Genomic DNA, 71,029 nt, shown 5'->3' with positions numbered 1-71,029 from the left:
CTGTGACCGCCTGTTGCGGTGCATGTGGAGCTGCAGTGCCCAGCGTTCAGGCCCATCCTGAAACCCAGTGGTGATATTTCACCCCCTGGGCGCCCCTCCCACAGGAAAACGCTGTGACCGCCTGTTGCGGTGCATGTGGAGCTGCAACGCCCAGCGTTCCCCTTCCCAAGGCATGTCCTGGGGGACCCCCCTCAGATCATCAGCGGCTTTAGACATGGGGACCTAGGGATCTCCTTGCTGTTCACCAGAGAGAGAGAGAGACAAAGAGGCAGAGGTGGAGAGAAAACAGAGATTAGAGAGATAGACTGAAAGAGAGACAGAAGAAGAGAGAGAGACAGAGAGAGAGAGCGAAAGAGAGGGAGAAGCTGGGGTACCTGCAGAGGAGAAGTCCTGGCCTCTATTTTCCCCGCCTCCCCCAGCCCCCTGCCGCCCCGCCCATGTCTTTCTATGCGCTATATTAAGAGCAGTGGCTCTGGGGTCCCAGCATTCATTTTTTGCCCCTTTCCTTCCCCCGTGCCTCAGTTTCCCCTCTTAGGGAGCAGATGCCAAACTGGCTCCAGTAGAAAGCTTGAGGATACCTCCGGCAGAGTAGCAGGCTCCGAGCGCACCCTGGAGTTCCTGCCGGGGTGTGGGGGTATCCAAGCACAACCAGCCCCTCTCCCCATGTGCCGAGCGTGCCTGCTTGACCATGTGGCTTCCTCCGTCGCAGGCCCCACAGCCACCAGCGGCGCCTCCCGTTTCTCAGACGCAGCCAAGGGTACAGCTGGAGCTTCCTTGCCCCTCCCAGCGGGGCCCCGAAGTACTTACCGAGAAAGACGCGGCCTCCCATGGTTCGAGCTGCCGGCAGGAGCGGCAGGGGAAAGAGTGAGTGGGACAGGGCTGTCCTGTCTCCCCAGGCTGGGCAGCTCTGCGGGCTGCCCCGTCTCCTCAGCCTGGGCAGCTGTGCGGACTGTCCCCGGAGGACAGGATTTTATGAAGGAGGTGGGGCGGACAGCCGCTGGCCCAGGACCCTCCCCGGAACTGGCGGGGCAGCTGGAAGCCAGCAAGAACGTGCAATAAAAACACAGACCCAGAGGCACTGCAAACACACACACACACACACACACACACACACACACACTGCACTCCCTCAGCAAGAATGAAGTGCAACCTGCCTTCAAAAACCCTCCGCTGGAGTTTCCACCATGTGGCTCTGACCAACCCTCTGGCCTCTGTGTTTGGGGCTGGCTGCTCTGGAGGGGAAGGTGTGACAGCCGGGCGGGCTGGTCTCACTCAGGGCCACTTGGCTCTTCCCTGGGCAGGCACGCAGGGCCTTGTCAGAAATAGCTCTGGGCTCCCACTTTGGTGGGGCTCGCCCTGTGCCCAGAGCTTTGGCATGCCAGAGTTGGCAGAGCCTGCGCGCCAGCTGGCAGTATCTTCCCCTGATGTTTTGCAGATGAGGAAACAGGCCAGGTGCAGAGGCTCACACCTGTGATCCCAGCATTCTGGGAGGCTGAGGCAAGAGGATCGCTTGAGCTCAGGAGTTTGAGACCAGCCTGGGCAACATGGCAAAACTCTGTTTCTACAAAAAAAAAAAAAAAAAAAAAAAAAAAATTATCCAGGCTGGTGGCAGACATCTGTGGTCCCAGCTACTACTACTCAGGAGGCTGCGGCAGGGAGGATCACCCGAGCTGGGGAGTTTGAGCTGGGATGGTGCCACTGCACTCCAGCTTGGGTGATGGAGTGAGATCCTGTGTCAAAAACAAAAAGACAGAAAGCAAGAAAACTGAGGCATTACAGTGTCCACATAGGAGACCAGGAAGGAAGAAGGGCCCCTTCCCATGCCAGGCAGGTGCCAAGAAGAGAAGTTTCACTGCACAGAGCAGATCCCCCCCCTCCCGGATCTTTCTGGTCTTTCTCAGTCAGTTTCCCCTGTGGGAAATTTATATTTCAGAGGCCCCTGGGCACTTCGTTAATCAACAGAGAATCATGTGATAGGCGGGTTCTTTCCTTTTTGGATAAATCACATGATTAGCTTGTCTCTCGAGCTACCTAATAATTTTTTTAAATGTTATTTTTTGGCTGGGTGTGGTGGCTCACGCCTGTAATCCCAGCACTTTGGGAGGCTGAGGTGGGCGGATCACCTGAGGACAAGAGTTCGAGACCAGCCCGACCAACATGGAGAAACCCCGTCTCTATTAAAAATACAAAATTAGCCGGGTGTGGTGGTATATGCCTGTAATCCCAGCTACTCGGGAGGCTGAGGCAGGAGGATTGATAGAACCCAGGAGGCGGAGGTTGTGGTGAGCCGAGATCCTGCCCTTGCACTCCAGCCTGGGCAACAAGAGCGAAAATGTCTAAAAACAAACAAACGTTATATATTTTTTAAGAGATCTTACTCTGTCACCCAGGCTGGAGTGCAGTGGCACCATCACAGCTCACTGCAGCCTCAAACTCCAGGGTTCAAGGGGTCCTCCTGCCTCAGCCTCCTGAGGAGCTGGGACTACAGCTGTGCACCATCATGCCTGGCTAGTTTTTTCCTTAAGTTTTTTTTTTTTTTTTTTTTGGTAGAAACGAGATCTTGCCATGCTGCCAAGAAAATGCTATTATTTATGGAGCACTTAATTTGCACCAGGTCCTAAGTGTTTTTTTTTTTTTTAATCTATTTTAACTCATTACTCCTCAAAACATCTGCAATTCCCATTTGACAGAGGAGGAAACTGAGGCACAAATGACTGACCCAGCTGAGAAGATCCACAGGCGGGCAGCCCAGCCCTAGAGTCCCTGTGATGAGCCCAGGAGAGAGTCTCTATGGGCGCTAACATGTCTTTGCGCCTCCGTGGCCCTGAGGCTTAGCAGGCGTCTGTGTCCAGCCAGAATTCAAGGACTCGGTTTTCTGTTCCTTATATTCATATTTATTTTTAGGTTTCCCTACTATTTGGGGCAATGAGGAGGGATTTTCAATGAGGATGCCGAAATCAAGTCTCCTTGTTACATGATAAATTCAAGATGCAGAAGTGATGAATGCTAAGGAAAATATGGTTCAATTGTTCAAAGGGGGAGATTGCAGCAATGGGGAAAAAAAAGTCACTAATGACCGAAGTCAGAGAACTATTGTCCTGGGAGTAACCAAACATCCCCAGTCCTAGAATTTACCCCTTCCTGTCCCGGGCTCCTGTGGGGGTGGCCACGGGCTGTTGGGGAGGGGAATGAACATCAGCAGAAGCTGGAAGGAGAGAGGCCAGACCAGCTCTGGAGGGATTTTGCCTTTTTTTTCTCAGAAAGCCAGAAACTCCAGCTAGAACCCCAGGGCTCAACGTCCCCTCTCTGCAAATCAGACGGGTAGGTCAGACAGCTGGCATCTGCAGAATCTCAGGGAGGCAGGAGGCGCTTCCTGATGCAGGGGTTGTCCCTACACCCCTTCATAGAGATCATTGACATTATTTTCTTTTATTGTACTTTATGTTAGAGACAGAGTCTGCTGTTGCCCAGGTTGGAGTGCAAGAGCGCCATCTCAGTTCACTGCAACCTCCACCTCCGGGTTCAAGCGATTCTCCTGCCTCAGCCTCCTGAGGAGCTGGGACTACAGCTGTGCACCATCATGCCTGGCTAGTTTTTTCCTTAAGTTTTTTTTTTTTTTTTTTTGGTAGAAACGAGATCTTGCCATGCTGCCAAGAAAATGCTATTATTTATGGAGCACTTAATTTGCACCAGGTCCTAAGTGTTTTTTTTTTTTTTAATCTATTTTAACTCATTTACTCCTCAAAACATCTGCAATTCCCATTTGACAGAGGAGGAAACTGAGGCACAAATGACTGACCCAGCTGAGAAGATCCACAGGCGGGCAGCCCAGCCCTAGAGTCCCTGTGATGAGCCCAGGAGAGAGTCTCTATGGGCGCTAACATGTCTTTGCGCCTCCGTGGCCCTGAGGCTTAGCAGGCGTCTGTGTCCAGCCAGAATTCAAGGACTCGGTTTTCTGTTCCTTATATTCATATTTATTTTTAGGTTTCCCTACTATTTGGGGCAATGAGGAGGGATTTTCAATGAGGATGCCGAAATCAAGTCTCCTTGTTACATGAATAAATTCAAGATGCAGAAGTGATGAATGCTAAGGAAAATATGGTTCAATTGTTCAAAGGGGGAGATTGCAGCAATGGGGAAAAAAAAGTCACTAATGACCGAAGTCAGAGAACTATTGTCCTGGGAGTAACCAAACATCCCCAGTCCTAGAATTTACCCCTTCCTGTCCCGGGCTCCTGTGGGGGTGGCCACGGGCTGTTGGGGAGGGGAATGAACATCAGCAGAAGCTGGAAGGAGAGAGGCCAGACCAGCTCTGGAGGGATTTTGCCTTTTTTTTCTCAGAAAGCCAGAAACTCCAGCTAGAACCCCAGGGCTCAACGTCCCCTCTCTGCAAATCAGACGGGTAGGTCAGACAGCTGGCATCTGCAGAATCTCAGGGAGGCAGGAGGCGCTTCCTGATGCCAGGGGTTGTCCCTACACCCCTTCATAGAGATCATTGACATTATTTTCTTTTATTGTACTTTATGTTAGAGACAGAGTCTGCTGTTGCCCAGGTTGGAGTGCAAGAGCGCCATCTCAGTTCACTGCAACCTCCACCTCCCGGGTTCAAGCGATTCTCCTGCCTCAGCCTCCCAAGTACCTGGGACTACAGATGCCCACCACCACACCTGGCTAATTTTTGTATTTTTATTTCATTTTATTATAGATTTATTCATTCATTTATTTATTTTGACTCCTGGGTTCAAGAGGTTCTCCTGTCTCAGCCTCCCAATTAGCTGGAATTACAGGTGCAAGCCACCATGCCCGGCTGATTTTTGTATTTTTGGTAGAGACAGAGTTTCGCTATGTTGGTCAGGCTGGTCTCGAACTTCTGGCCTCAAGTGATCTGCAAGCCTTGGTGTCCCAAAAGTGCTGGGATTACAGGCTTGAGCCACCATACCCGGCCTGAAACATCCTTTTTAAATTTTTATTTTATTTATTTTTATTATTTATTTATTTTTTTTTTTCTGAGACAGAGTCTTGCTCTGTCACCCAGGCTGGAGTGCAGTGATGCTATCTCGTCTCACTGCAACCTCTGCCTCCTGGGTTCAAGCAATTCTCCTGTCTCAGCCTCCCTAGTAGCTGGGATTATTGGCACATGCCACAGCATCTAGCTAATTTTTGTATTTGGTCTTGAACTCCTGAACTTGTGATCCACCCGCCTCAGACTCCCAAAGTCCTGGGATTACAGGCATGAGCCACTGTGCCTGACCCTGAAACACTCTTACCCTGAATAACCTCAGGGTTCGCTCCCTTCTCTCTTCAGCTTTTGGCTGAAACATATTTTGACCTACATGCCTCATCCAAAATGTAAACTCCTCCCATCCTCAGCACTCCAAAACCCTTCCTGGCTTTTTTTTTTTTTTTTTCCAGATGAAGTCTCACTCTGTCACCTAGGTTGCTGGAGTGCAGTGGTGTGATCTCAGCTCACTGCAAGCTCTGCCTCCCAGGTTCAAGTGATTCTTCTGCCTCAGCCTCCCAAGTAGCTGGGATTAGAGGCATGCAACCACCATGCCTAGCTAGTTTTTTGTATATTTAGTAGAGACAGAGTTTCACCATGTTGGCCAGGTTGGTCTCGAACTCCTGTCCTCAAACGATCCACCCGCCTCAGCCTCCCAACGTGCTGGGATTACAGGCGTGAGTCACCATGCCCCGAGGCTTTCTTTTTTCTTTCTTTCTTTTTTTTTTTTTTGAGACGGAGTCTCGCTCTGTTGCCCAGGCTGCAAGCTGAGCCTCCCGGGTTCACGCCATTCTCCTGCCTCAGCCTCCCGAGTAGCTGGGACTACAGGCGCCCGCCACCTCGCCCGGCTAGTTTTTTCTATTTTTTTAGTAGAGACGGGGTTTCACCGTGTTAGCCAGGATGGTCTCGATCTCCTGACCTCGTGATCCGCCCGTCTCGGCCTCCCAAAGTGCTGGGATTACAGGCTTGAGCCACCGCGCCCGGCCGCCCCGAGGCTTTCTTGAGTCTCTCCAGTACTTCTCACCATCTCTCTTCTTCCCTTGCAACCATCTGCCCTCGAGCCGCATTAGGCTCTCAGGCCCCTGAGTGACTTTTGTCTTGTTCTCTGCAGAGCACGAGCACAGAGCCTGTACTGAGTGGGTCCCCATATGGTAAACCATGCAAATTAGTACTCCTGCCACTCCACTGCCGCCCAGTTAAGGGAAGCCTCCTTCAGCCTTGCTGATCTGGTCCCTGCCGGGGTGTCTGTCTATATTTCTCCACCTTCTCTTTGTCCTGAAGTCTCAGTCCGGCTGACCTATTTTGCAGCTTCTGGACAACCTCATGACTTTTGTTCTGCAATGATGGGGGATGGGAACATGGTCCTCATCTGTCAAAAGGGGAACTGGCACCTGGGGGTTTCGGGCCTCTGGCCTCAGGTTGCTCAACTCAGAAGTAACCCAAGATTGCCTGTAATCCCAGCTACTTGGGAGGCTGAGGCAGGAGAATTGCTTGAGCCCAGGAGATGTAGGTTGCAGTGAGCTGAGATCGCGTCATTGCACTCCAGCCTGGGCGATAGAGCGAGACTCCGTTTCAAAAAAAAAGAATCAACTCAAGATTTTCCAAGCAATAATAATAATGGTATTATTAATTATATTAGTATAATTTATTATTATTATTGTTTTAGAGACGGGGTCTCTGTTACCCAGGCTGGAGCACAGTGGCACAGTTATGGTTTAAGGCAGCCTGCACATCCTGGGCTCATGAGATCCTCCTGCCTCAGCCTCCCAAGTAGCTGGGACTACAGGCACATGCTGCCATGCCTGGCTAATTTTTTACTTTTTTTTTTGGCAAGGGGGATGGAATCTTGCTCTGTAGCTGGGATTACAGGCACACGCTACCACGCCCAGCTAATTTTTGTACTTTTAGTAAAGATGGGGTTTCACCACGTTCACCACATTGGCCAGGCTGGTCTCGATCTCCTGACCCTCAAATGAACCGCCTGCCTCAGCCTCCCAAAATGCTGGGATTACAGGTGCATACCACCAGGCCCAGCCACACCCCTTTCTGAATGAAGTTGGGGGAGGGGGGGAAGTCTTAAATTGCAGTGAGACAGATTCCCTAGTAGAATCTTGAGCAGAAAAAGTCTCCAAAGCCCCACAGGAAAAAGCCACCTTGCGAAAAAGCTCAGACACAGATAATAAAATGAGATTTGGTTTCAGGATACAAACATATGCAAGAAGACTTTGAAAAATAAACAAAGCAGCCAGGTGCAGTGGCTCATGCTTGTAATTCCACCACTTTGAGAGGCCGAGGCGGGCAGATCACCTGAGGTCAGGAGTTCAAGACCAGCCTGGCCAATATGGCGAAACCCGGTCTCTACTAAAAGTACAAAAATTAGCCAGATGTGGTGGTTGCATGCCTGTAATCCCAGCTACTTGGGAGGCTGAAGCAGGAGAATTGCTTGAACCCCAAAGGCAGAGGTTACAGTGAGCTGAGATTGTGCCACTACGCTCCAGCCTGAGAGACAAGAGCGAGACTCAGTCTAAATAAAATAAAACAAAATAAAATAAAAAAATACATAAACATAAATAAATAAATAAAAATAAACAAGGCTGGGCCAGGTGCAGTGGCTCATGCCCATAATCTCAGCTACTTGAGGATGCCAAGGCAGGAGGATCGCTTGAGCCCAGGAGTTTGAGACCTTCCTGGGCAGCATAGTGAGACCCTCATCTCCACAAAAACAAAAATAAAAAATTTGCCAGGCGTAGTGACTCGCACCTGTAGTCCCAGCTACTCAGGAGGCTGAAGTGGGAGGGTGGCTTGAGGCCAGGAATTTGAGGTGGCAGTAAGCTGTGTGTGATCATGCCACTGCACTCCAGCCTGGGTGACAGAGCAAGACCCTGTCTCAAAAATAAATAAGGTAAAAAATGAGTTAACTGAGCAAAGAAATAAGGGGCAAAGAATATTCGGGGTGGTGGTAATCAGCAAGATAAAGATGGGAGCATGGGAACAAGGTCATGTCTCATTTCTTGGTGACGAAGGAGGCTCCTGCATGTGCCTTCCTTCTCTTTTATTTTTAAATTTACTTTTTTTTTTTGCAAAGCAAAATTCTTTATTCCTGCAAATTGTGAACAATTTGCATAGAAGTTTCCACATGCAAATGTTTCCTAAAATGATGGCTTTTTGTTTTGTTTTGTTTTTGAGTCTCTTGCTCTGTCTACAGACTGGAGTGCAGTGGCACAATCTCAGCTCACTGCAACCTCCGCCCCCCCGGGTTCAAGCCATTCTCCTGCCTCAGCCTCCCAAGTAGGTGGGATTACAAGCACCCACCACCATACCTGGCTAATTTTTTTTGTATTTTTAGTAGAGACGGGCATCAATCACTGCGCCCAGCCAAAATGATGGCTGTTTAACATAATGCCATGTAACGCAGGTATTGTAGTTTTGTGGTTATATGCAGATGTGATTTTATCAGAGACCAAAGCAAAAACAAAGAGAATTCTGAAAAGAGTTTCTATCAAGGAAGATAAAATCAGCCAGGGAGAGTGGCTTATACCTGTGATCTCAGCACTTTGGGAGGCCAAGCCGGGAGTTCGAGACCAGCCTGGGCAATATGGTAAAACCCTGTCTCTACAAAAAAATGCAAAAATTAGCCAGGAGCGGTGGCGTGTGCCTGTAATCCCAGTTACTCAAAGGGCTGAGGCGGGAGGATCTCTTGAGCCCAGGAGTTCAAGGTTGCAGTGAGCTATGATCTCGCCACTGCACTCCAGCCTGGGCCACAGAGTGAGACTGTCTCAGAAAATAAGTAAAATAAAGTTGACCATGGATAGACCGATGGTCCAAAGAATTATACTGTTTCATGGATTCTATAAACCTGAGGCTCTATACAAATATTTTAAAAAGAATTTTAAAATGTTTAAAGGTTTTAAGGAGAAGCGTTTAGAGAAAGCAAAGGAGAGAGTGAGGTGGGGGAGGGGAACAGCTCAGGTGAGGGGGCGGGTGGCTGTGGGGGTGGGGAACTGGTGGGAGCCAACAAAAAGCCCCGAGCTAGGAATGCTGTGTGACACTTGGTGGCATTTTTGTCACTTCTTGCAGCTCTCAGTGTCTTCCCCATTTTGCAAAGGCGTCTGAGCTGGGTGGTGCCGATGTCCCGAAAAGGATGGGGTCAAGCGTCTGGGGGGCACTGGGAGGACGGAGGTCTCAGAATCCTTCCCTTGACTTTGGATGGGTGGGGAAGGGCAGGGGAGGAAGGGGGCTTATTTAGGCTGGGTGCCCACCCGGGTCAACCCCTCCTCATGCCTCTGGGCCTCTTCTGTTGTGGGCTTGTGGTTCCCGAGAAATAGGGCCACGGATGGCACTGCCGGTCCCAGCCAGTCCCGGAAAGAAGCGACGGGAAAGCGTTGGTGAGAATCCATCCATCCTCAGGGCTCTGTGCCTCGGCTGGAGCTCTCCCTTGCACTTCTTTCCAAGCATAGAAAGCAGTTTGCGGCTCCTCAAAAAGTTACATGCAGAGTGACCCTGTGATCCAGCCATTCTGTTCCTGGGTATAACCTGAGAAAACTGAAGGCAGACACTCAAACGGATACTTATGTTTATGTTTATTTTTATTTTTTGAGATGGAGTCTCACTCTGTTGTCCAGGCTGGAGTGCAGTGGCGCGATCTCAGCTCACTGCAACCTCCACCTCCCGAGTTCAAGCAACTCTCCTGCCTCAGGCTCCTGAGTAGCCGGGATTACAGGCGCGTGCTACCATGCCAGCTATTTTTTTTTTTTTTTTTTTGTATTTTTAGTATAGATAGGGTTTCACCATATTGGTCATGCTGGTCTCAAACTCCTGACCTCAGGTGATCCCCTCACCTTGGCCTCCCAAAGTGCTGGGATTACGGGTGTGAGGCACCACAACTGGCCTCGTTTATAGTTACTTTTTGTGTATGATTATGAGGTAGGGTCTAAGTTCTTTAATTATTATTATTTTTTGCATGTGTATATCCTATTCTTGGGAAAATTTAAAAGGGATTATTTCTGTTTCTGGTAACGCGAGCATTCAGCGTGTGCTCCCCTGCCTCCCCAGCGTGTACTCCCCTCTCCCACTAGGGTCAGGGCAGGGCTGGAGAAGCAAAAACGGTAACTAGAAGAGACTTCCCCAACAGGATGTTGCCCAACCCTGGCCGGGCTGACGTCCAGCCTCGAGGGTCCTTATCGGCAGTGCAATCGCAACTGTGACCAAACCAAGCCACCCACAGCCTGACGCCCCCACACCCTTGACCTTCCCTTTAGCTTCGGGCTTGAGCAGAGCTTTGATACTCAAATAGAGAAAGGAGACAGCAAGACCCTTTTGCCTTCTCAGAGGGGGTACCCCCTTCTCTGATGCCTTCACAGGTCCTGCCTCTCCAGGACCCAGCTTCCCTCCTGGCCACCCCAGCCACACCCCATTTCCACCCAGCTAGAGAGGGCAAAACACAACACTCCTGGCAGCCCTGCCCGAGTGTGTCCTGGGACATGGTGGGGGTGGGGGCTCCCTGACTCCTGGGACGGGGAACTCTGGGGTGGCCTGTCCTCCCAGCTCCTCGCCCCACTGGTGCCTCTCCCCGTGAGTCGTGGGAAAAGGCAACAAAACCAACCGCAGGGAGATATAAAATCTCTTCCTGTATCTGTGACAGCTGTTTTGTTGGTGTGGCCATCTTTTCTTCCTGTAAACACCTGAATCTGTTCAGACCAAGCTCTTCCTCTCCCCCAGAACCCTCTATGGCTCCCACCTCCCCCAGTAAAATCCAGTCTTCCCCAAGGCCCACAAGGCTTCGCTGTGTGATTTGCCCTGTCACCTCCAGCTCTCTTCCTCTCATTCACTTGGCTCCAGCCACACCAGCTTCCTCACTGTTACTCAAATAAATATGCCAGGCCCAGTCCAGCCTCAGGGCCTTTGCATGCGCTGTTCTCTTCACCTGGAACACCTTTCCCTCAGAATGTTTTTTTATCTTTCAATTATTTTGTTTTTTGAGACAGAGTCTTGCTTTGTCGCCCAGGCTGGAGTGCAGTGTGACATGATCTTGGCTCAGCATAACCTCCGCCTCCTGGGTTCAAGCCATTCTCCTGCCTCAGCTTCCCGAGAAGCTGGGACTACAAGTGTGCATCACCACACCCAAATAATTTTTGTATTTTTAGTAGTGATGGGGTTTCACTATGTTGGTCGGTCTGGTCTCGAACTCCTGACCTCAAGTGATCTGCCCGTCTCAGCCCCCCAAAGTGCTGGGATTACAAGCCTGAGCCACTGCGCCCAGCCTCCCCCAGAGAGTCTCACTCTCACTGTTTCTCTTTTTTTTTTTTCCTTTCTCTCTCTCTCTTTTATTTTTTTTTTCAATGGTGTCTCATTCTGTTGCCCAGGCTGGAGTGCAGTGGTGCAATCATAGCTCACTGTAACCGCGAATTCCTTGGTTCAAATGATCTACCTGCCTCAGCCTCCCAAGTAGCTGGGACTACAGGTGCACGCCACCACACCCAGCTGATTTTTCTTATTTTTTTATAGAGACGGGGTCTTGCTATGTTGGCCAGGCTGGTCTTGAACTCCTGAGCTCAAGCGATCCTCCTGTTTCAGCCTCCCAAAGTGCTGGGATTACAGTCATGAGCCACCTCACGTGGCCCCTCTCACTCTTGTCTGCCTCACATATTTGCTCAGAGGTCACCTCCTTAGTGAGGCCTTCCCTGACCAAGCCCCATTTAAAACGTCAGCTTCCTTCCCCCGGTTCCTTTCTAACCTTTCCCCTCTGTTTTATTTTTCTCTATAGCACATCACCTTCGAATATTTTAATTCAGGAATTTACATAGAGTGGCAGCCCCACGAGGGCAGGGGTTTTTCTGTCTTGTTCACTGCTGTATCCTCAGCCCCTAAAACAGGGCCAGGCACACCACAGGTGCTCAATTAATGTTTCTCGGCTGGATGCAGTGGCTCAGGCCAGTAATCCCAGCACTTTGGGAAGTCGAGGTGGGTGGATCAACTGAGGTCAGAGGTTCGAGACCAGGCTGGCCAACATGGTAAAACCCCGTCTCTACTAAAAATACAAAAATTAGCTGGGCGTGGTGGCGCATGCCTGTTATCCCAGCTACTCGTGAGTCTGAAGCAGGAGAATCGCTTGAACCTGGGAGGCGGAGGTTGCAGTGAGCTGAGATCATGCCACTGTACTTCAGCCTGGGCAACAGAGCGAGACTCTGTCTCAAGAGAGAGAAAAAAGAAAGAAACAAGGAAGGAGGGAGGGAGAGAAGAAGGAAGGGAGGGAGCAAAGGAAGGAGGGAGAGGTGGTCAATTGTTGAAGACTATTCTAGTTGCAAGTAAAAAATCCAAACCCCAACTGACTTAAAGAAAAAATAATGATAATTTATTGGTTTGTGTCACTGAAAAGTCTAAGATATGTTGGCTTCAGGGACAGCTGGACCCACAGGCTCAAACAAAGTAATCTGGCCAGGTGCGATGGCTCATGCCTATAATCCCAGCACTTTGGGAGGCTGAGGCAGGAGGCTCACTTGAGCCCAGGAGTTTGAGACCAGCCGGGGCAACATAGTGAGATCTCATCTCTAAAAAAAATTAAAAAATAAGGAGGGAGGATCACTCAAGCCTGGGAATTGAGGCTGCAATGGAACCATGATTGTGCCACAGCTGGGACAGTCACCACGCCCAGCCTTCTTCTTTCTTTCTATTTATATATATATATATATATATTTTTTTTTTTTTTTTTTCCTTCGGGGCTGAGTCTCTCTGTCTCCCAGGCTAGAGCGCAGTGGCATGATCTTGGCTCACTGCAACCTCCGCCTCCCAGGTTCAAGCAATTCTCTTGCCTCAGCCTCCCGAGTAGCTGGGACTACAAGGGCACGCCACCACGCCCAGCTAATTTTTGCAGTTTTAGTAGAGACGGGATTTCACCATGTTCCTCTGGTTGGTCTCGAACTCCTGACCTCAAGTGATCCACCCACCTCGGCTCCCCAAAGTGCTGGGATTACAGGCGTGAGACACTGTGTCAATCCTCTAACCCCTTTTCAAAAACAAACAAACAAACAAAAAGAGAAGTAGGAATGTAGAATGTAGGATGTTAGGTGTGGATGGATGGGCAATGAATTGAGGGCTTATTTTTAAAATTAAGATGAGGGTATTTGAACATGTTTCTGTATTTATTAGAAAGATCTAGACCAACGGGTTGCTTACAAATAATACCTCACAAGAGTACTTCACAAGACAGACCTTTCACAGTATATTCTCTCTTGTTAAATATTCACATGAATAAAATAAATGTTACTTGATAGGTCAAAATGGGAGCACTAAAGAGTTTTGACTTGTCATGACATTCTTATTTATTTATTTATTTTACTTTAAGTTCTGGGATACATGTGCTCAACGTGTAGGTTTGTTACATAGGTATACATGTGCCGTGGTGGTTTGCTGCACCTATCAACCCATTGTCTAGGTTTTAAGGCTCGCTTTCTGTTGAGGCTGAGTATACTCGATCTGAGGGTCTGCTAGTATTTCATTTTCTCCATGGAAAATTGTGCAAGTTCTGTGCTTTATGTTCTGGATTCTCATGAGTGGTTTTTTATTATTTTGATTGCATTCTTTCAAACATTGGATTGGAGGGATTTGTTTTTTATTTTTCTGACTTTACTAATAACATTTAATTTTTTGTGTATGTAGAGATGTATGGTTGAGAGAATATGTAAAATTATATTGTTTTGGCAAAACAATCATGAAGCAAAGCAATACAGAACTCATGGTTTTCTATCAAGATAATACATTTCACTCCCTTGTTGAAGAGGGGAAGAGTCATTCTCTGGAGATATCAATGTCTGTGTTCTCATCACAGTCAATGCTCTGCAGATCCAAAGGATCTAGTCAAACACAGGCTCCTCAGTTTAGACTGTGGAGAAAACATTCCCCTTCCCCCAGGATTGGGATAAAGTGTTAATGGATTACATTTCTGGAAGGCAAAGCAAGTCCATGGTGAAGAAGTAATAAGACTGGATTCACTTCTCTTTTAATCTGGTGTCTTGGATACAGACAGTGCAAGAAAAAATAAAGTTCTGTGCAGAGCAATGTCTCACAGGGACATGATGTGCTCAGGGCTGGAATAACAAGAGGAAGTTTTGCCTAATGAGCAGATGGACAAAGCTGTAAATTTCTCCTCTGCTACTGTCCCCCAGCACATGCTGCTTTGGGCTAGATGGGACATGGTTTCCTTTTGGGGCCCTAAATCTGGCTCAGGTACTGATGCTCTACCTTTTCCTCCTTTCTTCTCTAGGGACAGAACTTCATTCTCCACCACCAACCATCGACAGAGGAATTCTCACTTCTGCACGGAGACCTTCCTTTCAGAAAACCCAGCAAGGTGAGTCCAGGAGCCCAGTATGTACTACGGCAGATGGTCAGGGAGAATGGAAACTGTGACTATGAACCCGAAGTCACCTGAGAGGAAATCCGGCCTCATCCGGAGTGGAGAGATTGTGGGGTTGTTTGCTTGATTACGTGATTAATTAATTGCTCCTTTTTTTATGATTTCAAAAATATAAGTGAATGTTGAGCTCAGCAATGAAAGTTACAATACAGAAAGTAGTGGCAATGAAGACCAATTAGAGGAGAAAGTGCTTTTTGTGTTTTTGTTTTGTTTTGTTTTGTTTTGTTTTTTGAGACGGAGTCTCACTCTGTCACCCAGGCTGGAGTGTTGTGGCTCAATCTTGGCTCACTGCAGCCTCCGCCTCCCGGGTTCAAGTGATTCTCCTGCCTCAGCCTCCCGAGTAGCTGAGATTACAAGTGTGCACCAGCATACCCAGCTAATGTTTGTATTTTTAGCAAACAAGGGGTTTCTCCATATAGGCCAGGCTGGCCTCGAACTGCAGACCTCTAGTGATCTGCCCGTCTCAGCCTCCCAACGTGCTGGGATTACAGGCATGAGCCACCATTCCTGGCCCAGGAACTGGGGGTTTTGAAGGGGTTCCAACAAAAGGAGAACATGTACCCAAGGATGTTTGCAATTAAATACCAAAGAGAAACAGGACATTGGCTGTGGAGGGTACACACTGATGTGATGGTATTTCTTTTGTGATTTTTAAAAAGAGGCATGTTTGAGTATGTTTTCATATTGATGAGAAAGATCTAGACCAATGAATTCCTTCTGCACGCTATCTGACCTCAGCAGTTCATGAGGCATGCATTTTGTAGGATCGTCTCTTGTTTGGGTAATCAAATGAATTTTTATTTTTTTATTTTTTTATTTTTTTGAGACAGAGTCTCACTCTGTCACCTGGCTGGAGTGCAGTGGCGTGATCTCCACTCACTGCAAGCTCTGCCCCCTGGGTTCATACCATTCTCCTGTCTCAGGCTCCCAAGTAGCTGGGACTATAGGTGCCCACCACCACGCCCGGCTAATTTTTTTGTATTTTTAGTAGAGATGGGGTTTCACCATGTTTGCCAGGTCTCGATCTCCTGACCTCGTGATCCACCCTCGAGAGTGTGCCTCGGCCTCTCAAAGTGCTGGGATTACAGGTGTGAGCCACCGCAGTCGGCCAATCAAATGAAACTTTAAAATGTACGTAAGAAGTGAAAAATGGTGTGTACTAATGACTTTTACTTCGCAATTATGTTCATACTAGTGACACTGAATATATATTTGTGTTTGTTAGCCATTTGCTACTCTATTGCAAATTGTCTGCCCAAGTTTGTTGCTATTATATGAATGGTTTGCCTTGTTTTTGTCCCTGTTTTTCGACTGCACTTTTTTTTTTTTTTTTTTTTTGAGATGGAATCTCCCTTTGTTGCCCATACTGGAATACAGTGGTGGTGCCATCTCGACTCACTGCAACCTTGGCCTTCCAGGTTCAAGCGACTGTCCTGCCTCAGACTCCTGATCCGCTGGGATTACAGGCACCTGGCACAATGCCTGGCTAATTTTTGCATTTTTAGTGGAGACGGACTTTCCCCATGTTAGCCAGGCTGGTCTCGAACTCCTGATGTCAGGTGACCCGCCCGCCTCCGCCTCCCAAAGTGCTGGGATTACAGGCATAGGCCACCATGCACGGCCTGATTGCATTCTTTACAACATAAGAACTGGAGCTTTCCTCAATTTTGGGATCTGTCATTTACTTCTTTTATGTAAGGATCGATGTATCTGAGGGGGTTTTGTGAAAGTTTATAAATCTTAAGTAGCCAAATTCGTCCATTGGTTATATTGTTTTCCCCTCATTGCTTTAAAAGTGTAGAAAGTTGTTCCGTATCATTTCACTAAATAAATCTCCTTTTACATATATGTTTCCAGCTTCTTTTCATACCTCTGCCCTTTCTTATCGTGTCTTTTGACATTTTCCATTCAATCTATTTGAAGAAGTTACATCACTTTGGTCCTTATTTGAAAATCATTCCTTAGCATCTCTTTATCTCTCCTAAACATTTGAAGCTTTATATGTTTATAGAAGATGAAATTATAACCTTAGTACTGTTTCCTCCCCACATTTTAAACATTTTCCTATGATTTTCTTCCATTTCCAAGAAGAGGTAATTTCACCATGAATTAGTGGTACACTTTCACATCAGTAAATTATTATTGTCATATTTTTCTATAAGGTTTTTTCAGACTTTCCTTCTATGTTGTTTCATACAGCTGTTTTGAAATAACTATTCTTTTTTAATTTTAATTTTTATTTCTGGGGTACATGTGCAGGATGTGTAGTTTGTTACGTAGTAAATGTATGCCATGATGGTTTGCTGCACCTATCAACCCATCACCTAGGTATCAAGCTCAGCGCATATTAGCTACTTTTCCTAATGCTCTCCCTCCCGCCACCCCACGACCCAACAGGCCCCAGTGTGTGTTGTTCCCCTCCCTGTGTCCATGTGTTCTCATTGTTCAGCTCCCACTGATAAAAGAGAACATGTGGTGTTTGATTTTCTGTTCCTATGTTAGTTTGCTGAGGATAATGGTTTCCAGCTTTATTGATGTCCCTGCAAAGGACATACACCATGGAATACTATGCAGCCATAAAGTGAAATAACTATTCTTAACCTAATAGCATCCTCACTTATATTCTTTTCTCCATAACATTTTAGTTTCTCATAAACCTTCTCTTTCCAAATGCACACATACCTATTCATACAGTGTTTACACAAGGGATGAGTAGTATGCTATGCATAACACATGTGCTTTTTATATTTCACTATAGGTTTTTGTTTTGTTTTTTTTAAGCTTGTCTTCCCCTTTCCTTTCTCAGTTGATAAATGCTATGGAAAATTTTGTGATTTTTATGTTAAAAATTGGTTCTCATCCAGGGGTAATTTTGTCCTCTGTGGGACATTGAGCAATGACTGGTTTGGCTGTCATGCTGGGGAGGGTCAGTAGAGAACAGGGAAGCTGATAAACATCGTACAATGCACAGGACAGACCCAGACACAACAAATGAGCTGGCCCAGAGGTTCCTTTTTATTTCCTTTTTGAATAGTTGGTTTATATCATTTGCTCATTTTTTTCCATAACGGTTCTCAACATATCAGTGTCTTGACACGGAAAAGATATCACCATGTTTGATATTTGGTAAATTTCCCTTTGTCTTTTCTGAATTTTGCTGGGCCTCAGGGATATAACAGGAGTTGGAAATTTTTCAAAACTAGGGAAACTTTTTCTTCCTTGTGGTCTCTCAGGGACTATGTGAGCTTGTTAGATTATTTTTCCTTTTAGATCTAATTGATTCTTCCTTCTCTGTCTCTCAGGGTTTTTTGTTTGTTTGTTTTCTTATTGTTGTTTTTGAGACAGAGTGTCTCTCTGTCACCCAGGCTGGAGTACAGTGGCACGATCTCAGCTCACTGCAACCTCCATCTCCTGGGTTCCAGCGATTCTCCTGCCTCGGCCTCCTGATTAACTTCTTTTAATCTATAACTAAAATCTGAGTCCTGAAGACCTTCCTCGGGAGCCTCAGTAAATTTACTGAATCTAAATGGGTCCAGATGCTGGGATAATTACCCTTATCTTATCTCCCAATAAATCATGGAGGTTGAGGGAGTTCCTTCAGACCTCCAATAAACTTGTTTGTGGAGACCTGGGGAGTTTCTTCAGACCCCCAATAAAACTTGTTTAATCCTAAATGGGTCCTGTTAAGAATTCCTTCATTATCTTCTCATGTTTCAGTGCCCAGGAAAGGCCTAGGCAAAACTCTGGCTAGGCTTTTTTTTTTTTTTTAAACATTCCAGCCTTTGTATAAAGGCACTGGCTCTATCAGTTATTAATATTTAACTTAACCACTCAGTCAGTGCTGACACAGTTGTTACAGAGGCCTGCACTAGTGGGACCTGACCTGCCACAAGGTGTTTGAGACCAGCCTGGTCAACATAGCAAGACCCCATCTCTACCAAAAAAAAAAAAAAGATCCTTTGTGAATTGTTAAAGATGGTCTATATCCGCTGGAGTGTAATAACAAAGAGCATCCAATGAACTTGTTTTGAACCTGTAAAAGTGTAGATACCTGCAGGGTCCTGCCTGGGCAGCCAAGCAAGCCACCTCTCATCTTGCTTCACTTTGCATGCCTGGAAATTTCTCTATATTGTACCTTCAATAGTAAGAATAGAACTTGTGGCAAAGTCACTGGAATGGTTTTGTTCGGAGTTGTGTGTGGTCCCTGTCCACAACTCCAAGTTCAGTTGGTCAGGACTCACAGGGTCTTTTAAAAAGAAAAAAAAAAAAAAGACAGAACCTGCCTGCTCATGCACAAAGAAACTCCATCTAAAATGTTGAGGAGGCTGGGCGTGGTGGCTAATGCCTGTAATCCCAACACTTTGGGAGGCTGAGGCTGGTGGATCACTTGACATCAGGAGTTTGAGACCAGCCTGGCCAACATGGCAAAACCCCGTCTCTACTAAAAGTACAAAAATTAGCCTAGCATAGTGGTAGGTGCCTGTAGTCCCAGCTACTCAGGAGGCTGAGGCAGAAGAGTTGCTTGAACCCGGGAGGTGGAGGTTGCAGTGAGCCACGATCATGCCACTGCACTCCAGCCTGGGCGACAGAGCGAGACTCAAAACTAAATAAATAAAAATTAAAAAATAAAATGTTGAGGAAACTATCATGGGGGAGGACAATAGACAATGGAAGCCACACCAGGCAGAAAAGAATATCGTAAGCAAAGAGCCCCAGAGGAAAGCATTCCCATACCTATTATCCAAGCTGCTCCCAAGAATACAAAACTAGCAAAAAAAAAAAAAAAAAAAAAAAGTTTCTTTCTATTTTGGCTCCCTCACTCATGGGAATGAAATTGCCCGGAGAATAGAGTTAGAACGGAGTGACTAATTTAATGAGGATTCATGAGAATTCAACCTCTGAGAATGATAGTAAATATGCCCCCTTACACCTGTTACCTACTGCTCAAATGTTCCAGGAAGCAGGGAGTTCGACTTTCAGAGGACTTATGCCCAAGACCACCTCTCCTTCCATCCCTGAAGTTGAGTTGAACCTCCATCACCCAGGGAAGACGGGACCCAGGGAACTAGAGGCTTAGCAATGCCCCGGAGCATCTGAGATGGGGAACAGGGAAGGAGGCAGGCAGAGCTCTCAAAGGAAGTACTTTAGCGGTGTAAACGGGGACAGTGTGGTGAAGACGGTTCATTCACTTAAAGCATCCTGCCAATCAATTCCTGTGTCTCTCTCAACCGCTAAGAGGAAGAGCATGTCTTCCTCTCTCTTCTAGAACCAAATTCTGAGGCTCTTTCACCTTCCTAATAAAAGCTGACCTTCTCTTAGCTTCTAGTATCTCTCAAAAGTTTCCTACGCAGCCATCTTAGCTGTTTTTCTGGAGCCATTAAAAGTGCTTCCAAGGAATGAAATAAGAAAAACAAAAAAGAAAAAGAAAATATAATAAAAATGTTTCCATTCTCGTGTATCAAAGACGCTCCTATATTAATTATCCATAATATCGTATTCAGTTACTCATTCATTCATTCATTCACTGATTCACTCAAGAAACATTCTCCTGAGATTTCATAGTTAGCACTTGCAAGCCCATTGCATACATCTTCTGACATTAGTTCACTTATTATTTCGGTGCCTCAGTCTCCGTATTTGTAAAATGAGTATAATAGTCATAGCCACTTCATGGAGTTAAGAATTAAATTAGATCTACCCTATGATCCAGTAATCCCACTGTTAGGTATATATTCAAAAGAAAGGAAATCAGTATATCATTTTTGTTTTTGGTTATTGTTGGTGGTGGTGCTGGTGGTGGTGGTTGTTTTGGTTTTCTTGAGATGGAATCTTGCTCTGTCACCCAGGCTGGAGTGAAATGGTGTGATCTCGGCTCACTGCAGCCCCTGCCTCCCAGGTTCAAGTGAGTCTCCTGCCTCAGCCTCTTGAGTAGCTGGGATTGGCACATGCCACCACACCCAGCTGATTTTTGTCTTTTTAGTAGAGACGGGGTTTTGCCATGTTAGCCAGGCTGGTTTCAAACTCTTGACCTCAGGTCATCCACCCACCTCGGCCTCCCAAAGTGCTGGGATTACAGGTGTGAGCCACCATGCCCAGCCTGGAAATCCATATATCAAAGAAATATCTGTACTTCCATGTTTATTACAGCACTATTCACAATATCCAAGATATGGAATCTACCTAAGTGTTCATCACTAGATGAATGTATAAGAAAATGTGGTGCCTAAACAAAGGAATGCTATTCAGAATGAAATCCTGCCAGTTGCTGCAACAAGGATGAGACTGGGGGTCATGATGCTAAGTGAAGTAAGCCAGGTGCAGAAAGTCAAATACTGCATGTTCTCACTCATATGTGGGAGCTAAAACATGTTGATCTCATGGAGTTAGAATGTAGAACGATAGTTGTCAGACAGTGGGAAGAGAAGGAGATGATGAGGCGAGGTTGACTCATGGGTATAAAAATATAGTTAGAAGGAATATGTTCTAGTATTTGATGGCACAGTGGGGGACTATAGTTAACAATAATTTATTGTATATTTCAAAATAGCTAGAAGAGAAGATTTGAAATGTTGCCAACACAAAGAAATGATAAACGTTTGAGCTGATGGATATGCTAATTACTCTGCTGTGATCATTATATATTGTATGCATATATCAAATTAGCACATGTATCCCATAAGTATATACAACTATTATGTATCAATTTTTTAAAATAGCTATAATAAACATTTTAATTTAAAATAAGGATTAAATTAAAGAAGATCATGCATGAGAAATTTTTTCAATTGTCTCTAAGATCTAGTGAACTCATGTTATTACTGCATTACTATAAACACATTTTCATTCATTAAATCAAAAAAATTGTGATGATCAAATGAACTAAGACATATAAAATATATGACAAATATATATTTTATATATATGTAAAATATATGACTAAGATATATAAAATATATGATAAAATATGTAAGTCTTTCACAGATTTTAGCTATTATTACTTTTATTTGTTGAGTATTTACAAGTTTCCAGTCCCTGTTCCAGGGGACTGGAATTCTTGGATTTTTTTTTTTTTTATTTCTTTTTAACTTTTGAGTTCAAGGGTACATGTGCAGTTTGTTACATAGGTAAATGTGTGTCATGAGGGTTTGTTGTACAGATTATTTCTTTTTTTTTTTTTTTTGAGACGGAGTCTCGTTCTGTCGCCCAGGCTGGAGTACAGTGGCCGGATCTCAGCTCACTGCAAGCTCCGCCTCCCGGGTTCACGCCATTCTCCTGCCTCAGCCTCCTGGGTAGCTGGGACTACAGGCGCCGCCACGTCGTCCGACTAGTTTTTTTTTGTAATTTTTAGTAGAGACGGGGTTTCACCGTGTTAGCCAGGATGGTCTCGATCTCCTGACCTCGTGATCTGCCCGCCTCGGCCTCCCAAAGTGCTGGGATTACAGGCTTGAGCCGCCGCGCCCGGCCTGTACAGACTATTTCATCACCCAGGTATTAAGCCTAGTACCCATTAGTTATTTTTCCTGATCCTCTCCCTCCTCCCACCCTCCACCCCAAGTAGGCCCCAGTGTGTGTTGTTCCCCTCTATGTGTCCATGTGTTCTCATCATTTAGCTCCCACTTACAAGTGAGAACATGTGGTATTTGGTTTTCTGTTCCTGTGTTAATGTGCTAAAGATAATGGCCTCCAGCTCCATCCATGTTCCTGCAAAGGACATGATCTCGTTCTTTGTTGTGGCTGCCTAGTATTCCATTGTTATATGTACCACATTTTCTTTATCTGGTCTATCATTGATGGACATTTAGGTTGATTCCATGTCTTTGCTATTGTGAATAGTGTTGCAATGAACATACCCGTGCATGTGTCTCTATAAAAGAAGGATATATATTCCTTTGGGTATATACCCAGGAATGGGATTGCTGGACCAAATGGTATTTCTATCTTTAAATCTTTGAGGAATAACCACACTGTCTTACACAATGGTTGAACTAATTTACACTCCCTCCAACAGTGTATAAGCCCTTCCCTTTTCTCCACAACCTCGCCAGCATCCATGCTTGTTAATGTTTGAAATGGTGGAGACGTATTTTCTAAGAGATTCAACTGTACATATGAATGCTACTTTTATTTTCCCTTGGACTCACTTTTTTGTTAATTTTTATTTTAGAATAATTTGGATTTACAGAGTAGTTACAAAGAGAGTACAGAGTTCCCATAATTCCCATGCCTGTTCCCATGGGAACTAGATAAAAGCAATGGTTGAAAAACATTCTGCATGTACCTCTGAATGCCACCTTACAATGGCTACCGCTTTTTACGTACTTCTTTTGTTTCAGCTGCCTTACTAAACTCATGCTCAGTTAAAATAAGTTTTCAGGCTGGGCCTGGTGGCTCACGCCTATAATTCCAGCACTTTGGGAGGCTGAGGCGGAGGGATCACAAGGTCAGGAGTTCGAGACCAGCCTGATCAACATAGTGAAACCCCGTCTCTACTAAAAATACAAAAATTAGCCAGGCGTGGTGGCGTGCCTCTGTAATCTCAGCTACTCAGGAGACTGAGGCAGGAGAATTGCTTGAACCCAGGAGGTGGAGGTTGCAGTGAGCCGAGATCGTGCCACTGCACTCCAGCCTGGGAGAAGAGTGAGGCTCTGCCAAGAAGGAAGGAAGGAAGGAAGGAAGGAAGGAAGGAGGGAAGGAGGGAAGGAGGGAAGGAGGGAAGGAGGGAAGGAGGGAAGGAGGGAGGGAGGGAGGGAGGGAAGGAGGGAAGGAGGGAGGGAGGGAGGGAAGGAAAAGAAAGAAAGAAAGAAAAAAAGAAAGAAAGAAAGAAAGAAGGAAAGAAAAAAGGAAGGAAGGAAGGAAAGAAGGAAGGAAGGAAGGAAAGAAAGGAAGAGAAAGAAGGAAAGTTTTCAGCTACCAATTCATCATCTGAAAACAAAGTTGTGTTGCCTTTTTAATATAGCTCTCATTTCTTCTTCTCCTTGGATTGCATTGGTTGAAACTTCCAGGGCACTGACAAATAATTACTAATGATAAACATACTTTTCCTTTTTAATTCTTAAAGGAGAATTCACCAGGTCATTTTTTGAAGTAAGTTCTGTTGTTTATTTAATTCCTTCCTTGGTTATTGATCTGTTTTCCTCCATCCTAAATCAACTTTGGGCACTTACATTTTTCCGGAAATAAGTTTGTTTCTTGGATATTTTAATATTTTTAACATTGCATTAAAAATAACATTATCTTGCAAAGTTGAGCGTTTCCTTACCTCTGTGTTCATTTTTTTTTCTCATTCTTGGTTCTAGAACTTTCTGTTCTTCTTCCCTCTTTGTATCCCTTTTGTTACACTTCTATCTAATTTTTTCTATTTGTTTGTGTTTGCCAAAGAATTAGCTCTGGAATTTATTTTTCAGTTCCAGAATATTTATTCTTTTTAGTTCATTCACTCTGCTTTGATCTTTATTGCTATTTCTTTCTGTTTTAACAGAATGTTCAATGTTTTCTGATAATTTTTAACAAAATAAAATTTTACAATATTGATTTTGTAACATTTGTATTGACAATATCTTCAAATTTTTAAGTTTTTATTTCTTGAGGATAGGCTGCACATGTGTTCATTTGCAATTTTCAAACAATGTACTAAAAAGGAATCTAAAAATCAAGATTGATATTAACACTCCAAGATGATCCCTCTTCATGCTTTGGGGTGTGTTGTTACAGATATTTTTTCTTTCTTTTTTTTGGTGCCAATGTGTATAATTATAAGAGATCCATAGGCAAGGCTGAGTTCATTTCTCTAGCTCAGAAAAAGAGACCAAATGTCTTTTCATAGCAGTATCTGAAATGCTTTCTTTCGACATGATGGAATTTTGCTTTTTTTTTTTTTCTTAGATGGAGTCTCACTCTGTCGCCAGGCTGGAGTACAGTGGCGCGATCTCGGCTCACTGCAATCTCTGCCTCCTGTGTTCAAGCAATTTCTCCCTCAGCCTCCTGAGTGGCTGTGAGTAGCTGGGATTACAGACACGTGCAACCACGCCCAGCTAATTTTTGTATTTTTAGTAGAGACGGGGTTTCACCATGTTGGCCAGGATGGTCTCCATCTCTTGACCTCGTGATCCGTCTGCCTTGGCCTCCCAAAGTGCTGGGATTACAGGCGTGAGCCACCACGCCTGGCTAGAATTTTGCATTCTTACTCTTCTTTCATGTAGACATTTTAATTCCCTCAGTGAAGGGGGTGTGTTATTGTTAATTTTACTTTTTTAGATTAACAGTAAAAACAAAACATTTTCTCAAACATTTATTACCCTTTTTACAGTTCATTTTATGAACCTTTTATATTCTATTTATTTTCCCCAGCAATGCATTAATATTTCAATGATTTATACTTGTCTTTATAATGATACTAACTTTTGCCAGTTAAATAGATTGTTTTTGCATTCTAACTTTCTGCAAGACACCTTTTCTCATTCAGAATTTTTCAACTTATGGTTCCAGTTGCTGATCTCTTTTTTCTATCAAAGGCGAATTATTCAGAAAGAATTTGTACTTTCAAAGATTATATCTATCCATGTATAAATATATATAATCTATATGTTTATCCATGTTTTCTTCAGATAGCTTAAGTAGTCTCTTGTCTGTTTGAAATGTATTTGGGACTACAGAGATGGGATTTAACATTATTTTTTCTAACTAATTAATCGTTAAACACTTATTTATATCTTTTAAAAACACTATTTAAAACAACTAAAGGAGGCCAGGGAAGAGGGCTCACACCTGTAATCCCAGTACTTTGGGAGGCCGAGGTAGGTGGAGTTCAAGACCAGCCTGACCAACATGGTGAAACCCCGTCTCTACTAAAATACAAAATTAGACGGGCACGGTGGCACATGCCTATAATCCCAGCTACTTGGGAGGCTGAGGCTGGAGCATTGCTTGAACCCAGGAGGCGCAGGTTGCAGTGAGGCAAGATCGCGCCATAGGGTAGACATTTTTGTTCATGTGTTAAAAATACACATATAGATTATGTTAATTTCTTAACGATATTTTAATGTAATACTCCCCCACATAACATCTCGGCTATTGGTATTATATTAGGAAGTCCTTTGATTTTTTTTTTTTTTTTTTTTTTTGAGGCGGAGTCTCGCTCTGTCGCCCGGACTGGAGTGCAGTGGCCGGATCTCAGCTCACTGCAAGCTCCACCTCCTGGGTTTACGCCATTCTCCTGCCTCAGCCTCCCGAGTAGCTGGGACTACAGGCGCCCGCCACCTCGCCCGGCTAGTTTTTGTATTTTTAGTAGAGACGGGGTTTCACCGTGTTAGCCAGGATGGTCTCGATCTCCTGACCTCGTGATCCGCCCGTCTCGGCCTCCCAAAGTGCTGGGATTACAGGCTTGAGCCACCGCGCCCGGCCGATTTTTTTTTTTTTATTAATTCCAAGCCGGCGTGCCCGGCCGGAATTGTCTTAATTTTTTTTAAAACTGAGAAAGGCCATTTACAGATTATCCTAAGAGAAGAAAATATAAAACTCAAATTAATCAAAAACTTTCTTTGTATTTAAGAAAACTTAGAAAGTAAGTAAATGTCCGACATGGGCAGGTTTTAAAGAGCCATTTCTGTGTGGCAGAATATTTTGATCTGATGAGAATCAGATGATGGAAAATGGGGGTAAAATTTAATTCTATATCTAGAAACTCTAGGACTTTTCTATTTCAAAATTCCATTTTTTTGTTGAGTTTAGGTAGGGAAATTGATAATATAAATGAAATGTAAACAATGATTATTAATAACAGTGGTTATTATTTTTTAGCAGAAGGAGCATCCAAGATCCAGAGGATTTAACGTGTAGAAATTACAGCCGGGCACAGTGGGCTTGTAGTCCCAGCTACTTGGGAGGCTGAGGTGGGAGGATCACGTGAGCCCAGAAGTTCGAAGCTGCAGTGAGCTAGGATGGTGCCACTGCACTCCAACCTGGGCAACAGAGCAAGACCTTGTCTCTAAAACAGAATGAAAAACAAATTATAGGAATGCAGCACAATAGAAGGAAAAGCCTTCTGAGGATTGGAAATCTGCCTAGAATTAGGGAATTTTCACTCTCTAATTTCCTAATTCCCATGCCTTAGGCAGAAAGGGCAAGAGCAGCCACCAGGGATGCTGGGGAGGAGATGCTTGCTTAGGGATACAGGCAAGCGTTGAAGCAATAGTCTTCAAACTTGAGTGTGCATCAGAATTCCCTAGAGGGCTTGTTAAAACCCAGAATGCAGGCCGGGCACGGTGGCTCACGCCTGTAATACCAGCACTTTGGGAGGCTGAGGCGGGCGTATCATCTGAAGTCAGGAGTTTGAGACCAGTCTAGCCAACTTGGAGAAACCCCATCTCTCCTAAAACTACAAAAAAAAAAAAAAAAAAAAAAAAAATTTCCTGGGCATGGTGGTTTGTGCCTGTAGTGCCGGCTTCTCAGGAGGCTGAGGCATGAGAATTGCTTGAACCCGGGAGGCAGAGGTTGCAGCGAGCTGAGATTACAGCATTGCACTCCAGCCTGGGCAACAGAGTGAGACTCTGTCTCAAAAAAAAAAAAAAAAAAAAATTAAAAATTAAAAGGCCAGGCGCAGTGGCTCATGCCTGTAATTCCAGCACTTTGGGAGGCCAAGGCGGGAGGATCAGGAAGTCAGGAGTTCGAGACCAGCCTGACCAACATGGTGAAACCCCATCTCTACTAAAAATACAAAAATTAGCTGGGCGTGCCTGTAATCCCAGTTACTCTGGAGGCTGAGGCGGGAGAATCGCTTGAACCCAGGAGGTGGAGCTTGCAGTGAGCCGAGATTGTGCCACTGTACTCCAGCCTGGGCGAAAGTGCGAGACTCCGTCTCAGACAAACAAACAAACAAACAAACACCAGAATGCGGGCTCCAAACCCAGAGTATCTAATTCAGTTGGTCAGGCGGGCGTGATAAGGCGCAGGTATAATGAGCTCCCAGGTGATGTTGATGGGGCTGTTCCAGGAACCACAGTTTGAGGACCAATGATGTAGAGATGACTTCTCCAGGTAGCGATGGTAACTGTAACTTGTCGGCAAAGAAATCCAATAATTAGCCAACATGCGTGATTTCTTGAGTTCCCTGGGTTTGAGTAAATTTTGTGTGGCTGTTTGTTTGTTGTTGTTGTTGTTGTTGTTGTTTTTGCCTCCTTCTCAGTAAACCCAGCGGCCCCATGGAAAGAGGAAACCAAACAGAAGTTGGAAAGTTTCTCCTCCTGGGATTCGCAGAGGACTCTGACATGCAGCTTCTTCTCTGTGGGCTGTTCCTCTCCATGTACCTGGTCACCATCACCGGAAACCTGCTCATCATCCTGACCATCAGCTCAGACTCCCACCTCCACACCCCCATGTACTTCTTCCTCTCCAACCTGTCCTTTGCTGACATCTGTTTCACGTCCACGACTGTCCCAAAGATGCTAGTGACTATCCAAACACAAAGCAAAATGATCACTTTTGCAGGCTGCCTCACCCAGATATTTTTTTTCACTGCATTTGGATGCCTGGACAACTTGCTCCTGACCGTGATGGCCTATGACCACTTCGTGGCCATCTGTCACCCCCTGCACTACATGGTCATCATGAACCCCCGGCTCTGTGGGCTGCTGGTTCTGGGGTCCTGGTGCATTAGCATCATGGGTTCCCTGCTCGAGACTTTGACCATTTTGAGGCTGTCCTTCTGCACAAACATGGAAATTCCACACTTGTTTTGTGATCCTTCCGAAGTCTTGAAGCTCTCCTGTTCTGATACCTTCATCAATAACATCATGATGTATTTTATGACCATTGTCCTGGGTATTTTTCCTTTCTCTGGAATCCTGTTCTCTTATTCTCAGATTTTCTCCTCCGTCCTGAGAGTATCATCTGCCAGAGGCCGGCACAAAGCCTTTTCCACCTGTGGTTCTCATCTCTCAGTGGTCAGCTTGTTCTATGGCACAGGCCTTGGGGTCTATCTCAGTTCTGCAGCTACACCATCTTCTAGGAGAAGTCTGATGGCCTCGGTGATGTACACCATGGTCACCCCTATGCTGAACCCCTTCATCTACAGCCTGAGGAACAAGGACATGAAGGGGTCACTGGGGAGACTCCTCCTCAGGGCAACGTCTCTCAATGAGGGAACCATTGCCGAGCTCTCATGAATTGCAGTGAACACAATACCGAGGCCAGACTGGCCTCTTTCAGCCAATATTTTCACTTCTGCTTTTATGCATTTTTTCTTTTTCTTTTCTTTTTTTTTTTTTTGAGACAGAGTCTTGCTCTGTCGCCCAGGCTGGAGTGCAATGGCATGATCTCGGCTCACTGCAACCTCTGCCTTCCAGGTTCAAGCAATTCTCCTGCCTCAGCCTCCTTAGTAGCTGGGATTACAGGCATGCGCCACAATGCCCGGCTAATTTTTTGTATTTTTAGTAGAGACGGGGTGTCACCATGTTGGCCAGGCTGGTCTCGAACTCCTGACTTCATGATCCACCCGCTTCGGCCTCCCAAAGTGCTGGGATTACAGGCGTGAGCCACTGCACCCAGCCGCTTTTTTTTTTTTTTTCAAGAAGGAGTCTTACTCTGTCACCCAAGCTACAGTGCAATGGTGCAATCTCGGCTCACTGCAACCGCCACTTCCTGGGTTCAAGTGATTCTTCTGCATCAGCCTCCCGAGTAGCTGGGATTACAGGCACTCGCCACCACGTCTGGCTAATTTTTGTACTTTTAGTAGAGATGGGGTTTCACCATGTTGGTCAGGCTGATCTCAAACTCCTGACCTCAGGTAATCTGCCCGCCTCAGCCTCCCAAAGAACTGGGATTACAGGCAATGAGCCACCACACTTGCCTTCTTTTATACATTTTAAAGCATCTCTTCCCTTGTATCTTCCTTTGGAACGTTTCCTGCCCTTGCTACTGCTAACAAAGTTATACAGGATTACGCTTTTTGACTTTCTAACTAGTAATTTTAACTTTGCATGAATGCAACCTGGTGTTTTCTCAGCTATCTTTAGTAATGATTTGGATTTTGTTTTTTGATTTTGTTTTTGAGACAGAGTCTCCCTCTGTTGCCCTTGCTGGAGTGCAGTGGCGCCATCTCGGCTCACTGCAACCTCCACCTCCCGGGTTGAAGCAATTTCCCTGCCTCAGCCTCCTGAGGAGCTGGAACTACAGGCGTGCACCACCACATCTTGCTAGTATTTTCAGTAGAGACAGGGTTTCACCATGTTGGCTAGGCTGGTGTTGAACTCCTGACCTCAAGCGATCTGCCTGCCTCAGCTTCCCAAAGTGCTGAGATGACAGGCATGAGCCACCGCGCCCGGCCTGATTTGAGTTAAAAATATATATATATCAAATCTTACATGTTAAATATATACTGTCAGAAGCGATGAGATATGTCCCTATTTTGGACATGTTGCCCTGGAAACTCATTTACAGAGATGTTTTTGAGGTTACATGAATAAAAATAACTCAAAGAGTTGCCCCCTTTTTTATCCAATTCACTTTCCTTTCAGTCACACTAACTTTACTTTACTTCTACTCTTTCACAATATCGGTCCCTTGAATTTCAGAGCAATGTCTTACCCAGGTTTGCAATCACAATGCCTGGCACAGTTATTGGTAAGGGTTCATGTTTACATGATATTTGTCAAATGGAGTAGAAAAATAGACGGGTGGATGGTTAAATAGAAAATAAGACCTGGACCAGAAAAATACAAACTGATTCATCTGATGAGAGCTTTTGGCCAGGCATGGTGCTGTACGCCTGTAGTTTCAGCTACTCGGGAAGCTGAGGTGGGAGAATGGCTTGAACCCAGGAGGCTGAGGTTGCAGTGAACTGTGATTATGCCACTGTACTCCAGCCTGGGTGACAGAGTGAGACCCTGTTTTTAAATAATAATAATAATAATTAATTAAGTTGTTGAGCTAGAAACAAAATTCAAGGTTATTGATGTTGATATTAATAACACTTTATATACCAGCACAGTTTAAGAGCTTTATGTACATTACCTCATTTAATTTTTCCAATAACTCTTTTATGTGATTAGTATTAGTTCTCATATTTACAAATAAGAAAGTAAGAGCTTATGGTAAGTAGGTAACTAGCTCAAAGTAATAAATGTAGTGACAAGGTTCCAATGCAGGGCTGTAGGAATCAGACGACTCTCCCAGGCCTTACGTTATGTTACTGTGGAGTCCTAATTAGGGAAAAGGAGTCAGGCTAGGGAGACCAAGGGAAAGCAAAAAGAAGAAGCAGATAGAAAGTCTGCCTTTCTTCATGGTCCCGGACACAAAGCCCTCCTGTACAAATAACTCACAATCTTCCTGCACTCAGCTATCAGCAGACCCTCGGCTGATACAAAAATTGGAAGTTAGCTCACTGCGACCTTGGCGTGATCAATACTGTACAAAGCCCTCTTCAGCACACAGCACAAGCACTGTCTTTTAAAATCCCCAGCAAGCTTTTGTCTCTTTGCAGTCAGCTCTTCTATTGCTGGCCTGCCCATTGCTTCCTTGCAACGTATTTTCATACTTTCTCCAATACATCTGCCTTTCTTTACCTACAACTGTGTTGGTAAATTCTTCTTATCCTCCACACCACCAGCCCCAGACAGTCGCCACTCACCCATGACAGCTACCTCTAGTCAAATCTTCTAATAATAATAGTTAAACCTCAGAGGAACTAGGAATTCTCTGACATAAATTCTTACTTCTGGAATTATGCTCCGCAACCAAGAAATATTCTGTGTCTGGGGGCTGCAGCCTCAGAAATAAATTAAACCAGTGAGTAAGATTTATTGTTTCCTTTGATATTTTAATTTGACTTCCTTTGATTGTTCATGAAAATGAGCGTGCTCGATCTTTTCGTGTTTGATGTTTTTATAGTAACTCCTTTTTCCAGCTTTACTGAGGTATAATTGACGAATAGACATTGTACATATTCAAGGTGTATAACATGATTTGATATATGTATACATTGTATAGTGATTTACTTGCATTTATTTTTACTAGATTTTGAGTTTACCTCCTTTGATCATTTATAATCTTAGATTTTAAAAAATTCTAGTTGACTGAGCTTTTAAATTTTTATTCTTTTTTTTTTTTTTTTTTTTTTTTTTTTTTTTTTTTTTTTTGAGACGGAGTCTTGCTCTGCCGCCCAGGCTGGAGTGCAGTGGCCGGCTCTCAGCTCACTGCAAGCTCCGCCTCCCGGGTTCACGCCATTCTCCTGTCTCAGCCTCCCGAGTAGCTGGGACTACAGGCGCCCACCTCATCGCCCGGCTAGTTTTTTGTATTTTTTTAGTAGAGACGGGGTTTCACCGTATTAGCCAGGATGGTCTCGATCTCCTGACCTCGTGATCCGCCCGTCTCAGCCTCCCAAAGTGCTAGGATTACAGGCTTGAGCCACCGCGCCCGGCTAAATTTTTATTCTTAATCTTTATGGATACATAATAGTTGTACACATTTATGGAGTACGTACAAAACTTTTCCACAAACATACAATGTATAATAATCAAATCAAGAAAATTGGAGTATCTATCGCTTCAAGCATTTATCATTTCTTTGTGTTATAAACATTCCAGTTCCACATTTTAGTTATTTTGAAATATACAACAAAGTATTAACTATAGTCACCCTATTGTGCTACCAAATACTAGATTTTATTCCTTCTAACTGTATTTTTGTATCCGTTAACTATCCCTTCTTTATCCTTCCTCCCTACTACCCCTCCTAGCTGCTGGTAACCATCATTCTACTCTGTTTCCATGAGTTCAGTTTTTTCAGCTCCCATATACAAGTGAGAACATGTAATGTGTTTTTCCGTGCCTGGCTTATTTTTTTGTTGTTGTTTTGTTTCTGTGTTTTTGAGACAGACTTTTGCTCTTGACACCCAGGCTGGAGTGCAATGGTGTGATCTCGGCTCACTGCAACCTCCACCTCCCGGGTTCGAGCCATTCTTCCTGCCTCAGCCCCCCGAGTTGCTGGGATACAGGTAGCCACCACCACGCCCAGCTAATTTTTGTATTTTTCGGAGAGACGGGGTTTCACCATGTTGGCCAGGCTGGTCTTGAACTCCTGACCTCAGGTGATCTGCCCACCTCAGCCTCCCATAATATGTATGGGATTACAGGCATAAACCACCGTGTCCAGCCCTGAGTTCTATGAGCCTTTCTAGTGAATTGCTGAACCTAAAGGTGGTCTTGGGAGACCCCGAGACAGAGACCATGGCTATTGTTTTATTAGGAGAAATAATGGTTTTTCTTGACCCTCTTCAGTCCCGCCACTCTTTGAGAATATAAGAAACATGAGTTGACCCCTCTTCTTGTTGAAGCTGAAGCTTCCCTTCTCCCCAAACCTCGGAGAAACGTTTCTTCCCCTCCCTTGCTCACGCCGTCCTTCAAGCCCTCAGCATGTGCTCAGAGAGAAACAGAGACCTTATGTACCTTTCATTCCTGCTCCTTTATTACACCTTTCCCTCCCCCTTAAACGAGTCAAGCTGAACATGTGTGTTCAGCCCATGGTCAGTTGGGCGGCAGATGTGTCCCCAGGACTCCCCTCCCCAGGCCCCTTCCCTCCTCTCTTGGGGGGCAGAGCTGGAGGCCCCTCACATAGCACTCTCATTGCCTCCCCGTCCCCGGGATGCCCCCTTCTCCTGTGCCATGAGGGACTTGTAGGGTTTCCCCAGGCTGGGCAGGGTGAGCTCAGCTTCCTGAAGCTCGAGCTCCCGCTGAGACAAGTGCTCGATGACAGCTGCTCCAATCGAGTCCCCCAGTACGTTGGTCATTGTGCGAAGCCGGTCACTGGTACGGGGGAAAAAGAAGCTGCCATTAATGGGGGCTTGAAAAGCTTCACAGAAAGAGGGTGCAGCAGACGGGGGGGGTCCCTGGGCCAGGGAGTCAGGAGGCTCCCATTCCAGAACAATCCATCACCACATGTCCCCAAGTAGGCTCTTTCCCCTCTCTGTCCTGTTTCTCCTCCTAACAAACAGGATGGACCAGCTCTGAAATGTTCATGTTTGATCTTAGATGTGATTTTTTTAAAAAAATGAGGCCAGGTGTGGTAAAAAAAAAAAAAAAAAGCCATATCGTTAAAAAGATATGATCCCAGCACTTTGGGAAGCTGAGAGGCAGGAGAATTGCTTGAGACCAGGAGTTCAAGACTAGCCTGGGCAACAAACCAAGATCCCATCTCTACAATAGAATAATTTTAAAACATGGCCTCGGACGGTGGCACGTGCCTGTAGTCCCAGCTGCGTGGGAGGCTGAGATGGGAGGGTCACTTGAGCCCAGGAGGTCAAGGCTGCAGTGAGCTATGATCATGCCACTGCACTCCAGCCTAGATGAGAAAACAAGATCCTGTCTCTCAAAAAAAAAGAAAATGAGGCTGGGCAGGGTGGCTCATGTCTGTAATCCCAGCACGAGGTGGGTGGATCACGAGGTCAGGAGTTTGAGACCAGCCTGACCAACATAGTGAAACCCTGTCTCTACTAAAAATATTAAAAAAAAAAAAAAAGGCAGGCATGGTGGCATGCGCCTGTAACCCCAGCTACTTGGGAGGCTGAGGCAGGAAAATCGCTTGAACCTGGGAGGCAGAGGTTGCAGTAAGCTGAGATCGAGCCACTGCACACCAGCTTCGGTGACAGAGCGAGACTCTGTCCCAAAAAGAAAAAAGAAAAGAAAAAATGAACATCCGATACAGACAGTTAAGGGTTATGAACTGAAAAGCACATCAAATCAGGAATGGTAAACCAGGGCAGGCCTGAGTCAATACAGGTGCAGACTAGGGCAGGCTGAAGATTGTAAAATTGGAACTCAGGCTCAGCTGTCAGCTCCCATGTGAGAATGAAAGTCCAGGCTTCCTTTAATGTAAACCTCCTGGTTTTGTTGTTGTTGCTGGTTTTGATTTTTGTTTTTTGAGATGGTGTTTCGCTCCTGTTGCCCAGGCTGGAGTGCAGTGGTGCGATCTCGGCTCACTGCAACCTCCACCTTCCAGGTTCAAGGAATTCTCCTGCCTCAGCCTCCTGAGCAGCTGGAATTACAGGCACCTGCCATCACACTCGGCTAATTTTTTTTTTTTTTGTATTTTTAGTAGAGACAGGGTTTCACCATGTTGTCCAGGCTGGTCTCAAACTCCTGACCTCAGGTGATCTACCCAGCCTCAGCCTCCCAAAGTGCTGGGATTACAAGCGTGAGCCACCACACCCGACCTGGATCACCTTTTGGTGACTTCCACATATATCAGGTAAAAAAGGAGTTTTTCCTGCTGATAGGTAAAGACCCCATTGCTTGTCTCCAATCCTACTTCCCAAAGATAACTCTGTGGGATTTGGGGTCCAGAGGCCATGGATTGGAGGCCTCTCCAAGGCCTCCTTTTCACTCGAAAATTCTGGACCACTTCATCTTTGCTGGAATGAAAGTCCACAGGTTAAGGATGTTGCAGGGGAAAGCAGTATGCGCAGAAGCAGGAGCACCAGGGTCCAGCCTGGAGAACACTCACAGGAACCAGTCCACGGCGATGATGAGCGTGATGTCCTCCGTGGGCAAGCCGACCGATGTGAGCACAATGACCATGGTGACCAGACCCGCCTGGGGGATGCCAGCAGCCCCAACACTGGCCGCTGTGGCTGTGATGCTGCAGGGAGAGGGAGAACATTGAGAGGCAGGTGGAGGGAGGAAGGCGATGAGGAAGAGACAGGAAGAGGACAGAGAGAAAGGAAGAGATCCGCTCTCCAAGGCATCTTAAATTAAATGCCCAAGCCAGACAGACACAGAGAGAAAAATACTGCTTGATCTCTCTCTCTCTCTCTCTCTCTCTCCCCCGCCAATTCTCTCTCTCTCTCTCTCTGAAACAGAGTCTCACTCTGTTGCCCAGGCTGAAGTGCAATGGTGTTATCTCAGCTCACTGCAACTCACTACTCAATCCCACCTTAACCTCCTGAGTAGCTGGGACCACAGGCACATGCCATAACACCTGGTTAATTTTTTTTTTTTTTTTGTATTTTTGTAGAGATGAGATCTCACTATGTTGCCCAGGCTGGTCTCAAACTCCTAGGCTCAAACAATCCTCCCACCTCAGCCTCCCAAAGTGCTGGGATTATAGGCATGAGCCACCATGCCTGGCCTTGACCTCTGCCATACGTAGAATCTAAAAGATAATAATAATAAGTTGAATACATAATTGGGAGATGTAGTCAAAGAATTCAAAATTGCATTTAAAGGCCAGGCACGGTGGCTCACACCTGTCATCCCAGCACTTTTGGAGGTCAAGGTGGGAGGACTGCTTGAGCCCAAGAGTTCAAGAACAGCCTGGGCAACATACTGAGACCCTGTCTCTACAAAAATTAAAAAAAAAAAAAAATTAGCGGAGCATGGTGGTGCATGCCTGTAGTCTCAGCTACTTGGGAGTCTAAGACGGGAGGATGGCTTGAGCCCAGGAGGTTGAGGCTGTAGTGATCTATGCCTGCACCACTGCACTCCATCCTGGGTGACAGAGTGAGATTCTGTCTCAAAAAAAAATTGCAGTTATGTAGGATGAATATATCTAGAGATCTAAAGTACTATAGGAGGAGTACAGTTAATAATATTTGGGTGTACACTGGAAATTTTCTAACAGAGTAGATTTTAGGTATTCTTAGTAGAAAAAAGAAAGGCAACTATGTAAAATGACAGATTTTAAACTGCACTCCGGCCTGGGCAACAGAGCAAGACGCTTGGCTCACTGCAACCTCCACTTCCCACGTTCAAGTGATTTTTGTGCCTCAGTCTCCCAAGTAGCTGGGATTACAGGCAACAGCCACCACGCCCAGCGAATTTTTGTATTTTTAGTAGAGATGGGGTTTCACCATGTTGGCCAGGCTGGTCTCAAACTCCTGACCTCAAGTGATCCTCCCGCTTCGGCCTCCCAAAGTGCTGGAATTACAGGCGTGAACCACCGCGCCCGGCAGAGTTTACATTCTAGTATGGGAAGCAGATAATAAACAAAATGAATAAGTAAAATTCATACTATATGGAGATGGTACTACATGGGAAAACGGTGCCTCCTTAGCAAGACCCGATATGCCATTTTAAACAGGGCTTCCCTGAAGAAGTAACGCTGAAGACCTGAAGGAGATGACAGGTCACTGTTATTTTTATAACGACTAAGTTGGAACCACTGGATGATAGGACCTATAAACACAGGAATAGATAAATGTATAAGGCCTATAAATATAAGAATCTATATTCATAACAAGAACCTCGGGTTATTAGGATGCACCAGCCATGCTTTGGAAAACACTGGACAAAGGGATCTCCCACGTGAGAGAGAAACTGACGGGAACGTCTTGGCAGCTCCTGACAGCCTCAGGTGGCAACTTTACCTTTCACCTCATCCGGCATTGGGTTCTTTCCACATCCCCCTTCCAACATCCGAGGGCTCCTGTGAGCTCCAGCTGTAGTCCCCTCCTCCCTCCCCAACCCTCCCAGCCAAGCTGAAGATCACTGAAGTCTCACCTGCTGGCAGGCCCCTCACCTGATGGTTGTGATCTGACCCAGGTTGAGCTCGTAGTTGTTAACTTGAGCAATGAAGATGGCAGCCAGGGCCTCGTAGAGGGCAGTGCCGTCCATGTTGACCGTGGCGCCCACGGGCAGGACGAACCTGGTGATGCGGCGGTCCACACCCAGGCCCTCCTCCAGGCAGCGGAAAGTGATGGGCAGCGTTGCTGAGCTGGGGGAAAGAGCCCAGGGCTGAGGACGGGGCGTGGCCTGGTGGGGGCGGGGCTGGGAACAGGGTGTGGCCTAGTGGGGCAGGGCATTGAATGGGGCGTGGCCAAGCCAAAGAAAGGCTGGGAACAGGGCGTGACCTAGCGGGGCACGGCTGAGAATGGGGAGGGCTGGGTCACATGGGCGGGGCTGAGAAGAGGGGAGGACTAGGTGAGGCGGGGCTCAGAGCAGGACGTGGCCAGGTGAGGAAGAACTGAGAATAGGGCGTGGCCAGGCAGGGCGGGGCTCAGAGCAGGGCATGGGCTGGGCGTGGCCTGGGCAAAAATGAGCCGAAGGAGCGTTCCCCTTGAGAACACTGAGCAGGCCAGGTGGGGGCTCCGCAAGAGGCAGAAGACAAGGGTATAACATTTCAGAGGCTGATAACTGTACAAAGGAAAGGAGCGGCGATTCCTCATACACGGAGAAAACAGCAATGAGGGTCTCCCAGGCTGAAGACCTCTTGACCCACTTAAAGCCAATAGCTAAGACCAATGACTACACACACTAGTTTATGGCACTAGTTCATTCTACCTATCCATTTCCTGAAAGGACAGGACCAAAGGTCTGCTGACTTCAGGGAGGGTCCCTATTCCAGACTCCCCTGTTTGCAGCATCACTGACCTCAGCTATGTTAACTTTCTCTATCCATCTCCCCGCCATGTCTTACGGGAGAAAAGTGACCTAATTGGTTGGTGAGTTTAGTCAAAGAAGTGGGCATCTCATTTGGGGTAACCCTGTCCACAGGACGTGTGTTCTGTGGCCGGCTTTACATCATACGGTTGGAATCCTGGACTCATAGAGGGTCTTTGGGTGTCCAGCTCAGCGGTGACTACATGAGTTTAATTCTAGGATATAGTGACATTAGTCTTACGTAGCCATAGACCAAGAGGCACCAAGATACCCTGACCAGCGTTATGGGCAATTTTTAAAATTCTGTTTTTGACCAGGTGCAGTGGTTCGTGCCTGTAATCACAGCACTTTGGGAGGGCGAGGCGGGCAGATCACTTGAGCTCAGGAGTTCAAGACGAGCCTGGCCAACATGGCAAAACCCCGTCTCTACAAAACAAAACAAAACAAAAAAAACGCTTAGCCGGGAGGGCTAAAAAATATTAGCCAGGAGGACTGGAATCATGCACCTGTGATTCCAGCTACTTGAGAGGCTGAGGTGGGAGGATCACTTGAGCCTGGGAGGTGGAGGTTGCAGTGAGTGGAGATCACACCACGGCACTCTAGCCAGGATGATAGAGTGAGGCCTCATGTCAAAAGAAAAATTTTTTAAAAAAAGATATTTTTGGCCGGGCGTGGTGGCTTACACCTGTAATCCCAGCACTTTGAGAGGCCAAGGTGGGCGGATCACATGAGGCCAGGTGTTCAAGACCAGCCTGGCCAACATGGCAAAACTCCGTCTCTACTAAAAATACAAAAATTAGCCAGGTGTGGTGGTGCACGCCTGTAATCCTAGCTACTTAGGAGGCTGAGGCAGGAGAATCGTTTGAACCTAGGAGGCAGAGGTTGCAGTGAGCCAAGATCACATCACTGCACTCCAGCCTGGGCGACACAGTGAGACTTTGTCTCAAAAAAATAAATAAATAAAAATAAAAATAAAAATAAAAATTCTTCCATCTTTTTGGCTGTTGTGCTACTTTTCAAATTGTTTTTGAATTGGGATGATGCTCTTAATTAATCCCCTAAAACGACAAAAGAAGAAGAGGAGGAGGAAGAAGAAAAAGGAAGGAGAGAATAAAGGGGAAGAAAAGAGAAGGAGGAGGAGGAGGAGGAAGAGGAGGAGGAGGAAGAGGAGGAGGAGGAGGAGGAGGAGGAGGAGAAGCAGCAGCCAAGAGATCTCCCAGACACCATCTCACAAGCAGAGATGACACCCTCTGAGCTAGGAAACAACTGAGCTCATGGGGCATCCTGGAACCTTCCCTCTTAACCTCAAAATTGGTACCTGGTTCTCCTCCATAGAAAGTTAAAAAACAGGAAAGGAGAAAAGGAGATCAGGAGAGCCAGCCCAGGACAATGATTGGCCCCCAGGTGTTGCACCAGCTGGAGGCCCTCCAGAGCCCTGAACATTACTGGACATCTCAGAAGAGGTGTTTAAGGAAGGGAGAGGGCAGATGCCCTAGGAGAGGACATGAAGGACAAGTGCAACCAGAAATGTTGCTGGGGTGGGGAGCAAGGCCATACCTGGAAGACGTGCCCATGGCAGTGATGAGGGCTTGTAGCATGCCCCCAATGAAGGGGAAGGGGTTCCGGTGAGTGATGAGGAAGTAGATGAGGGGAAGGACGCCGCCGGCATGGAGGAGCAGGCCCACGATGACGGTCAGGGTGTACATGCCCAGCTGACCCCCCAGGACAGCCATGTCTTCCATCTCCAGAATCTTTCCAGCAATCAGGAACAGGATGCCCACAGGTGCATACCTGTGTGAGGGAGCCACATACCTGTCAGGGCTCCCTCCGAACCTCCCTTGCAGGTCTGAGGCTGGCATCCCCAAGGCTTTGCTCATATGGGGCCCTGGAGCCACGCAGTACCCACGATACAGCACTCTACTCCATCCCAGTCTTCCCTGTACGCTAACAAATGCCACCGGGCCCCACGATTGAAGCCCACCTCCTCCTCCTGCTCTTCCTTATCTCCCCACCATGGTAGAAAAGGTCCTACAACTCCAGGATATACAACCTTTCGGGTATCTACTCCGCATTCAAGCCCTCTCAACCATGCCCCAAATAATCACTACCTTCAGGATCCTTCCCTAGACGTTGCCAAGACATTCCCTGTCTCTGGCCTTCTAAGCTTCCCTTATCTTCTGCCCCCAACTCTTTGTTCCACATTTGAAACTTGTATGCCCCTATTCTCTTCCCTATCAGTGCCTGTTCTCACTCATTCACCAGCCTAATAATTGCCCTCTCAAAACACCTGTCCTATCAAAATCACCAATGTATTCATTCATTTCACAGATATTAACTGAGTACATACTATGTTCCAGGCACATGGCTCCTGTCCTCATAGCACTTACATTCTGTTATGGACTAAATGTTTATGTCCCCTTCCCCCTCCAACGAAATTCATATGTTGAGATCCTAACCCCCAATGGGACAGTATTTGGAGGTGATTAGGTCATGAGGGTGGAGCCATCATGAATGGAATTAGTGCCCACATAAAAGACACACCAGAGAGCTCCCTCCATCCCTCTGTCATTCAAGGACACAGCAAGAAGATGCCTTCCATGAACCAGAAGACAGTCCTCACCAGACATGGAATCTGTGGGTGCTTTGATCTTAGACTTCCCACCCTCCATAACTGTGAGAAATACATTTTTGTTCTTTAAGCCACGATGTCTATGGTATTTTTGTTACAGCAGCTGACATGTACTAAGACATATTCTAATGGGGAAGTAGGAGGTACACATAGAAATACACCAATTACAAACTTCAAGTGGTGATAACAGCAAAGGAGAGTCACTGTATGGGACTGCTTCTGAGCAGATGGTCAGAGAGGGCGTCTCTGAAGAGGTGACATTTAAGCTGAGATTTGCATGATAAGAAGGTACCCTGTGTGTCTGGGAGAAATCATTGCAGGCACAATGCAAAGACTGAGATGGGCATGCATTAGGAGTGCTGGAGGACCAGAGAGAAGACCAGTGTGGCTGGAGTATTGAGCAAAAAGGAGAATAAAGAAGATGAAAGAAGCAAGTTCATCAGGGGCTCACCTGTTTTCCCCACAATCCACCTCACTGGTCAATCGTGTGAGTTTCTGCCATCGGCACCATCATCTCACTTCTAGGCTTCAATGGCTACTCCTCTCTCTTTAAAAATTGAAGTCTACAGCCGGGCATGGTGGTTCATGCCTATAATCCCAGCATTTTGGAAAGCTGAGGAGGGTGGATCACTTGAGGTCAGGAGTTCAAGACCAGCCTGGCCAACATGGCGAAACCCTGTCTCTACTAAAAATACAAAACTTAGTCAGGTGTGGTAGTGTGTGCCTGTAGTCCAGCTACTCAGGAGGCTGAGGCAGAAGAATCACTTGAACCCAGCAGGTGGAGGTTGCAGTGAGCCAAGATCACACCACTGCACTCCAGCTCGGGCAACAGAGTGAGATCCCATCTCAAAAAGAAAGAAAGAAAGAAAGAAAGAAATCTACTTTGACTCACGTTCATCATGGATGTATTGGAGGAGGCGGGGACCTCTTGGGAAGGTGGTACAATAGCTTGAGTCAAAAATGAGGATGTGAGGGACTTCTCCAGTCACATCTGTGTTCTCCAAACGGCTCAGTTAGCCCGGGCGAGTAGTTGCTGAGTCTTCTCCAAGTCAACATGACTAGATCCATTTAGCCATTACTCTGCGCTTACTCTGAGTAATCCCTCTCTCAACTTCCTCACCTCCATCCTTCCACCTCTTCCCCTGCAAAATTCCTCAGCCCAAGATTAATTGTGCATGATTTCTTACCCCCTACACTCAGCCACCTGGCAAATCTGGACATTTCACCCAGTCATGCCAACAACAGTGCTATACATTCATTGTTCCCAATTTAGCTGAGCCTTCATTGTTCCTTGTTAATTATCTGCTTATCCTGAATAAGCTCCCCACTCCCATTCCTTTCAAATGCTTTCCCAGGCCCTCAATTTGGCCTCAAGTTCCTTATATGTAGTCTTCAAAGTTTCCCTTCTTGTTAAAGAATAAAACTTAAGTGTTAAAAATCGTTTCTTTTAAAGACTAACTTCCTTCAAGCCTCCTTACTTGATGCTAGTAACTTTTTGTTACTATGTAGTTATGTAGCTATTGACATGTTCACAGGCACATAGTACATTCTACTTCCTTGTAGTTTAACAAAGATATCTGTGCTAGATGTGCTCACAGGCACATCCCAGCTCGCAGCCTATACCCCTTCCTTATTTGAGAATGTTATTACTTTTTCTAAGTCCTTTTGTAAGCAACTTCCTCTTTTCCTCTGTTTTCCATTGCTTTTACCTACTTGGAAAAGTTTTAAGTTATTAGCCAGTTGGGTTTTAGTTTAGATTGTGAGGTCTGGCTCCAGCCAATGGAGACAGAACACAGTAGCAGGGACAAACTGCATAAGGGATAAAAATGGCTTCCCTCCTTTGTTCAGGTGTGTTCTCGCCATTGTTCCATCTGCAGTGAGCACCCTTTCTGCAGAAGGTAAAAATTGCAATCCCAGCACTTTGGGAGGCCGAGACGGGTGGATCACGAGGTCAGGAGATCGAGACCATCCTGGCTAACACAGTGAAAACCCGTCTCTACTAAAAAAAATACAAAAAACTAGCCGGGCGTGGTGGCGGGCGCCTGTAGTCCCAGCTACTCGGGAGGCTGAGGCAGGAGAATGGCATGAACCCAGGAGGCGGAGCTTGCAGTGAGCTGAGATCCGGCCACTGCACTCCAGCCTGGGCGACAGAGCGAGACTCCATCTCAAAAAAAAAAAAAAAAAAAAAATTGCGTTGCTGAGATAATTAAATTTATGTTCAAGTGCTATTTCTTTGCGGCACTAGGGAACAAGCATTCTGTTTCTAAATAAACATTTTACGTATAACACTATACAACTTTCCAATTGTTTGGGATGACATACAAAGTTTTCTCCCATTTGGGATCCGACAGCCTTGTTAATATCGTCCACTGCCACTCCCAACTTACCCCATGCTCTCACCTTCCTGAATGCCCCACCAGTCTCCAAACAACTTAGGTAGCTTCAAGCTTTGCATGTTCTCTTCTCTCTGCCTGAAATACGTCTCCTCTCTCACTGTCCAGTTGAAGTCCTACTCACCTGTCAAGATGCAGTTAACAGGTGACCTTCTTCATGACTCCCTCTTCAGAAAGCATTCACTGTGTACCCCTCTACTCACTGCTCACTTCTCCATGTTCCCAACACTTTTTAAATGTTCCTTTACTACAGAACCTACCACCTTGTGTTATATTGATCTACAATGTGTCTGTCTCCCCTAAGATTTTGTGAGCTCCTTGAAGACAAGTATGAGTGCACTCTGTCTCTGTATTCCAGAGGTCAAGACAAAGTCTGCCTGGGAAAATGCCTGCTGAGTGAATAAAGAAATTTCTGAAGGAATGAAGGAATTTAGAGAAGAAAAGATGAGGGAAAGGAAGGGAAGGGAAGGGAAGAGAAGGGAAGGGAAGGATAGGATTAGCAAGTGGATGAATAAGTAAGGAAATAAGCAGATGAAACAAGTTAGTAGCTGAGTGAACAAATACATGAACAAATGAGTGAATGAAGAGAATACTTGAGTAAATGAATGAAAGAATAACAAATGCATAGATGAATGAGTGGGTCAAGGAATGAATTAGAATGAATAAATGACTTAACTGAGTAAATAGATGAGTCCATCAATGATTTAACTAATGCATGGATGAGTTTGTAAATAAATTTACGAGTGAATGAGTGCATAAATGAGGGAATTAACTGACGCATGGAAGAGTGAATAGATGAATAAGAAAATGAATGAACAGAGAGAAAAATGAGAATGATAAGTGAATTTATTGGTGAGTGAAGAGATAAATGAGGAAGTAAGTGGGTGAATAAATCATTGCAGAAAGGTATGAATGAATGAATAGTAACTAACCAATGCATAGGAGATGAATAAATCCCTGTCGCTTGTGACAACACAGATGAACCTGGAGGACATTATGCTAATTGAAATAACCAAGATACAGAAAGACAAATACCACATGATCTCACTTATCTGTGGAATCTACAATCAAACTCACAGAAGCAGGGAGTAAAATGGTGGTTACCAGGGACTCACAGAGAAGGGAGGTTGGGGAGATGTTGACCAAGGATACAAAATTTCGGTTAAATAGGAGAAATAAGTTCAAGAGATCTATTAGACTACATGGTAGGTATAGTTAAAAACAATATATCATGTACTTGCAAATCACAAAGAGAGTAGATTTTAAGTGGTCTCTCCCTCCCTTTTTTTTTTTTTTTTTTTTGAGACTGGGTCTCATTCTGTCACCCCAGCAATCACACCTCACTGAAGCCTCTACATCCCAGGCTCAATCTGTCCTCTTGCCTCGGCCTCCCAAGTAGCTGGGACTACAGGTGCATGCCACCACATCCAGCTAATTTTTTTGTATTTTTTGTAGAGACGGGTCTTGCCATGTTGCCCAGGCTGGTCTCAAATTCCTGGGCTCAAGTGATTCTCTCACCTTGGCCTCCCAAAGTGCTGAGATTATAGGCATGAGCCACCACACCCTGCCTAGATCTTAAGTATTGTCACCACAAAAAAATAAGCATGTGAGGTAATGTCTATGTTAGTTAGCTCAACTGAACCATTCCACAATGTAGAGATATTTCAAAACATTATGTTGCACATGAAAATATATACAGTTTTTATTTGTCAATTAAAAATACATTAATTTTTAAAAATAAATAAATGAATGACCAAATAAATCCAGAAACCAATGCATGAAATAATAAATGTAGATAAATAAATGTCAGTGAATGGTTTGGTCAAGGCATTGAAGAATGAGTGAATGAACAGATAAGCAAGGGAGTGAACAAGTGAACAAATCATTGCAGAAAAGTGTGAATGAATGAATGAGTTAGTGAGTTGGCCAGTGATTTAACCAATGCGTAGAAGAATCGATAAATGAATGAGGAAATGAGTAAATCAATGCATGGAAGAATGAGTGTAGATGAATAAATCATTGAATGAGTGATTTCATCAATGCATAAAAGAATGAGTGAATGAACAGATGTACACAGGAGTGAATGTGTGAATGAATCATTGCAGAAGGACATGAATGAATGAATGAGTGAGATATTCCATGAACTAACCAATGCATGGAAGAATGAATGAACAGATGAACAAGGAAGTGAGCTAGTGACAAAATCGTTGCAGAAAGACATGAGTGAATGAGTTGGTGAGTGGGTAAATGAATTACCCAATACACAAATGAATGACCAAAAGTCTCCAGCAAGCCCTCAGCAGCTTCCCCACAGCCTGACTTCCCAGCTCTGGCTCCACCTTCCAGTGGGCACAGACCAGGACTCACCAGATAATGATGCCCACCAGCCTCATAATAGCCTCATTGAGGCTATCGAAGAAGTCCCTGAGGACTCGGCCCTTGTGTTTCATGCCACCAATGACCAGCCCAAAGGCCACAGAGAAGACCACGAGGCCCAGGGCGTTGATGCCATTGGCGGAGCCAGGCACGGGTACAGTCTCCTCAAAGCTCAGCACCTCCTGCAGGGTGCCCAAGGCCCGAGTGACATTTTCCAGGAGGCTGGTTCCGTTATCCACTGAGAATGGAGGAGGCATGGAGGCACCCAGCTCAGACCCGTTCTCTGTCCTCACGATGGTCCTGGTTACCACCCTCGTGCTGTATTGCGTCTTGAACTGAAATAGAGAGAGATTGCGCCCAGACTCAACTCAGCGGATGCATCAGAATTCGCCTGGAGGAATTCCTTGAGACCACTGATTCCCAGTTCCCACACCCTGGAAGATCTTATCCAGCAGAACTGAATGAGTGAATGAATGATTTGAACAGTGCGTGGAAGAACGAGTGAATGAATCAGTAAACCCATTATGAAAAATAGTATGGAGGTTCCTCAAAAAATTAAAAATAGAACTACCGGCCGGGCGTGGCTCACGCCTGTAATCCCAGCACCTTGGAAGGCCGAGGCAGGTGGATCATGAGGTCAGGAGTTCGAGACCATCCTGGCCAACATGGTGAAACCCTGTCTTTACTAAAAATACAAAAATTAGCCGGGCATGGTGGTGCGTGCCTGTAGTCCCAGACACTTGGGAGACTGAGGCAGGAGAATCGCTTGAACCTGGGAGGCGGAGATTGCAGCGAGCTGAGATAGTGCCACTGCACTCCAGCCTGGCAACAGAGTGAGACTCCGTCTCAAAAAAAAAAAAAAAAAAAAAAAAGTTGAACTACCATAGGACCAGCAATCTCACAACTGCATATATCCAAAGGAAATGCAATCAGTATCTCAGAGAGGTATCTGCTCTCCCATGTTTATTGCAGCACTATTCACAATAGCCAAGATATGAAATCTACCTAAGTATCCATCAATGAATGTATGGATACAGAATATGTGGTATACATATACAACGAAATACTATTTGGCCTTGAAAAAGGAGGGGATCCTGTCATTCGTGACAACAGGGTTGAACCTGAAAAACACTGTGCCACGTGAAATAAGCCAGGCACAGAAAGACAAATACTGCATGCTCTCGCTTATATGTGGAATTTAAAAGAGTTGGACTCATAGAAGCAGAAAATAGAATAGTGCTTACCAGGGACTGGGGAACAGGGAAAACTGGGGAGATGTTGGTAAAAGTACACAAAATTTCCTTTTTTTTTCTTTTTGAGACGGAGTCTTGCTCTGTCGCCCAGGCTGCAGTGCAGGGGCCGGATCTCAGCTCACTGCAAGCTCCGCCTCCCGGGTTTACGCCATTCTCCCGGCTCAGCCTCCCGAGTAGCTGGGACTACAGGCGCCCGCCACCTCGCCTGGCTAGTTTTCTGTATTTTTTAGTAGAGACGGGGTTTCACCGTATTAGCCAGGATGATCTCGATCTCCTGACCTCGTGATCCGCCCGTCTTGGCCTCCCAAAGTGCTGGGATTACAGGCTTGAGCCACCGCGCCCGGCCCTAAAAGTACACAAAATTTCAGCTAGACAAGAGGAATAAGTTCAAGAGCTCTATTATACAACATGGTGACTAGCTAGTAGCAATGTATTGTGTATTTGAAAATCACCAAAAGGGTAGATTTTCAGTGTTTTTATCGCAAAAAATGATAAGTATATAAGGTAATTGATATGTTAATAAGTTTGATTGAGTCACACCACAATGCAGACATATTTCAAAACATCATCATACTTCATTAATATATGTAGTTTTTGTGTGAATTTAAACATAAATAAATTAAAAATATATTTTTTTGAAGAATAAGTGACTGAATAAATGAATGAGGAAGTGAACAACCAATGTGTGGAAGTAGTATAGATTCCAAATTGTTCACAAGCTCCCTGGGCAATGCTTAACCAGAGTTGAGGGCCTCTCCCCTCAACCATCTATGGTCAAAATTTCTAGAATCTCTACACCAGCCTCGATGCCTCCTCTGGCCCTGTGCTCAGAAGTCCTTGGCCTAAGTCCTCTTTTTTTTTTTTTTTTCCTTTTTTTGAGATGGGGTCTTGCTCTGTCACCCAGGTTGGAGTGCAGGGGTGTGATCACTGGAGCCTTGATCTCCTGGGTTCAAGCAATCCTCCCACCTTAGCCTCCCAAGTAGCTGAGACAGGCGTGCCCAGCTAATTTATTTTTTTAATCTATTTTTTTTTTTTTTTGAAAGACAGAGGGTCTCACTCTGTTGTTCAGGCTGGTCTTGAACTTTTGGCCTCAAGTAATCCTCCCACCTTGGCCTCCCTAAGTGCTGGGATTACAAGCCTGAGCTACCGTTCTCAGACCTAAGTCCTTCTCCCTAACCCTCCCAGATCACCATGGAAAATACATCCTTTCTCCTAGACTCCTCTAGAACCCCTGCCCATTGCTCCATCCGGCCCTTCCTCCCACCTCTTACCCTTGGACCATCCCTTCAGCCTCAAGCTCCCGCCACCCTCCGAATCTCCCTGATCAAAGCGTGTACTTCCCCCTGACCTGTTTGAAGCAGGCCTCCACAAGGTTTGGTGGAAACATATTTCTGCAGAAAAACATCAGAAGAAGGAAAGTGGTTAGACCATGGAAGGGCATCTAGGGTGATAACAATAATACTAACACCAAGAACAATAATAATGCAGCCAACACATGAATGCTTCCTCTAGGCTGGGCACTGAGCAAGTATCTTGCTATCATCTGATTTAAACACTACAATAACCCCAGACGTAAGTGCTATTTAATGCCCGTTTCACATAGAAAGAAACCAAAGCCCAGAGAATTGATGCAAGCTACCCAGAGCCACAGAGCTGCTAAGAGATGCAGATGGCCCTCAAATCCAGGTCTATCTGAGCACGTGGCCAGAGCCCTACATCACCTCAAGGACTTTCATTCAAACACACGTGTGTCAGTGATGCCTCAAAAATCCACAGAAAACTCCTAAACCCTTTTAACTTTAGGTTTCCCCTAGGCCCATGATTAAGGTAGAACCAAGGCTAGCCTTGAATCTGGGTGGCAAAAATCTTGCTGCTCTAATTAAAACCACAGTGAGATACCACCTTACTCCAGCTAAAACAGTCATTATTAAAGAGTCAAAAAACTATAGATGTTGGCATTGATGTGGGGACAAGGGGACACTCACACATTGCTGGTGGGAATGTAAATTAGTACAACCTCTATGGAAAACGGTATGGAGATTTCTTTTTCTTTTTCTTTTTTTTTTTTTTTTGAGACGGAGTCTTGCTCTGTTGCCCAGGCTGGAGTGCAGTGGTGCGATCTCAGCTCACTGCAAACTCCGCCTCCCAGGTTCAAGCAATTCTCCTGCCTCAGCCTCCCAAGTAGCTGGGATTACAGGTGCCTGCCACCACGCCTGGCTAATTTTTTGTATTTTTAGTAGAGACAGGGTTTCACCATATTAGGCAGGATGATCTCAATCTCCTAACCTCGTGATCTGCCCGCCTCAGCCTCCCAAAGTGCTGGGATTACAGGCGTGAGCCACTGCACCTGGCCGAGAGATTTCTTAAAGAACTAAAAGTAGATCTACCATTCCACCTAGCAATCCCACTACTGGGTATCTACTCAAAGGAAACGAAGTCACTATATCAAAAAGACACCTGCACATATATGTTTATCACAGTACAATTCACAGTTGCAAAGCAATGGAACCAACCTAAGTGCCCATCAACTGATGAGTACATAAAGAACACATGATATATGTACACCATGGAATACTACTCAGCCATGAAAAAGAATGAAATAGGCTGGGTGCAGTGGCTTACACCTGTAATCCCAGCGCTTTGGAAGGCCAAGATGGGTGGATCGCTTGAGGCCAGGAGGAGACCAGCCTCGCCAACATGATAAAAACCCCGTCTCTACTAAAGACGTGGGCATGGTGGTGGGCACCTCTAATCCGAGCTACTCAGGAGGCTGAGACAGGACAATCGCTTGAACCCGAAGGGCAGAGGTTGCAGTGAGCCAAGATCATGCCACTGCACTCCAGCCTGGGTGAGAGTGAGAAGTCAGACTCTGTCTAAAAAAAATAAAAAATAAAAATAATGTCTGTGGCATGGATTGAGCTGGAGGCCATTATTCTAAGTGAAGTAACTCAGGAATGGAAAACCAAATACAGTATTTCTCACTTGGAACTAAGCTATGAGTATGTAAAAACATACAGAGTGATATAATGGACACTAGAAATTCAGAAGTGGGAGGCAGGGACAGTAGTTAGAAATTAAAACCTAAACATTAGGTACAATGTACACTACTAGCGGGACAGATGCACTAAAATCTCAGAATTCACCGCTATATAATTCGTCCATGTAACAAAGAAACACTTGCTCCCTAAAAGCTACTGAAATTAAAAATTAAAAATTTTTTCATAGGCCGGGCACAGTGGCTCACGCCTGTAATCTCAGCACTTTAAGAGGCTGAGGCAGGTGGATCACTTGAGGTCAGCAGTTCAAGACCAGCCTGGCCAACATGGTTAAACCCTGTCCCCACTAAAAATACAAAAATTAGTCTGGTGTGGTGGCGCATGCCTGTGATTCCATCTGCTCTGGAGGCTGAGGCACAAGGACAGCTCGAACCCTAGAGGCGGAGGTTGCAGTGAGTCAAGCTCATGCCACTGCACTCCAGCTTGGGTGATGGAGTGCAAAAATAAAAATAAAAGCAATTAAAAGAGTAAAGGCAACTATTAATAGCAAAAATATTTTTTAAATAATAAAAATCAAAAATCAACAATTCAGTTAATTTTTTAAAAGATCGTGCTGCTTCTATTTCCAATAGCAAAGACCTGGAACTAACCCAAATGCCCATCAGGGATAGACTGGATAAAGAAAATATGGCACATATATGCCATGGACTACTATGCAGCTGTAAAAAAGAATGAGTTCATGTCCTTTGCAGGGATTTGGGTGAAGCTGGAAGCCATCATTCTCAGCAAACTAACGTAGGAACAGAAAACGAAACACTGCACGTTCTCACTCAAAAGTGGGAGTTGAACAATGAGAACACATGGACACAGGGAGGGGAACATCACACACCGGGGCCTTTCGGGGGGTAGGGGGCAAAGGGAGGGAGAGCATTAGGACAAATACCTAATGTATGTGGGGCTTAAAACCTAGATGATGGGTTGATAGATGCAGCAAACCACCATGGCGCATGTATACTTATGTAAGAAACCTGCACGTTCTGCACATGTATCCCAGAACTTAAAGTAAAAAATAAAATAAAATATAAATTAAAAAATCATGCTGCTTTAAGAGAATCATTCACCCTCCAGTGATGCTTAGGGAAACACCAGCTGTTCTGACCTCACCTTGAGAGCCATATCCTAAGATCATATTCTAGCAGCAGCTGCCGTTGGAGAATATATGCAAGGCTCCAGGGCAGAAATTGGATACCAAAAATGGGTACCATGGGTGCTGCTATGTCCAGCCTGCAGCAGCCTGTCCCCTTTGTCTCTCCTTGAGTATGAGTTGTTGCAAGTCGAGTCAGAAATCATATCAAAATGAGTACAGTCACCTGTAAACTAAAAGTAACACCTAAGCCACCACCACCGCCAACAGCTGAACAGACTCTCTTGTGGCCAAGTGGACCCCAGAACAACCTTAAAACTGAGTTTCTGGCCATGGTGGGACAGGAGGTCAGACACGCCTTCTTACACCCTCTCCCTTTTATAATCTAGACACAACAACTAACCCACATCAATGTTAAATTAGTGTGTTAAATTAATTAAAACAGAAATCATAAGACTGATAGAACACGCTCCTTGTGGCAATAAGATACCAAACTATAAGCAGGATCTAAGGCCATGCCAGGCAGGTGTGAAGTCATGCACCCTACACTCAAATAATAAATTGTGTTCTAGCTGCCAAAAGGTTCTTCTTTTTCTCTAGGAGTTATACAAACACTAGCCTTAAGATGAGCAATGTTAAAATAATTACAACTCATAAGCTCAACAGACAAGGACTAATGGGGCCCTTGTTCCACCAGCCGTAACTACAGCTTTGATTGGGCAAGAGACCGATTTCAGTAACTTTCTCCTGATAACACCACTGACCATGGGCTGGTTCTGGCTCATTGACACAGGCTGTGCATTTGGGTACCTTCGTGTCCTGAAAAGACCTTTTGATGTATAAAGCCTAAATGTGATACATTTAAATGTTAACTAATTGTTAAGTCTCCACCCCAAAGTGGACATGGGGTCATATGTTACATGCAACTTTGTTCAATATGCATGCATCAGGGTCACCTACATGAATATTCATAGCTCCTCCTACAACCTGTTGAATATGGATGTTTAGCCAACCTATTCAGCATAAAGCTCCTACTCAAACCCTTCCTCCTTAGAAGTGCCTGTCTCTGATCCTGACCAGATGCATACTTCCCAGCCTGTGGGATGACCACTTTGCAGGCTATCACCTTTTACAATAAATAAAGTCTCCTTTTCCAAATATGTATACTGTGATTTTTTAGGTCGGCATACCTGATCAGATCCATGAAGGCATCAGCTGTGGGGATGGTCTCGATCCGGCCCTCCCGGTGCAGCCCCTCCTTGGAGCCCTTCCCGGGATGAATGATGGTGACCATGAGGATGCCGATGAAGACCGCGATGATGGTGGTCACCATGTAGTACACAGCTGCCCGCATCCCCATCCGCCCTGTGGCCTTGTTGTCCAGGGATGCCATACCTGCAGGACAGATGATGTGACCCCCGCAGCTCCATGCATACCCAAGGCCAGCTCTCCTAGCCATCCGTTCGACCCTCCCCATGTTACCAACTCAATAGCCATCCCACCAAGCATCCCTTTTCCTACAGCCCACCCAGAACCCACTCACTATCCATTCACCTGCACCACCATCTTTCTACTTCCATTCTATTTTCCAAATACACACCCTCACACTCCACCCCAACCCTGTCCCAAGCAGCATTCCACTATCCTACTGCCTTCCCTCTACTCCAAGCCAATCTTTTTCACTCTTTCACCCGATCCTCTGTTAACTCGTTTCCTCTCGTTTTGCACCATAACCTAACTTTCTTTCTCTTTATTCTTTTTTTTTTTCTTTCTGAGACAGACTCTCCTTCACCCAGGCTGGAGTGCAATGGTACCATCTTGGCTCACTGCAACCTCCATCTCCCAGGTTCAAGCAATTCTCTGCCTCAGCCTTCCGAGTAGCTGGGATTACAGGCGCCTGCCACCACGCCCAGCTAATTTTTGTATTTTTAGTACAGACAGGGTTTCACCATGTTGGTCAGGCTGGTCTCGAACTCCTGACCTCAGGTGATCCACTCGCCTCAGCCTTCCCAAGTGCTGGGATTACAGGCGTGAGCCACTGCGCCTGGCCCGTAACCTAACTTTCATTCTGCTTGTCATCCCACTATTCATCCCAAAATCCCACCTTCCTCCAACCCACTTCACTGCACACCCTTTGTAGCACATATTCTTGGTGCTCCACTCCTACACCCTTTCCCAAGCCAATATGCTGATCCTTCAGCCCCAAGAGCACTGTCTACAAATAGCTCAGGCTGCCCCCTTCTCCTTCTCCTGAGAATTGCCCTCAACAAAACAGGAACTGCCTTGCCCACAAAAACCCCAGGGGAGACCTATAGCCAATGAATGACCGTGCAAGGATTCACAATGGCCAACTCCTATGATTCAGGTGGCAGCAGAGCTGGGGAGGGGTTCAACTCTGTTGCTCTGCTCACACTCCAGAGCTCCCCACGGAATCAGGTTGACAGGCCAGCCTTCTTCTGAAACCCACATCTTTGCTTCACTGGTTTCCCAGTCCCGTCCCACTTCCCTCACTCCCTTATGAGTTTCTCTTGAGAGCTACCCTGCAATAAATCACCTGTGCAGACATCCCCATCTCAGTCAGGCTCTGCTTCCAGGAAACCCAATCTAAGAAACCATTTCTTCATGCTTTTTTCTTCTTCCCCATCCCCAAATCCAGGGATTGGCAAACTGCTACTCATGCCAAATCCGGCCCTCTGCCTGCTTTTGTAAATAAAGTTTTATTGGAACACAATCATGCCCATTTGTTCTCATATTGCCTATGGCTGCTTTTGTGCTACAATGGCAGAATCGAGTACAATTGACCCTTGAACAGCATGGGTTTCAGCTGTTCAAGTACACTTATGCATGGATTTTCTTCCACCTCTGCCACCCCTGAGACAGCAAGACAAGCCCTCCTCTTCCTCCTCCTCAGCCTACTCAGCATGAAGACAATGAGGATGAAGATCTTTACGATGATCCACTTCCACTCAAGTAATAGTAAATAAAATTTCTCTTCATTATCATTTTTTTAATAGACAGGGTCTCACCCTGTTGCCCAGGCTAGAGTGCAGTGGTACCAGCATAGCTCACTGCAGCCTCCTGGGTTCAAGTGATCCTCCTGCCTCAGCCTCTCGAGTAGCTAGGATTATGGGCATGTATCACCACGTCCTGCTGAGTTTTTTATTTTTTGTAGAGCTGGAGTCTCACTGTGTTGCCCAGGCTGATCTCTAACTCCTGGGCTCAAGCAATCCTCCTGCCTCAACCTCCCAAAGCACTGAGATTACAGACATAAGCCGACTCACCTGGCCTGATTTTCTTATTAACATTCTATTCTCTAGCTTACTGTATTTTAAGAATATAGCACATAATGGCCGGGCGCAGTGTCTCACGCCTGTAATCCCAACACTTTTGCAGGCCGAAGTAGGCAGATCACGAGGTCAGGAGATCAAGACCATCCCGGCTAACACAGTGAAACCCCGTCTCTACTAAAAATACAAAAAATTAGCCGGGCATGGTGGCGGGCACCTGTAGCGCCAGCTACTCAGGAGGCTGAGGCAGGAGAATGGCGTGAACTTGGGAGATAGAACTTGCACTGAGCCAAGATCGCGCCACTGCACTCCAGCCTCAGTGACAGAGTGACACTCCGTCTCAAAAAAAAAAAAAAGAGAAAGAAAGAAAAGAATATAGTATATAGTACATACAGCATACAAAATATGAGTTAGCCAACTGTTTATGCTATCTGTAAGGCTTCCAGTCGATAGTAAGCTATTAGTAGTTAAGCTTTTCGGGAGTCAAAAGTTACACGTGAGCCCGACGCGGTGGCTCACGCCTGCAATTCCAGCACTTTGGGAGGCCGAGGTGGGCAGATCATGAGGTCAGGAAATCATTACCATCCTGGCCAATATGGTGAAACCCCACCTCTACTAAAATACAAAAAATTAGCCGGGCGTGTTGGTGCGCGCCTGTAGTCCCAGCCACTTGGGAGGCTGAGGCAGGGGAATCGCTTGAACCTGGGAGGTGGAGATTGCAGTGAGAGGGCCAAGATGGTGCCACCACTCTAGCCTAGTAACAGAGAGAGGTTCCGGAAAAAAAAAAAAAAGTTATATGTGGATTTTTGACTGTGTGGGGATTGGTGACCCTAACACCCAAATTGTTCAAGGATCAACTCTAGTTGCAGAACAGACCATATGGCCCTTGAAGCTGAAAATGTTTACTATCCAGCCCTCTAGAGCAAAAGTTTGTGGACCCCTGCATAAGCCAACCATACTCCCATCCCACCCTCTACTCACCAAGCTGTCACCTCCATCTCACGCACCTTCCACACCCTAATCTACACCCTACTCCCTGCACATCCACACCATGTCCCAGTCACTCTCCCTGGCTGCCCCTCCAAGACTTTCTCTCACTTCTGAGTGATACTGAGCCCCTTGCAGGCTGGCATTTTTACCTCCAAGGAAAAGGACAGGAAGCCCACCGAGATAAGTGGGGTGGGGTCATATGGGGTCTGGAACCTGGGACCGATCGGGACCTGGGCTTTGTTTGGCCAAGGACCCCAGACCAGATGCAGGCTCCGTGTTTGAGCTGCCACATCAAGGAAGTGGTCCCATGCTTGGGATGGCCTTGGCTCTGGGTTCAAGCTGAGGCTCTGGATGGGTCTTGGAGGCCAGCACTGGCCTGGGCTCTCTCACCTGTGACCAGGCTGGAGACAATGAGAGGTAACACCAGCATCTGCAGCATCCTCATGAGAAGCTCTCCAGGAAAAGAGAAGTACTTGATCTGGCGGTAGGTGAGCTGATATGGGCGCAGGGCAAAGGCCAGGCTGACCCCTAGGGCCGAAAGAAGGGGTCCATGGACTGAAGTCTGGGTTGCCCAGCCCTAGGCAGGGTCCATCCACCCCAAGAAGAGTAGGGCAAGGGTGGGAGTGAGGGAGAGAAATATCCTATGAGTGTGTGTATTCGTGTGTGCACTGATGCATGCAGACATTGTTGAAATGTATGCACGTATGGGTTACCATATTGATATTGTGTAAATGCATGTCCGTGTCTGTGTAAATGTAAATGTTTAAGTCTATATATATCCAGGATATGTGACGGTAGATGTTCACTTGTAAACAGGCATAGGTGTCTGTATACGGGTGCATATACACATGAATATGCACACGTGTTTTCCTGGACATCTATAGGTGTGATTTGTGTGTATGTTACTATTTTCAAACATGCGAATGCACGTGTTTTTAAACTCATAAGTGTGTGCACGAGTACTCAGGAGAATGCATGTGGAGATGTGAATGTGTTTATAAGTTCCAATATACATGCACAGGTGTGCATGTTTCTGTGTTTGCACCTATAAGTTCAACGCATGCATATGTGTGTGTGCAGTGTTCGTACATTGTATATGTGTGTATATGTGTGTGTGTGTATACACAAGGATATGCATGTGACATTGTGTGCACACAGTTGTGTTTGCACACACGCGTATTCATCTGTGTGGTGTGTCTTTATGTGGGGTTGAGGGTGGCTGGTGGGACTGGGACGTGTGTGCAGGTGAGAATGAGGTGGGTGGAGCAAAGAGATGTGTAGGGGCCAGGAATTTCCCCGAAGTCTCCGCCTTTCCCTGAAGTCCCCGCCCTCCAGGAGGCAGAGCTCACCTATGACCACGGCGCTGACTGTCAGCAGGATGAAGGCGTTTCGGCCCAGGAAGCGCAGCACGTGCTCGCGAGTCATGGTCTGCAGGCGCAGGCGGGTGCGCAGTGCTCGCTGCTGCAGGCTTTCCTGCAGCCGCTGCAGCCAGCCCACCCGGCCCAGCCGCTGGCCGCTCTCCCGCAGGAACAGGCTGTTGCCATGGCTGCTCATGGTCTATCTGCGGGAAACAGAGAAGGCTGGGGCTGGTGAGGGCCAGGACACAGAAGGCAGGCGTGGGCAGATGGCGAAGGCTGGGAAGAGTAATGAGCGCTTCCTGAGGACTCTCAGAAGGCGAGAGTGGCTGGGTGTTTTGGCTCAGGCTTGTAATCCCAGCACTTTGGGAGGCGGAGGCAGGAGAATCACTTGCACCCAGGAGTTTAAGACTGTCCTGGGCAACATAGTGAGACCCTGTTTCTAAAAATTAAAAACAGCTGGGGGTGGTAGTCCTAGCTATTTGGGAGGCTGAGGCAGGAGGATCACTTGAGCCCAAGAGTTCAAGGTTACAGTGAGCTATGATCTTCCCAGCCTGAGCAAGATAATGAGACCTCCACCCCTCCAAAAAAGCACAAAGACCAGGCGCAGTGGCCCACACCTGTAATCCCAACAGTTTCTAAGGCCAAGGCAAGAGGATCGCTTGAGCCCAGAAGTTTGAGGCTGCAGTGAGCTGTGATTGCACCACTGCACTCCAGCCTGGGTGACAGAGCACAGCCCTGTCTCTAAGAGCAACAAATAAATAAAAATAAAATTTAAAAAAAGGCAGGGGAGGGGGAAGGTCAGTCTGTTGAGATGTGCCCATCTGAGGACACCTGAGGCGCTGCCTGGGGTTCTAAGATCAGGTCTTGGCAGGAAAAGGTCAAGTCTCCAGAATCATTCCTGGGAATGGCTGGGAAGAGGAGGAAATCACAAAATAATGGACCCTTTTGACATTCCCTGACTCCAGCCCATTCTTATTTCACTGAGATTATCACAAGCCTCTGGGGGCTGCCCCAGCGGCTCAAAGGAAATTAACAAGCCTTTGTGAAGTGCCAGCCAGACGAAGCACCGGGAGGCTAGTCCTCCAAACTAAGGCGGTTTTGTGTCCAGCCTGGAGGCTTTTCACAAGGACAAAATCAGCAGGCACCTGGCAAAGAGCAGGTGCCCAGTAAATGCAGCTACTCTGCCTGAATGCCCAAGTGAGCAACAGGGAGAGCGGGGAGTCCTTCAGGAATGAAATGATAATGACTCTTGGCCACAGTGTGATGTTCATGAGCCCCTCTCGGGTGGCAGGCACTGTACTGCTGTTTCCCAAACTGCAGACTTTCGTGTCTCCTCCTTATATTTGGCGATATCCGTGTGTCCTCATTCACTTATCTAAAAAACAGTACTGAACCAGGCGCCGTGGCTCACGCCTATAATCCCAGCATTTGGGAGGCCGAGGCGGGCAGATCACTTGAGCTCACGAGTTCGAGACCAGCCAGGCTAACATGATGAAACCCCGCCTCTACTAAAAATACAAAAATTACCCTGGCGTGGTGGCAGGTGCCTGTAGTCCCAGTTACTTAGGAGGCTGAGGCAAGAGAATCACTTGAACCCGGGAAGTGGAGGTTGCAGTGAACAGAGATCGTATCACAGCACTCCAGCCTAGATGACAGAGTGAGACTCTGTCTCAAAATAAAAATAAATAAATAATTATTTAAAAATTAAAATTTGGGCCGGGCGCAGTGGCTCAAGCCTGTAATCCCAGCACTTTGGGAGGCCGAGATGGGCGGATCACGAGGTCAGGAGATCGAGACCATCCTGGCTAACACGGTGAAACCCCGTCTCTACTAAAAACTACAAAAAAAAAAAAAAAAAAACTAGCCGGGCGAGGTGGTGGCGCCTGTAGTCCCAGCTACCCGGGAGGCTGAGGCAGGAGAATGGCATGAACCCGGGAGGCGGAGCTTGCAGTGAGCTGAGATCCGGCCACAGCACTCCAACCTGGGTGACAGAGCAAGACTCCATCTCAAAAATAAATAAATAAATAATAAATAAAATAAAATTAAAATTAAAATTAAAATTAAAATTAAAAATGTATGTAAAATGGAACTTTAGACCCCTACTTGAAATGTGAATTATATTTTCAACAACATTAAATACAATGCATATAAAAATTAAAACCTGCCCATCCGTCTACCAACTAAACACTTCACATGTACAGGGTTGCTTAGAAATTGTGATTTTCCAAATTCACAATTGGGAAATTCACAATTCACAAAAAAGGGCCTGAGGAACTTTTCTCTTTGTGCACCCCTTTCTTCATTAAAAAAAAAAAAGCCTACATTAAAATTCTGTTTTACAACTGCATTCCTATAAAGAAAAATATATTACTTCAGAACGAGATAGAGGTGATAATTATTGCACAACATAATGAAAAGACTAGATGCTATTGAATTGTACGTTTTCAAATGGTTGCTTCCGTGTTATGTGAATTTGCCCTCAATTTAAAAAATGGAGCCAGCTGCTGTGGCTCATGCCTTTAATCCCAGCTACTTGGGTGGCTGAGTGGGGAGGCTCACCTGAGCCCAGGAATTCAAGACCTGAGACAGAATGTTGCTCTGCCACCCAGGCAGGAGTGCAGCTCACTGCAGCCTCCAACTCCTGGGCTCAAGTGATCCTCCCACCTCAGCCTCCAAAAGTGCTGGGATTATAAGCACGAGACACTGCACCCACCCCAAAAAAAATAAATAAATAAAAATGATATGTTAATATTATACATATAGCATTTTCTTTCACCTAAACGTTTGTTTCTATTTTCTAATTTTAAAAGAGATGAAAACATCAGGGAAATAGTAGAATTGTACTAGAGGCTGGGAAGGGCAGGCGGGAGGGGAGGATGGGGCGAGGTTGGTAACAGATACAAAACTACAGCTAGAGAGAAAGAATGAGTTTGGTGTTCTGCAGCACCATAGGGGGACTATGGTTAATGATCATTTATTCTATATTTTCCAAAATGCCAGTAGAGAAGGTTCTGAGCGTTTGCACATTAAGAAATGATCAATGTTTGAGATGATGGATATGCTAATTACCCTGATTTGATCATTACGCATTGTATACATGTATCGAAATATCACTCTGTATCCCACCAATATGTACAAGTATTTCGTATCAACTCAAAATAAAAGGGAACAAAAAGAAATGAAAACGGCCAGGGCGCAGTGTCTCGCATCTGTAATCCCAGCACTCTGGGAGGCCGAGGCAGAAGGATCACTTGAGGTCAGGAATTCGAGCTCGCCAGCCTGGCCAACATGGCGAAACCCCATCCTACGAAAAATACAAAAATTACCCTGGCGTGGTGGCAGGTGCCTGTAGTCCCAGTTACTTAGGAGGCTGAGGCAAGAGAATCACTTGAACCGGGAAGTGGAGGTTGCAGTGAACAGAGATCGTATCACAGCACTCCAGCCTAGATGACAGAGTGAGACTCTGTCTCAAAATAAAAATAAATAAATAATTATTTAAAAATTAAAATTTGGGCCGGGCGCAGTGGCTCAAGCCTGTAATCCCAGCACTTTGGGAGGCCGAGATGGCGGATCACGAGGTCAGGAGATCGAGACCATCCTGGCTAACACGGTGAAACCCCGTCTCTACTAAAAACTACAAAAAAAAAAAAAAAAAAACTAGCCGGGCGAGGTGGTGGCGCCTGTAGTCCCAGCTACCCGGGAGGCTGAGGCAGGAGAATGGCATGAACCCGGAGGCGGAGCTTGCAGTGAGCTGAGATCCGGCCACAGCACTCCAACCTGGGTGACAGAGCAAGACTCCATCTCAAAAATAAATAAATAAATAAATAAATAAAATAAAATTAAATTAAAATTAAAATTAAAATTAAAAATGTATGTAAAATGGAAACTTTAGACCCCTACTTGAAATGTGAATTATATTTTTCAACAACATTAAATACAATGCATATAAAAATTAAAACCTGCCCATCCGTCTACCAACTAAACACTTCACATGTACAGGGTTGCTTAGAAATTGTGATTTTCCAAATTCACAATTGGGAAATTCACAATTCACAAAAAAGGGCCTGAGGAACTTTTCTCTTTGTGCACCCCTTTCTTCATAAAAAAAAAAAAAGCCTACATTAAAATTCTGTTTTACAACTGCATTCCTATAAAGAAAAATATATTACTTCAGAACGAGATAGAGGTGATAATTATTGCACAACATAATGAAAAGACTAGATGCTATTGAATTGTACGTTTTCAAATGGTTGCTTCCGTGTTATGTGAATTTGCCCTCAATTTAAAAAATGGAGCCAGCTGCTGTGGCTCATGCCTTAATCCCAGCTACTTGGGTGGCTGAGTGGGGAGGCTCACCTGAGCCAGGAATTCAAGACCTGAGACAGAATGTTGCTCTGCCACCCAGGCAGGAGTGCAGCTCACTGCAGCCTCCAACTCCTGGGCTCAAGTGATCCTCCCACCTCAGCCTCCAAAAGTGCTGGGATTATAAGCACGAGACACTGCACCCACCCCAAAAAAAATAAATAAATAAAAATGAATATGTTAATATTATACATTATAGCATTTTCTTTCACCTAAACGTTTGTTTCTATTTTCTAATTTTAAAAGAGATGAAAACATCAGGGAAATAGTAGAATTGTACTAGAGGCTGGGAAGGGCAGGCGGGAGGGGAGGATGGGGCGAGGTTGGTTAACAGATACAAAACTACAGCTAGAGAGAAAGAATGAGTTCTGGTGTTCTGCAGCACCATAGGGGGACTATGGTTAATGATCATTTATTCTATATTTTCCAAAATGCCAGTAGAGAAGGTTCTGAGCGTTTGCACATTAAGAAATGATCAATGTTTGAGATGATGGATATGCTAATTACCCTGATTTGATCATTACGCATTGTATACATGTATCGAAATATCACTCTGTATCCCACCAATATGTACAAGTATTTCGTATCAACTCAAAATAAAAGGGAACAAAAAGAAATGAAAACGGCCAGGGCGCAGTGTCTCGCATCTGTAATCCCAGCACTCTGGGAGGCCGAGGCAGAAGGATCACTTGAGGTCAGGAATTCGAGCTCGCCAGCCTGGCCAACATGGCGAAACCCCATCCTACGAAAAATACAAAAATTAGCTGGATGTGTCACACGCCTGTAATCCCAGCTACTCCAGAGGCTGAGGCAGGAAAATCGCTTGAACCTGGGAGGCAGAGGTCACAGTGAGCCAAGATTGCACCACTGCACTCCAGCCTGGGTGACAGAGCCAGACTTTGCCAAAAAAAAAAAGAGGGAGAGGAGAGGAGAGGAGAGGGGAGGGGAGGGAGGAAGGAGAGGAGAGGAGAGGAAAGGGAGGGAAGGGAGAGAATAGGGAAGGGAGGGAAGGAAGGGAAGGAAGGGAAGGAAAGGAAGGAAAGGAAGGAAGGAGGGAAGGAAGGGAAGACGTTTCTGTAGGTCCCTATAAGCACTGTGTGCTATAGGTACTATACCTCCTAACCTACACTGTTCTCATAACCAAGAAAGGGCGGTGCCCTTCCTCTAGGCATACTGAGAATTCTGTTCTTCCTTCTAGACCCACTCTTAGTCTCCCTCTCCCACTGGCTCCCTTTCTATCTGCCCAGTGGAAAGGACAACAGTATGAAGATTTCTCAACGAACTAAAAATAGAACTACTATCCCATCCAGAAACCCCCCCACATGAATATCCACCCCAAGGAAAACAAATCATTGTATCAAAAGGATATCTGCACTGGTATGTTTCTTCACAGCAATATTTGCAATCGCTTAGATATGGAATCACCCTAAGTGTCCAGCAATGGACGATGAAAGAAAATGTGATACAGATAAGTGTGTCACATTATAGATAAACAGATCTGTATCACATTTATTTCACTATCACATTTTCTTGCTACATTGTTGATTATGTTATCGCATCTATGTTTCATTATGTATATAATGTAATACTAATCAGCCATAATAAAGAATGAAATGTCCTTTACAGCAACACACATAGAATTGGAGGCCATTCTCTTAAGCGAAATAATTCAGAAGCAAAGTATAATATTGCATGTTTACTTATAAGTGGGAGCTAAATAATGTATACACAAGGACACAGAGTGAAATAACAGACACTGAAAACTCAAAAGAAAGGGTGGGAGGGTGAGAGGGGGCTGGGATGTGAAAAATTACTTAATAGGCACAACACACACAATTAGAGTGATGTTTACACTAAAAGCCCAAACATCATCACCATGCAATCTATGCATGTATCAAAACTACCCTTGTACCCTCTAAATGCATACACCATTCTTTCCTTTTTTTTTTGAGGCTGGAGTGCAATGGCACCATCTCAGCTCACTGCAACCTCCACCTCCCAGGTTCAAGTGACTCTCCTGCCTCAGCCTCCCAAGTAGCTGGGATTACAGCCACCAGCCACCACACCTGGCTAATTTTTGTATCTTTTGTAAAGATGGAGTTTCAACGCGTTGGCCGGGCTGGACTCAAACTCCTGACCTCAGGTGATCCGCCCGCCTCCGCCTCCCAAAATGCAGGGATTACAGGCATGAGCCACCATGCCCAGACACAAAATTCTTTAAAAGGCAGCAGGAGAATGGAGAGTGGGAAGAAATTGAGATGGAGCATTTATTCTCCTGTCTCCCAGTTCCCTGTGCCAGGCCCCTACTTGGCAGCAGCTGTGTTCCTCTACTTAAGACCACTGCTCCCATGGGACAGTTCTCCGCCATAACCCTGGATCTCCCTGGGTCCTCCTCTCTGCTAGTATCTTCATAAATAGTCCGATGACAAACCCTTTTTACTTCACCCTTCAGAGTCTGCTGTCTGTTTCCCCAGCAATACACCAGATTCATCTGACTCAGAAAAAAATAACTCTCTAAATTAAAGGAAGACACTAAATATTGTATCCTGTACTGGACTCTGTACCTATTTGGTTTGCCTGGGATTGTCACACCTATAAAGAGAATGTGTTCACCTCCCGCATCTAATTCCTTTTTTTTTTTTTTAATGGAGTTTCGCTCTTGTTGCCCAGGCTGGAGTGCAGTGGCATGATCTCAGCCCACTGCAACCTCCACCTCCTGGATTCAAGCAATTCTCCTGCCTCAGCCTCCCGAATAGCTGGGATTACAGGCACCTGCCACCATATCTGGCTAATTTTTTTTTTTTTTTGGATTTTTAGTAGAGGCAGGTTTCATCATGTTGGCCAGGCTGGTCTCGAACTCCTGACCTCAGGTGATCCACTGGCCTTAGCCTCCCAAAGTGTTGGGATTATAGGCATAAGCCACAGCACCCGGCAGCTTCCCCATCTACTTCCTAAGGGATCAAGGCTCCCTGATATATTTTCTCACCCCCACCCCAGCCTCATCCCCAGTACCTGAATTCAACCAGGTCCAGCTGGGAGTTTCTTGGAGGTCTCTGTTTTACCAGTACGTAGATGCCTGGCTTTTTGTTTTGCTGCCACTGGTTTTTCTGAGATCTTCCTTGCCCTCCTCCACTCCCCACCATATCCAAGGGATGGGACATCTGCCCTGGTTTTCCAGTCCCTGTGTCCTCTAGATCTAATTCAAATACCGAATGCCAAGCCCCACTTAGGATCCTGCTCCAAATGGATCCATGTCCTGAAACCACAATGCTGCTTCTCACCTTGTTGTGAAAAAAAAAAAAAAAAAAAAAATCCCAAGGAGTGAACCACAGACTACACAGGGAAAGTACAATCCCCTCCCTCTCCTCTGGGATATTATGTTTCCAGTCCCTAAGCCACAGCAGGAAGTTGCCTGTGGATACCAAGAGAGATCATTCAGCTGAGATCTGAACAGTCAGGAAAACTCCAGAGGCTAGGGTTTTGTCCCATTCTTTTCTCTTCCTTACAAGCCATAGTACGGTATTGACAAACTATGGTCTGCTAGTCAAATTCAGCCTACTGCTTGTTTTTGTAAATAAAGTTTTATTGGCACACAGCCACACTCATTCATTACCTACTGTCTACAGCTGCTTTCAAGCTACAATGCCTAAGTTGAGGTGTTGGGACAGATTGTATGGGCCACAAAGCTCAAAATATTTACTCTCGGGCCATTTGCTGAAAAAAATCTGCTGAACCCTGGAGAAGAGCAGACAACACTTAGCATCTGTGGGCCGGACGCAGTGGCTCATGCCTGCAATCCTAACACTTTGGGAAGTGAAGTCTGGAGGACCGCTTGACCCCAGGAGTTCCTGGCCAGCCTGGGCCACATAGCCAGACCCTATCTCTTTTTAAAAAAACTAAAAATTAGCCAGGCATAGTGGCCTGTGCCTGTAGTCCTAGCTACTCAAGAGGCTAAAGCAGAAGGATTGCTGGAACCCGGAAGTTTGAGGCTGCAATGAGCTATGATCGTACCATTGCACTCCAACTTGGATAACAGCATAAAACCCTGTCTAAAAGAAGAAAACAGCACCTTAGCACCTGATGACTATAATATAGTTGTCAACTGTGGTTGATAAAAAGCAGAAACCTAACTCACACAAAATTAAGAATAAAATGCTACAGTGTGAGAAAGTCTTACTATCAATTTTTTTCAGTCCTGTCTGCATCACTTACAAGTTTATACCATTGTGATTGTCAAATTAATAATAATATTAGTTTTTAAAAATGTTTGACTTGAAATGTGGTCTTTTTTTTTTTTTTTTTTTGAGACGGAGTCTCGCTCTGTCACCCAGGCTGGAGTGCAGTGGCCGGATCTCAGCTCACTGCAAGCTCTGTCTCCTGGGTTTACGCCATTCTCCTGCCTCAGCCTCCCGAGTAGCTGGGACTACAGGCGCCCGCTACCACGCCCGGCTAGTTTTTTGTATTTTTAGTAGAGACGGGGTTTCACCGTGGTCTCGATCTCCTGACCTTGTGATCCGCCCTCCTCGGCCTCCCAAAGTGCTGGGATTACAGGCATGAGCCACCGCGCCCAGCCTTGAAATGTGATCTTAACCTCCACTTGGGCCTCTCTGGGTCTCTCTCTTCTTCCCCACCCTGGGCTCCCTCTTCTCTAGGCTTTTCTGGGTCTAGGCTTTCTTTTGGACTTACCTCTTGGGTTTCCTGCTCAGAAAATGTCCCTTCTAGTGTCCCCAGTCTCTACAGGGTGAGGGGTGAGGACGGGTCTTTCCCACTTGGTTCTCCCAACCTGCAGACACTTCGATATGACGAGATGTGTCGGCTGCCTCTTGGAGCCTCTTACATCCCTAAAACTAAAGCAGGCTACAGTGAGCAAACTGAAAATGCTTTCTATACATTTTATGTCAACGCTGTGCTAGCCAGAGGAGTGAGTGAGGGGAGAGAGAGATGGGATGGAAACCACCCACACCACACACACTCAGACACACACAGGCACACATAACCTCGAAAACCTCTTGTATGCAACTGACATATCCACAACCCCAGACAGACACAGTCACACGCAAACTCTTCAGACATACAACCACACACACACCCACACACACCTTCAGAAATGCAGCTCCATGCATGCAATCATACTATCCCTACACACACACACACACACACACACACTTCCCACATTCATGTACACCCTCAGTCGCACAACCACACACCTTCAGAAATGCAATTCCAGGCATACAGTGGTACAATTCTGCACATACACACATTCATGTACACCCTCAGACACACAACCACACACACCTTCGTGGCTCTGCACAACCACCCGTCATGGATTAAATCCTGCAGAGGCAGTGACAGTCACACAGTTCCTACATACACACTGAAACACACACACACACATTCTTTAGGGCACAAAACACAAACTTCAGACTTTCGAAATCATTCTCACATTTAAACATTCAGCTCCACACACCTGTTCAGGACGGCGATCCCACTCACAAATTCAGTCTCTCTGTCTCTCTCTCTGTCTCTCTCTCTCTCTCTCTCTCACACACACACACACACACACACACACACACACACACACTAATGCCCAGACCCCTTGCAGCCTCAGCCACATCAGATATATCTGAAATTGGTGAAATAAGCCCCCTGATAGAGAAGGCAATCGAGCCCTATAAGTGCACAAGGCATCAGGCTCGGTGCTGGAAACATGCCTGTGAGCGGAGGCCACGGGTTGGGGAGGTGGGGATATGGGGCAGGGAGACCGGGGATAATTAAGGGGATAGGAAACTCACCAGAACGACCCGGAGAAAAGCGGTGGCGACGGCTCTAAGGGGCAAGGAGGAGCTCAGAGACAAAGGGCGGCAGAGAGGTGGGGACGTGGGTGCAGGGAGCGCCTCACACGCCTGAGCCCAGCGCCACGGATCCCCACCTGCCCGCAACCTCCACGCCGCAGCCCCACCGAGTCCCCGCGCCGAGCCGCGGAGCCCCCACTCACCAGCCTTCGGAGCGGCGGGGGCGGCCTGCCAGCGCCTCGGCCTGCGCGCTGCGCCCGGATGCAGGAGCCAGAGCCCGGCGAAGCGCCCGGCCGGGGCCGCGGGGACCCGCCAGGGACGGTGCAGCGCCGGCGTGGGGACTGGACGGTGGAGGCACCGGCGCGGAGCCGGGACGCGCTGTGCTGCCGGTGGGATCCGGGCCAGCCCTGCGCTCACGTGGGTGTGGGGGCGCCGGGCGGCCGGGGGAGAGGGCGGGATCCCCTCCGCGATGCCCCCCGCCTCCCCCGCGCCCAGCCCAGGCTCAGCAGCCGCGCGGGAGAAGGGGGACCGCGTGTTTGGGAAGGGAGGGGAGTTGGGGTGGGCGGGGGTGAGTGGCCTCTCTGGCATTCAGCCCCCGCCCCCTGCTTGGAGCCGCGCCTCCGCGCCCCCGCCCTCTAAACCGTCTCCGGAGCCCTCGGAGGCCTCAGCATCCCGGGCGGAGCGCGGGGAACAGGCTCTGGCACTGCGGGACCCGCGCCAGCAGCCTCGGCGGAGGCCTGGGGAAGGCGCGGCTCTAGGGTCCCAGTGACAACAGCCAGGGAGAGGGCTCCGCTGCCCCCTTCTCCCTGCGGGTGCACCTTCCGGCCTTGGCCACTCGACCGCTCTGTGCCCTTGGGCCAACCCCTCTCCCTCTCTGAGCCTGGCCTCCTCCTCTAAACAAGGGAGATGACTTGGCCGACCCCACAGAAAATTAAAGCTGAGAAAATTAAAGCGCGTGAGGCTGGAAATGCTCCATGCCAGCGCGAAGCATTGGGCAAATGGGAGATGGATAATGTTGTTCCTATTGTAATTAATATTATTCTTTGCTGTCTTTAGAGCACACCAGGAAAGGCGCACTCGGCTTTTCTTCTCGAAAGGCAGTGACTTGATTGCTTCCCACATCTTCCGCCTCTCCAGAGAGCTAACGCCATTTAAAGATCTGAGCATAAAGTCTGTCATGTGAATTAAAACTCAGTGCAGGCCGGGCGCGGTGGCTCAAGCTTGCAATCCCAGCACTTTGGGAGGCAGAGGCGGGCATGAATCACTTGAGGTCAGGAGTTCAAGACCAGCCTGGCAAAGATGGTGAAACCCTGTCTCTACAAAAATACAAAAATTAGACGGGCATGGTGGCGCATGCCTGTAGTCCAGCTACTCGGGAGGCTGAGGCGGGAGAATCTCTTGAACACAGGAGGCGGAGGTTGCAGTAAGCCGAGATCGTACCACTGCACTCCAGCCTGGGCGACAGAGCGAGACTCCGTCAAAACAAAACAAAACAAAACAAAAAAACAACTCAGTGCATGTCCAATGTTTTTTATTATTGTTGCTGTTATTGATGAAGTGTTGATGGCAACCTCCTGAACTAGGCAGGCTCTTTTATTAATACTTACATTTAATCTACACACTCCTATAAAGTAGATATCACTTCCTCTATTTTCAGGGCATGGACAGGTGTTCAGAAAGGTTCAATAACTTGTCCAAGGTCACACAGCCAGGAAACAGGTGCCCCAATTCTAATTGTTTGCATTTATCACTCTAGCTCTGCTTCTTTGCAACAGCTCCTAGATAGGTGATTCTCAAACTTAACTGTATCTTAAAATCACCTGGAAAGCTTTCAAAAATTCTGAAGCCAGCCTGACATGGTGGCTCATGCACGTAACCCCAGCAGATTGGGAGGCCAACGGGAGAGGATCACTTGAGCCCAGGAGTTCAAGATCAGCCTGGGCAACATAGCAAGACTCTGTCCCTAATTAAAAAATAAAAAATTAAAAAATTAGCTGTGCACACATCTGTAGTCTCAGTTACTCAGGAGACTGAGGCAGGAGGGTCACTTGAGCCTAGGAATTTAAGGTTACAGTGAGCTATGATTGTGCCACTGCACTCCAGCCTGGACAACAGAGCAAGATCCTATCCAAAAAAAAAGAAAGAGAAGAAATCTGATGCCCGAGCCACACCCTATACTAAGCACTTCAGCATCCCTGGGAGTGGGACCCAGACTTCAGTATATTTGAATGCTCCCCAATGTAAGGCTAAGGCTGAATCTCTGTCCTTGGTGTCAGGTTCCCCTGGACCATATTGGCAACCCTTCCCTGCAACCTTCTCACTCCTCTGCTTCAGTCACTCACTATGCTTGGACGATTCTGCATCCTTCTTGAACCTAGAGCTGCCTCTGAACTCCTGCCTCTTACAGTCATTCACTCCACAAATACTTACTGTGCACTTGGCTGTGCTAGAGGCTGGAGATTCAGCAGCGAAGACAACAGGGCCCTTGGTCTGTCACACAAAATAATAAGTAAATAAAATAGCAATAGTTCCCTGGCAATTGGGTCTTGCAAACCCTTTACACCCGTAACAATCAAGGACAATCCCAAAGAAACCACAACTCAAGCCTAAGCATGAGAAAAGCATCAGACACATTTCAATAGAGAGGCATCCTGTAATCTACCTGCGTAGTCCTCTTCAAAACAGTCATTAAAAATTAACGAATGTCTGGAGCAGGGTTTGGTGGCGGGCGCCCTGTAGTCCCAGATACTCAGGAGGCTGAGGCGAGAGGACTGCTTGAACTCAAGTGGTTGAGGCTGCAGTGAACTGTGATTGTGCCACAGCACTCCAGCCTGGGCAACAGAGCGAGACCCTGTCTCTAAAAAAAAATTAAAATTAGAAAACGAGAAAACAAGGAATGTCTCAGAAACTGTCACAGCCAAGAGGAGTCTAAGAAGATATGACAACCAAATGTAATGTGAGATCCTAGAAAAGAAAAAGGATATAAGGAAAAAATTAGGAAATCTGAATAGGGTATGGGCTTTCACTAATAATAATGTATCCATATTGGCGGGACGTAGTGGCACACACCTGTAATCCCAGCCCTTTGGGAGGCCAAGGTGGGCAGATCACTAGAGGTCAGGAGTTCGAGGCCAACATGGTGAAACCCTGTATCTACTAAAAATGTAAAATTAGCCAGGCATGGTGGTGGGTGACTGTAATCCCAGCTACTTGGGAGGCTGAGGCAAGAGAATCACTTGAACCCAAGAGGCAGAGGTTGCAGCGAGCCAAGGTCATGCCACTGCACTCCAGCCTGGGCAACAGGGTAAGACTCTGTCTCAAAAAAAAGTGTCTCTAACAATAACATTTTGTTAATAATGTATCAATATAATAATATATCAATATTACAATGTTGTTATTATACAAATGTGCCATACTAATGAAATATATTAATAACAAGTGAAACGAAGTCAAGGGAGTATATGGGAACTGTCTGTGCTATCTTTTCATTTTTTATGTAAATCTAAAACTGTTCTCAGAAACTGTGTCTTAATTTAAAAAGATCCTGGGAGATCCCAAAGAGCTTTTGTTTATATAGGTTACAGCTATTGATCTTTACAGTATCAGAAATTAAAACTGAAAAAGTGTTTCTACATTTATTTATTCATTTTGACATAACAAAAATAAACCTACTACATATTAACATAAAATAGCATATTTTTATGAAAAATAACTGTATTTTCCAAAACAAGGGGAAAAAAGAGAAGAGTGACATTGTTTTACACTTTTTCAAATTGCTTTGATGTCTACCTTAATAAAAAGGCAATGGAATTTTTATACAGTTGATTTTCATGATTCATGGATTCTGTATTTGCAAAATCACTCACTCACTAACATGTATTTGTGACCCCAAAATTAATACTTGCAGAGATTTTGAAGTTATTCTGGGTCATTTGCAGAGAGATGAACATTTCGAGCTGCACGGCGTGAACATTTGTAGCTGAGGTGCAATAAAACCACGCTCTGTTATCTTGTTTCAGCTTATACAGTGAACAAGCATCCTATTTGTGGCCTATTTAATGCCATACTTTTCTATTTTTCACGTTTTTTGTTGATTTTGCTGTTTAAAATGGTCCCAGGCACTTTGCTGAAGTGCTGTCTAGCGTTTCTAAGCTTAAGTGCTTAGTGTGTTTCTAAGTTCTGGAAGGCTGTGGGGTAGCTGGGTGCAGTGGCTTACACTTGTAATCCCAGCCACATTTTGGGAAGCCAAGACAGGAGCATTACTTGAGCCCAGGAGTTTGAGACCAGCCTGAGCAACATATCGAGACTCCCCTATCTCTACAAAAAATTTTAAAATGAGCCAGACATGGTAGGCGTGCCTGTGGTCCCAGCTACTCAGGAGGCTGAGGTGGGAGGATCACTTGAGCCTGGAAGTTCGATGCTGCAGTGAGCTATGATCGCACCACTGCACTCCAGCCTGGGCAACAGAGCAAGACTCTATCTCTAAAACAACAACAACAACCAAAAAAAAAAAAAAGCTGTAAGGCTGTGACATGCCTTACAGAGACAATATGTATGTTAGGTAAGCTGTGCTCAGGCATAACTTTTAGTACAGTTGGCCATGAGCTCGATGTTAATGAATCAACAACATATATTAAATATGGTGTCTTTAAACAAAAACACAAATAAAACAAAG

General features: G+C 46.0%; 3 protein-coding genes across 15 annotated transcripts in view; 1 reads left to right on the top strand and 2 right to left on the bottom strand.

Moving 5' to 3' along the window:
• ADGRE2 (adhesion G protein-coupled receptor E2) overlaps positions 1–1,208 on the bottom strand; it is a 61,495-nt gene extending 60,287 nt beyond the window's left edge. For 3 of the 11 annotated variants that reach the window (XM_033198377.1, XM_033198368.1, XM_033198369.1), the window contains exon 1: positions 808–990. In XM_033198377.1, coding sequence (XP_033054268.1) covers positions 808–829 — 22 coding nt within the window. In that variant the 5' untranslated portion in view covers positions 830–990. Of the gene's footprint in view, positions 1–807 lie in introns of all 11 variants that reach the window. The other 8 variants (XM_033198378.1, XM_033198375.1, XM_033198374.1 and 5 more) reach the window with 4 other exon arrangements.
• Positions 1,209–27,195: 25,987 nt separating this feature from the next.
• On the top strand, positions 27,196–28,570 carry LOC117075734 (olfactory receptor 7C2). The gene has a single exon (XM_033198349.1). It carries the CDS (start codon positions 27,608–27,610, stop codon positions 28,568–28,570), a length of 963 nt encoding a protein of 320 aa, XP_033054240.1. The 5' UTR covers positions 27,196–27,607.
• A 4,275-nt stretch (positions 28,571–32,845) lies between these two features.
• Positions 32,846–66,895, bottom strand: SLC1A6 (solute carrier family 1 member 6). 3 transcript variants are annotated; one of them, XM_033197392.1, is made up of 12 exons: positions 66,558–66,895; positions 66,355–66,388; positions 65,249–65,409; positions 56,192–56,403; positions 55,233–55,370; positions 51,756–51,960; positions 47,774–47,816; positions 45,164–45,507; positions 39,332–39,565; positions 36,915–37,109; positions 34,902–35,036; positions 32,846–33,205 (listed from the first exon to the last, which is right to left on the bottom strand). In XM_033197392.1, exons 4-12 carry the CDS (start codon positions 56,394–56,396, stop codon positions 33,010–33,012), a joined length of 1,695 nt encoding a protein of 564 aa, XP_033053283.1. In that variant the 5' UTR covers positions 56,397–56,403; positions 65,249–65,409; positions 66,355–66,388; positions 66,558–66,895; the 3' UTR covers positions 32,846–33,009. The 3 variants fall into 3 exon arrangements, with proteins under 3 accessions (XP_033053283.1, XP_033053282.1, XP_033053285.1); XM_033197391.1 differs by lacking the exon at positions 66,355–66,388; XM_033197394.1 differs by lacking the exon at positions 66,355–66,388 and having other exon boundaries at positions 65,249–65,403.
• Between the last annotated feature and the right edge of the window lie 4,134 nt (positions 66,896–71,029).

The sequence above is a fragment of the Trachypithecus francoisi genome, unplaced genomic scaffold, assembly GCF_009764315.1.
Source record: "Trachypithecus francoisi isolate TF-2019V2 unplaced genomic scaffold, Tfra_2.0 Lachesis_group5, whole genome shotgun sequence".
Taxonomy (NCBI): domain Eukaryota; kingdom Metazoa; phylum Chordata; class Mammalia; order Primates; family Cercopithecidae; genus Trachypithecus; species Trachypithecus francoisi.
Note: the sequence above shows the minus strand (reverse complement) of the source record. Positions and strands in the feature narration are given on the sequence as shown.

Coding starts and splice junctions, on each gene's coding strand:
- SLC1A6 (XM_033197392.1), bottom strand. CDS start 56,396: ATGAGCAGCCATGGCAACAGCCTGTTCCTGCGGGAGAGCGGCCAGCGG. Junction 47,817..51,755: donor GCCTTCATGGATCTGATCAG/GTATGCCGACCT, acceptor GTTTTTCTGCAG/AAATATGTTTCCACCAAACC. Junction 39,566..45,163: donor CTGGTGGGCATCATTATCTG/GTGAGTCCTGGT, acceptor TCCCTCACACAG/GTATGCACCTGTGGGCATCC.
- LOC117075734 (XM_033198349.1), top strand. CDS start 27,608: ATGGAAAGAGGAAACCAAACAGAAGTTGGAAAGTTTCTCCTCCTGGGA.